The 69771-nt window shown below is 50.3% G+C and overlaps 3 protein-coding genes across 8 annotated transcripts; all 3 read left to right on the top strand.

Annotated features, from left to right (window-relative positions):
* The first annotated feature begins 32590 nt into the window (after positions 1-32590).
* HMX3 (H6 family homeobox 3) lies at positions 32591-34292 on the top strand. Its single transcript, XM_030334009.1, has 2 exons — positions 32591-32990; positions 33619-34292. Exons 1-2 carry the CDS (start codon positions 32591-32593, stop codon positions 34290-34292), a joined length of 1074 nt encoding a protein of 357 aa, XP_030189869.1.
* A 10429-nt stretch (positions 34293-44721) lies between these two features.
* On the top strand, positions 44722-46509 carry HMX2 (H6 family homeobox 2). Its single transcript, XM_032595257.1, has 2 exons — positions 44722-45021; positions 45956-46509. The coding sequence occupies exons 1-2, from the start codon at positions 44754-44756 to the stop codon at positions 46507-46509; spliced, it is 822 nt and encodes a 273-aa protein (XP_032451148.1). The 5' UTR covers positions 44722-44753.
* Positions 46510-50748: 4239 nt separating this feature from the next.
* Positions 50749-68969, top strand: BUB3 (BUB3 mitotic checkpoint protein). 6 transcript variants are annotated; one of them, XM_030334521.2, is made up of 8 exons: positions 50749-50831; positions 51297-51491; positions 52090-52159; positions 53999-54150; positions 56768-56926; positions 58597-58774; positions 59064-59280; positions 68536-68968. In XM_030334521.2, the coding sequence occupies exons 2-8, from the start codon at positions 51297-51299 to the stop codon at positions 68708-68710; spliced, it is 1146 nt and encodes a 381-aa protein (XP_030190381.1). In that variant the 5' UTR covers positions 50749-50831; the 3' UTR covers positions 68711-68968. The 6 variants fall into 6 exon arrangements, with proteins under 6 accessions (XP_030190381.1, XP_030190384.1, XP_030190383.1 ...); XM_030334524.2 differs by lacking the exon at positions 68536-68968 and adding an exon at positions 61506-61852; XM_030334523.2 differs by lacking the exon at positions 68536-68968 and adding an exon at positions 60260-61852.
* The last annotated feature ends 802 nt before the right edge of the window (positions 68970-69771 follow it).

The following is a 69771-nucleotide window of genomic DNA, read 5'->3' as shown; positions in this document are numbered from 1 at the left end:
CAGGACTTGGGCCTCTGCCTCTCTGTGTCTTACTGTTTGATTCGTTCCTCTCCCGCCAATGATTGGTATGGGGGGGTTCCAATAGCGCTTCCCCCCAAATTCACGTCCACCGGAGCCTCAGAATGTGGCCTTCTGTGGAAACAGGGTCTTTGCAGATGTACTTAGTGAGGATGAGGTCATAGTGGATGAGGGGGGACCCTGAATCCAACGACAGGTGTCCTTGAGGAGAGGAGAGGACACGTGTCGTTGGAGTGAGGTGACAGCGATGCAGCGACAAGCCTGGGGACACCGAGGACCGACTGGTGCTGCGCATGAGGGCCTGGGAGGGAGGCGGGGAACACATTCTCCTGTGGAGGCATGCAGCCTTGACCTCAGACTTCTGACCTCCCCAAACTGGGACAGAACAAATGTCTGTTGTTGGAAGCCCCCCCCCCCGGTTAATAGGTCGTTCTGGTAGCCCCTAGGAGGCTCGTACCCCAGGGAGAAGGGCGGAGGGCCTCCCGAGAGTGGTGGCGTTTTTGAGATGACCAGCGAGAAGACGGCAGCTGCACGCCGGAGCACGACTTGCTCCCGTTGGCTCTTCGTGCGCCAGTGGGACGGCTATTCTGGAGTGTCACCGAGCTGCGAACAAGTAAGCCTGCTTCTCCTGATTACGCCCCCTCACACTCTTGACAGAAGGGAACATGTCTGTTGGGCACCCACTTTGTGCCAGGCAGCGTGATGGGTGCTTGTACATTTCACCTTCCACTTACTGGTCGCAACTGTCCCGGGAGGTAAGAATTATTACCCCCACTTTACTGCTCAGGAACCTGAGGCGCAGAGAATGTGAGCAACTGACTAATTAGAATTCGGGTTCTAATTCCAGGCCTCCTCCTATGCCCAAGCCATTTCCAACAAGTCGTTCTGTCCTTAAGGCAAATCATTCATTTTCAGTCCGGGAGATAGTGGCACATTCAGAGCGTACCTGCCGGAGTCCCAGGTGCGTACCTTGAAACAGGCCGTGCGCCTTGGAGACACTCACGACATCACGCAGTAGCGTTCCCAGGAGCTGGCCAAGGCCGCCTGGGCGAACGCAAAGGGCATTGCCGCTCTGGAGGAGGAGGAGGCGATCTGACTCACTGTCAAATGTCACCCGGTCTTGGGAGGGGGCAATGGTAGCCTGCCTCAGGGAGGGGCCCCTGGCAATGCAGACCCTGGAGGAGGACCCTGGGAGGATGGGTCATGCGTGGGAATGACACGCTTTCTCCCTTGCACGTCTCTTCCCTGCATGCCACGTTCTTCCACACATTTGTCTGATTTGATCCTTATAACTTCCCCGGGTGATGTGATTAGCCCCACTGGAAAAAAATCCACGAGGAAACAGAGAGGTTGAGAGCTTTGGCCAAGGTTGCACAGGTAAGAATCTCAGTACAGGGCTTGCATGATACTTCATGCCACTGCAGGAGGGAGAGTCAAATGATCCCTGTTTGTGGACCACCTCCTCTACCTCAACAAAACTCTGAGGGTGAGAATAAATCAGGAAGCAAGAGAAAACTCTGCTGGGGGGTGGCCATCGTTCTTGGCTGCTCAGATTGTGTCCTTCTGGAAGCCCTCCAGCGACGCATAGCCACAGGTGTGTGGCTGGCCAATCAGAGGGCCCTATCTGCTCGGCCACTATGACTGGGTCAGTAATGGCCACATGACCAAGCTGGGCCAATCACAGGTCTTTAATTTTCAGTGGTAGCTGGGGTTCAGTGGGGATTGGCTGTTGTCAACCCAGACAGAAAAGCAGATCCTGGAGCGGGAACTGTGGGAAGAGTCGGGAGTGGGGGTGCGGCAGAAACCTTTAACCTGGATCCCTCTGTGCCTGAGGCCCACACTCTCCAAAAACTCCCTTTTCTCTAGAGCGGATTCTAGTTGAGCCAATGTCAACTCTGAAAGAATTGTAGCTATGCAGATATTCTCCGCTGGACAGGACCACATACTCCTGGATGTTAGTTGGAACAGACTAACGGACCCCACAGTGAATAAGGGCCCCAACAAAGGGGTCCATTTCACGTTCATGTAAATAGTTCAAGGCAGTTCAGGTTGGTGGTGGGGTAACAGTCACAGCTGCGTTTCCCCGCCATCACGGGGGGCGAGGGGCAGAGTCCCTCCCCACTTTAGTGTTTGGTTTCTGAAGTCACCCTGGCCATGAACATCAGCTGACGGAAAGAGAGAACACGGAAGACCGTGTGTGGGAGACCTTCACGGTCCAGGCCTGGGATTCACAGACATCAAGGGGTGACATGGCCCCGGATGACTGCAAGGGAGTCTGGGAAATGTAGTTTGGCTGGTGCCCAGAAAAAGAGGAGGCCGGTTTGGGTCACCACCTCTCTGTTTCTGCCATCCGTGGTATCTTCAAATCTTGTTACCAAACCCCCCTCCGGCACTCCCTCCCCCCACACCCCTGCCCAAACACTCCGCTATTAATTAGCCCTGTCCTTTGCAGCCAGTCTCAGGCTCTCTAGAGGAGAAAGGGCCCGGTGGTGGGCACCCCAGGAAGGGAGCACTGTGGAGGGGCCCAAGGACAGCCACCCTCTTAGGAGCCCCATGTGGCGCAGGGGGAGGCAGGATGCAGCGCACGGAGGCTGTCCTGTAGAGACCTGATGGCTGAGGCATGTCTCGCAGAGAGTGGTCCCCAGGGGAGGTGAGGCCTCCCCCCTCCTTCCTGCAGGTGCTCCCAGCAGTTTTATGCCAGTGCCCTCCCACGCCAGAGCCTTGGCTAAGAGGACAGCAGGCTTTGGGGGTCTCCAGGCCACCCGCAGACAGTCAGGCTTTACCTGCCCTTTCTGGCTCAGCATGTAAAGGGCTAAGGTTGAGCCTCTGGGCCCTCACATGCCGCGTCACCTGTACCAGCTTCTGGAGCCCCCGGGAGACTGTCCAGTGCTGGCCCTCCTCCCTCGGGGGGGCTTCGGGGGCCTCTCACTCGGCAGACACTCAACCTTACATGCAGAACCTGCTGTCCCTTCTCTGCCTCGGGGACTCCTCTCCCCACCACGCCCTTTCTGGCCAAAAGAGGAGACCGCCACCCACCTTGGCCTGCGCCCCGGAACCCCGCCATCACCGCCACACAAAGCAGGTGGTTACAATCCAGCGTTGAACCCAGTGGGGTCCTCACCAGCAGGAACCTGGCTGGAGGAGATCTCCTGGCTCAGGTCCACGCCTGGCAGCATTCTGTTTCTAGCATCCTCCTGCTTGGTTAAATATCTGCAACATTAATTATTACAATTTATTAAATCTGGAGAAATAAAATCTTACTGGGCTCCCCTGGCCGCCACCCCACTCCACCACCATGGACTATCTTATTTTGCTAACTGCTCAAACACAGAACTCCAACCGAAAAACATTGTCCCCACGGCTCATATTTTTCATCATTTGGTCATTAAATAGTGATGGATATAAACCTATAAAGAACCTAAACTGAACCTTTTAACAATCCATGAGCAATACTATCATTTCTTTAATAGAACCTGCTGACCGTGCCTCGCACAGATGCTATTTGTCATTTTCAGCACGCAATAATCAATAAGTTGGCTTGAAAATAAATAATAGAACAGTCACAATATATTATCTTTCAGACTGGCCTTATACTAACCATAAATTGGACCAAAATAAGAGGGAAACTTTTACATACATGTTAAAAAGTTAGGAACGTCACAGTGGGGCCTAGCATGTGAATTAGACCGTTGTCCTTGTCTCTGTCCCTAATTCGCTTTCAGTTCTGTTGAGCTGGGCCGCTGCTGCTGCCTCCTGCAGAGGCCAGGCAGGGGAGGGGGGTTGATCAGAGCGGTATATGGGGCCAGATTCGACAGAGTTCTGTCACAGACATCCTGGAGTTCGTGCCAGGGACCCCGGATCACATAACTTCAAAGAGAGAAGGCCGGGTTGGTCACGTACCCAATGCCAGGGCTGGGAGGCAGTTTGCTTAGATCTAAAAGGGGGCCACGCCCCAGATTCAGCCTCAAGGATTTGTGTTCTGTGGGACAGGCATGCCACAAAAAGTCCAGGCCACCAGGTGGCATTGACGGAGGGCGTGTTCTAGAAGCAGCTGCCCCGATCACGGTAGTCTTCCTGGATTGGGTGACCCTTAGGTCCCCGTCCACAGTTCTGCTTGAGTTTGCCGGCCATCTGGTGCCATTTCTTCGTCCATTTCTTCATTTGACAAAAAGTCACGCAGAGTCTGCTTATGTGCCCGGGGTATAGCAGGGTAGTACAGACAAAACCCCCTACTTCCTGGAGCTTACAGGCCAGTCGTGGCCATTCAACAGATGTGATGTATGAATCTATGATCTGCCAGGAAGGCGATCACAGGAAGGTCACAGCCAGGAGCCCAGGACTCAGAGGCGACATGTCGCTGTGAGGAAGGTGACCGTCTGCCTCCCGTTCACCTGGGACTTTCGGGGCTGAAACCAGTGCAGCCCCAGGCAAACCAGCATGCTTGGCCATTCGCAGGCAAGGGTCAGAGCTGGAGCGCAAACTCACTTGGATCTAAGGCTTTCTACTGCCCTCCGCCCCCAGAGGGGGCATCTTCTCACTAAAGCTGGCTTACTCCTGGGACACTCATGCAGCCATTGGAGACAGCAACTGTCACTCAAAGTTCTAGTATGACTGGGCTGGCAAAGACAGACTTAGATTATTTTTGTTTTTGTTTTTGTTTTTTTTTGAGAGAGAGAGAGACAGATTTTGAGCGGAGAAGGGGCAGAGAGAGAGAGGGAGAGAGAGAATCCCAAGCAGGCTCCGCGCTGTCAGCGCAGAGCCCGACGCGGGGCTCCGTGTCACAAACCGTGAGATCGTGACCTGAGCTGAAATCAAGAGTCGGACGCTTAACCGACTGAGCCGCCCAGGCGCCCCTGTGTGGGCTTATTTGCACAGAATTTGGACTCTAACAGACCCGAGGATCCGATCCCAGCCCAGTCACTCGACAGCTAGGTGCCCTCCGTCAAACGACTTAACCTTCCCTAACCTTCAGTTTCCTCACCTGAAAACGGGGGCAAACGTGCATTTTTCAGCAGGGTCTCTGCGAAGATCTGACATCATGCACATGACCCAGCCCACGGTAGGTATTCCATAAGTGGTGGTGTTATTAAGACGTGAAGTATTTTATCCCAGGAGCTAATGGAAAGAACTTCTGCTCCTAGGGGCGGCCTGGAGGTAGGAGCCAGCGCTGGCACATTTATTATGAATCAGCTGGCTATTGTGAAGCCAAAAATACTCTCCGTGGGTAGCGTCTCTGTGACTGATATTAAAAATGACTGATTTAAGAGAAAGTGCTTCACCCCCGTTGCAAACTAAGAAGGTAGGGCCGGAGTATTCTCAGCCTTAAATGCTGCCAGTATTTTATCTTTGGGTAGTCATAAAGTTAAAGGTTAATAGGCTGTACAAATGACAGAGTTTAAAGGGGAAAATGCGGAGGGGCTGAGGCGCTCTCGGGTGGCCGTGGGCATGTGGGAGACAGGTGGCCGCTCACCTGCAGGGACGAAATATAGAGGGGGGGGCTGGCGGGGCCCCTTCTGGTCCTTCCGGTTTCTGCTCCCACGTGGGGATTCCTTCTCCCAGAGCTCTTTCTCCACAGAGGGATTGCTTTCCCGGGAGGACTTGAGGACATGTGGTCTTGGAGAGACAGCGGCTGGGCCGGGTTGTGAAAGTCAATGCTTAACCGAGAGCCCCGAGTGAGAGGCTCTCGGTGGCCTAGGGAGAAGGCCGAAGGCTTCAGAAGGAAATGTGCCGAGGGCCAGTTGACCTCACACAGTTGACCCTGTGCTCAGAGCTCTGGTTCTCAAATTCGGGAGCACAGCACAATCTCCGGGGAGCTTGTTGTTCAAATCCAGATTCCCAGGTGCCAGCCCAGGTGTTGAGAGGGGGCCCGGGAATCTGTATGTTAACAAATTCACACCCAGGGCCATGGGGTCACCTCACCAGTCACCACCGTGGAGCCTTGGTATCACCTCTTTCTACATGCTATTTGGGCCAGCTCTGTCCTGGGCTCCATCTGGGGACTGACAAGCAACGGGTACATGTGAAATGTCCTGGCTGCAGGTACACACGTAGGGCTCCCTAGAGTTCAAAGTCTGCCCACAGTCTGGGGTTTTAGATAGAGCAAGAACTGAGCCACCCACAGACACAAACTGATTTAGGGAGGAAACAAATGTTAAATTCGATTAAGCAGAACCCAGCTGTGTACGTCCCCTCCGGGAGAAGACTTTTTAACTGAGTTTCTTCCCATGCGCCAAAAAACGTCTTCTCTCTGTAAGGAATTTAACCGATTCCAACACACATTTATTGTTGTGTTTCCTTAGGTCCTCACAAGAGCACCGTAAGGTACTGGGCACGGTTCCACTTTAGGACAAAGCCACTGAGGCCCAGAAAGGCCAAGGGACTTGTCCAAGGTCCTTGGGTGGGCAGAAGAATGGCCCCCAAAGATGTCCATGCCTTATTCCCCCAAACGTGTAAATACATTAGCTTCATGGCAAACGAGACTTGGCAGATGTGATGAAGTTAAGGGTTTAGAGGTGGAGAGAGGATGTTGGCTGATGGTTATGACGACTCAGGTTCTTACAGGGGAAAGAGGGAGGCAAGAGAGTCAGAGTGAGTCCAGGTGAGAAGGACTCCCTCCTTCATTACTGGCTTTGAAGACGGAGACAGAGACCGAGAGCCTAAGAAGATGGTCAGCCTCCAGTAGCTGGAAAAGGCAAGGAAACAGATCCTCTCCTAGAGCTTCCAGAAGAAATTCAGCCCTGAAGACCCCTTGATTTTATCCTGGTGCGACCCATTTTGGACTTCTGACCCACCAAAGTGTAAAATAATGAAGTTGTGTTGTTTTAAGCCACTAAATTTGTGATACTTTAAAACAGCAGCCCTGAGAAATGCAAAACAGTCGCATAGAAAGAAAAGAGCGGAACTGAACCCAACATCACTGGTTCTGGGCAGACTCCCCACACTGCAGAGGGGTACACAACCGTAAGGGGAAATACTCTGATTCCTGCTTTCTTTTTTTCTTTTAATTTTTCTTAATGTCTATTTTTGAGAGAGAGAGAGAGAGAGAGAGACACAGAGCGGGAGCGGGGGAGGGGCAGAGAGAGAGGGAGACACAGAATCCCAAGCAGGCTCCAGGCTCTGAGCTATTAGCACAGAGCCCGATGCGGGGCTCGAACCCATGAACTGTGAGATCACGACCAGAGCCGAAGTCGGATGCTTAACCGACTGAGTCACCCAGGCGTCCCTGTGAATCCTGCCACTTTCTTTCTGAGAGCCAGTCATAACAGCCACTGGATGGCAAACAATCGAAACTCCATTAACACCATCTCCCTTCCTGTCCTCAGCCTGGCCTGAGTTCCCGGCCCCCCAACCCAGCCCCTGCCTGAGGGACTGGACTCGGGACACTCAGCCTTGCCCAAACCCCAGACACATTGGTCCTTCCCTCCTCCCCCAAGGAGGCCTGGTGGGGATCCACGCGGTGCAAGAATCCAGAGGAATCTGCTGCTTGCCCAGCTCCTGACCCTGTCCGGGCCGAGGCAGTGAGTGCCCCCCAGCCCTGGTAAGGTCTGGGGCAGTGGCTGAGCCCTGCAGGACAGTCCTGGGAAGGAGCTGCTTGTGATCAATCTTGCCACAGTCTCCATGAATTTTAAATAAAAACGGCTTTGCTCCCTGGGTGCGTCAGACTGCAGCTTTTACAAGATCATATTTCTTCACATTTTCATACAATTATTTTAAATGGACAAGATAATGTTGAAATTCTTATTTAAAATGTATGCAGGTAGAGAATGAGCCTTCCTGCTTTTTATATTTAACAGCAGACAGAGCAATAGAAGGGAATTTTAACAACAGAATTGAGGTGGAAGTGTCTTACGCGTTCATGATGGACTATGGTTTTAAGCAGCTGGGTTTTTTTGATGAATAAATAATTACACCCAAAATAGATAGTTTGGCCATTATTAATCTCATTTTAGACTGTGCGCATTGTATCGATTCTGAAGTACAAGAATTTTTTGTGAGTTTCACCAAAGGCGATTTTCTTAATTAAAATGTAAGTTAAAGGGAAAAAAAGTCTGAGGAGTTTTGTCAGAGGCAGAGGGGCAGAAGGCCTGATTACTTCTAGAATGAACCCTTTCCAGACCAATGACCCCCAGAGATATTTCATGCAGCCAGCTCACCTCCAGAGCAGCCAAGGAGATTAGCGGAGGCCCAGCCAGAACAGGGCAACGAGACAGCACTGCCGGGGAAGTTGGGGGCCCAGCACCCTCCTGCTCGGTCTCTGTCTGCAGGACCCCAGAGAGCAGAGGTGTTTACCCCGCCTCCCCTCCTCCCTCACTCTCACGGATATCTCCTGCGCAAACGTTGAGGCAATTACATTTTATTTCCTTCAATGCTTAACTAGGATTTTATACATCGAGAGCATTATAAAGAAGAAAATTCAATAATCCTATTGCATAGATAATACATAGTGACCTTTATCAAATCAAGGGGGTAGGTATACTTATAAAGTTCAAGTAGAAGAGAAAAGTAGCTAATATTTAGAGAGCACTCATGTGGTTTTCAACATACAAAAAATTGTGCAGGGCAGACACAGCATCATCCCTGCTTATGGATGAGGGCATAGATGCTCAGGGACGCGAGTGGCACGGTCAAGGTCGCCCAGGTAAGAAGGGGCAGCACCGGGTTTCAAACCCAGCAACCTGTCTCTCGTGCCAATTAGTATAACCATTTTGCTCCACTGTAGCGTAAGTGGAAGGTTATAAAGAAAAAGCAAAAGCCACTGGTTTCCCCCAGCCCCTCCCACTAAGAGAATCACTGTCGGTAGTTTCTGACAATGTCTTCCAGAAAAAAGTAAACGTTTGCAACAGCACCGTGCTCTGCTTACAAATGTCAGAAGCGTGAAGCTGTGGGCACATGTTCTCATTGGTAAAATGGTAGGTGTGTTTGAAGCCCCACCTCTACCCCCAGCTTCCCCAGGGGAGGGGGCTCTCCTCTCCTGCTTCATCTGCTGTAATTCTGGATCTACCTTTATGCAACGGAGACTCATTGATGTGGGAAGCAGTATGGCGAAACACGAGGGCTCTTGCAGCTCCAGAGCCCGTCACCCGAACACAGAGAAGTCCCCTAGCATGCCCGTCTAAGAGACTGCAGGGCAGGGCAGGGGCAGGGGTGTCCTACAGTCACTGGGGAGCCTCCGGAAAAAGACTGGATTTGGACTCTGCCTGGGAATTAGTCCTTCTAGACAAAGCAGCAAAAGCATGGGTCAGAAATCAGCATGGTGCCAAGGGACAAAATCATTCTGGAAGGTTCTTTACATCAGCCTTAAGTGTAGTATCCATGCCACATTTACTTGCCACCTGGGAGACTGACAAGGTCACCTCCTAGCAAGCCTAGCTCAAGTACCAGGGTTTTCCATCATCACGAATTGGTTGGTGGTCATTTAGGGACCAGAGACAGAGCTTGAAATCCTGGGGTTGGGGTGCCTGGCTGGCTCAAGTCGGTAGAGTGTGTGACTCTCCATCTTGGGGTCGTGAGTTTGAGCTCCACGTTGGGTACAGAGATTACTTAAAAAGAAAATGAAATCCTGGGGTATCGCTCAACCACACTCCGAGAAGGGCACGGAAACATGGGTTTCGAGGGAGGAGCAGGGTCCATCCTGGATCCGACATCCCCTCCACCCCCATCCCAGGGAACACATTCAGGCAAGACCCATCACTGGCCACTGGGGAGCAAACTCAGGCTGCACATGCACATAGTGCAATTCCCCTGTGACGACAAATGACCACAGGTCCATTGGGAGGCCATCGACTCATCACCATCCAACTACTAAAAACTCCAGTGGGTGACCGGATTTACCCTTATGGTAAATCGTGACACTTCTTTGGTTACCCTTCCTAATTCCAAGTCGATTTCACCTAACTTATTTGCTATACGGAAAGCCCGTGAGGAAACGGGGCACGTGCTCTGAATTTTACTTGACATATCACCTACCTCGAAGGGGCTGGGAGGGTCCTTAGTACTGTAGCCTTTTCTGCTGGAGGTGCTGTCTCTGGGGTCTGAAATTTACAACTAATCCTCACAAAATTTCAGGGGAATTGGAATAGTTATGGCTGTTTTTCTTTGATGGAGAATCAAACATGTGACTTGAGTGAATACTTGCCTTTTATGACCCATCCCTGTCCGTAAAGTATCTGGTTTATGTGCCAAGAAGAGTATAAACATATGGCACAGTATTGGTTTTTCAGTAACTTGGCTTAAGCCAAAGGGGGGAAAAAATCCCATCCTGGCACTATTTATGAAACAATTAATGTTGTCAACAGCCTTCCCACCTGCTGAGTTACACACAGCCATCCAGACTCTGATGACTCCGAGAAGTGTCAACAATTCCAATATGAACTGTTGAAGCAAATCCATTTGAAAGGACTTATTTCTACAACTTATAAAACGTGATGATAGATTGCTCTCCAACTACAGAGTACAAAAGATGCCTTATTCTCCAGTAAAATCCCCTCACCATAAAGCTAACGTCAAGATAAGGAGCGACCATGATGCACCAAGCGTTCCCGCAAATAGTATCTCACTGAATCCTGACAACAACCAGATGGGGTGGGTATTATTATTGTTATTGGCCAGGTTATAGCTACAGAAGGCAATTCTCACTGAGGTTAAGTAACTTGTTCAAGGTCACGTTGAGGGGCTGCCCATGGATTTTTGGCTTAGCCTGGGGCTGCTGTAACAGAATACCATTCATTGGGTAGCTCAGACAACAGAAACTTATTTCTTAGAGTTCTGGAGACTGGAAGTCCCAGGTCAAGGTGCCAGCATGGTCTGGTTCTGGTGAGAGCCCTCTTCCTGGCTCAGCTGTGTCCTCGCATGGCAGAGATCCGGCTCTGGTCTCATCCTCTCTGTACAAGGTGCTAATCCCATCATGGGGGTTCCACCTTCATGACCTCATCCAAACCTGATCCCCTCCCAAAGGCCCCATGTCTTCATACCGTCACACTGGTGGTTAGAGCTTTGACATGGATTTGGAGGGACACAAACATTCAGCCTGTAGCAAATTCAAACTGATCTTCAGGATCTGAAGGACTGTGTCCCCCAGCGGGTCACTTAGAGGGGCCTACATTGAACCTCACCTCAATAAATGAGATTCTCTTTTTTTTTCTTAATGTTTATTTATTTTTGAAAGAGAGAGACGGGGGGTGGGGGGGGGGGGAAGAGGTGAGCAGGGGAGGGGCAGAAAGAGAGGGAGGCACAGAATCCAAAGCAGGCTCCGGGCTCTGAGCTGTCAGCCCGGAGCTCAACGCGGGCTCGAACGCACAAACCGTGAGATCGTGACCTGAGCTGAAGTTAGACACTTACACGAAGGAGCCACCCAGGCTCAGTTTTTAAAAAGGCAAAATACCGTGGAATACTTTTGAAAACTGTTCGGCAGTGTCATGTAAACTTAATGTATTAAACATAGCCCTACCGTGTGACCAAGCAAGTCCGCTCCTAAGCATTTACATAAGAAAAACGAACGCATATGTCCACAAAGACTTGCATAAAAATGTGCATATAGCATCGCTAATTAGGAACAACACAAATGTGCTTCAATAGGTGAATAAGTAAACAGAGAGTGGTACTTTCATACACTAGTATATTAGTCAGCAAGAAACAGGGATGAACTGCTTGTGCCAGCAACAATCGGGATCCAGCCCCAGAACATTCAGCTGAGCCAAAGAAGCCAGACACAAGAGAGTAGATATCACGTGAGTCCATTTATGTATATGAAATCCTAGAATGGACAAAAATAATCTATATTGACACGAAGCAGGTCAGTGGTTGCCTGAGGCTCCGAAAGGGAGGGTGATTGCAAAGAAATGGCTAGGAACTTTCTGGGGAAATGGAAATGCTCTCTCTCTGGATGGGGTGGTAGGGCCACGGGTGTGTGCATTTGACAAAACTTACTGAACCGTGCGCTTTCGATTGCTACATTTTTATGGCATGCAAATTATACTTCAGTCATGCTTTCAGTTTTTGTATTTATTTTGAGAGAGAGAGAGCATGAGTGGGGAAGAAGCTGAGAGTGAGGGAGAGAGAGAGAATCCCAAACAGCTGCCCGTGTGGAGCTTGACACGGGGCTTGATCTCATGAACCTCGAGATCATGACCTGAGCTGAAATCGAGAGTTGGACGTTTAACTGACTGAGCCACTCAGGCAGCCCTCAATAATGTTTTTATGTATGTATGTATGTATGTATGTATTTATGTTTATTTATTTTGGGGAGAGAGAGAGAAGGAATGTGAGCGGGGGAGGGGCAGAGAGAGAGGGAGACACAATCCGAAGCAGGCTCCAGGCTCCGAGCTGTCAGCAAAGAGCCTGATGCCGGGCTCGAACTCAAGAACCGTGAGATCATGACCTGAGCCGGAGTCGGAAGTTCAACTGACTGAGCCACCCAGGAGCCCCTCAGTAATGTTTTTAACAAGGCGATACGGTATGGCATATTGAAGAGATCATGCCCCCGAGGTGAGAGGACCTGACCTCCTCGGCCCCACAATTCTCTGGACCCACCGCGTGGCATAGGAACATGTTGCCTAACCCCTCAGAGCCCCACTTCTGCGTGCCTGAACACAGATGCTAAGGCTGTGCTGGGGAGGGTTAATTTGGGCTGCACCAAATAGAAACCTTAAGCAGGGGTGGCTCAGTCAGTGGCTCAGTTGGTTAAGCGTTAGCCTTCAGCTCAGGTCATGATCTCACAGTCTGTGAGTTCGAGCCCCGCGTCAGGCTCTGTGCTGACAGCTCAGAGCCTGGAGCCTGCTTCGGATTCTGTGTCTCCCTCTCTCTCTGCCCCTCCCCTGCTCACGCTCTGTCTCTCTCTGTCTCAAAAATAAATAAAAACATTAAAAGAAAAGAAAGAAACCTTAAGCAGATGTCCCAGAGACGTTCACACACTTCTGCTTAGACCTGGTTGCCTAAAATCCACTAGCATGGTCCTCCCTGCTGCAAGGAAGTCCTTCTCTCCAGGCAGCCAAGTGCCCTCCTAAAACCTGGGGTCTGTTACCAGGAGGAGGGGAGGGAATGCTGGAGGAGGCACCCAGGAGGCACCCAACAGCCTCTGCCCCAAATAGCTTTTCTTCCCAAATGATCTGAGGATCCAAGGACATCCACATACCTGTTCTGTGGAGCTCAGAGCACACGGTTACTGATACTGGTTATTAATGAGATATTATTGATTATTCCTTTTCTGAATGGAACGCGTTCTACGCAAAAGCTGTCACTTTAGAATTTCATCAAATAGCACCCTCGCCTACTGCCTTTGCACAAGACACCTTCAAGAGTCAGAGTTCCTGACGGGATCATCCAATTCCAAGTCTAGGCCTCACACGCAATAATTATTAAAATAATAATAAATATAAAATAATGATAACAACAGACATTAACGAGCTCATGAGCTCATATTGTGTTCCAGGTGCTGTGTGCTAAGTGTTTTATATTCATTTTCTTTTTTTTTTTATTTTAACGTTTATTTACTATTGAGAGACAGAGAGAGGCAGACTGTGAGCAGGGGAGGGGCAGAGAGAGAGAGGGAGACACAGAATCTGAAGCGGGCTCCAGGCTCTGAGCTGTCAGCACAGAGCCAGACGAGGGGCTCGAACCCACAAACCGAGAGACCATGACCTGAGCTGAAGTCAGACACTTAACCGACTGAGAAACCCAGGCACCCCAGCCTTATATTTATTTTCTTACTTAATTCTCTCCACACCACCTTGAACTTGTTCAGTAGAAATTTGCTGTGTTTCCGGCGCCCATCGTGGGAACCCGTACAGGGAATCCCGCCACTGCCTGGCTCTTGGAGGTGAAGGAAGAGACTCACTTCCGCTCTGGAAGCTGCAGAGAAACTTCCTGTCACGTGACCTGGGCTTGACCAATCAGGTGCTCCTGCTGGGACTTCTCGTCTTGGGAGGGAGTGGGGACTGTTGGTGGTTGTTCCCAGCAGAGGCTGGTGGCTGCGTCGGGGGAGACCCGTGCAGGCCGCCTCTACAACAGCAGAGCTCCCACTAGAAAGTGCTTGTGGCCACACTGTGTGCTCACAGCTGTCTAAACTCCTTTGGCTCCTGCTTTTTTCTGAGCCAGGTCTCCAGCCGTCCCCTCTCTTCTCGAATTGTCCCGCATCCTTCCAAAGAATTTCTCTCTGCCACTTCCCCTGGGCCCTGCCGGGAGCCTGTACCCGGCGGTGCTGGATGTCCCCTCTGTAAGCGAGTACAAGACTGGCCTCTGACTCCATACCGGAGCCGGGGCTCTCAAAGTCTGCGTGGAAAAGACTCCTTCGCTTTCTGTTCCCAGCCTCTCTCCCCTTCAGGGCTCCAGTCCAGTTCACCGGGTGGGGAAGAAGGGGACAGACGCCATGGCATTCTTTGCCTCTTTTCTCATTGTTCTTTCAAGTTAAATAAAATGGAAATAAAACCAAATTCTTGCTCTTCCCTCCGCCCCAAACGGAACACAACCAAAACCAAAAAGCACCAACTTCATCCACGTTAATTTACCAAAAAAGAGACCATAAGGTCACCATAAGGTTTAAAAATGAGCCAAATCCCAGGCGCCTGGGTGGCTCAGTCGGTTAAGCATCTGACTCTCAGTTTGGGCTCAGGTCACGATCTCACGGTGCGTGGGTTCAAGCCCCACATTGGGCTCTGTGCTGACAGTGCTGGGGATTCTCTCTCTCTACCTCTCTCTCTGCCCCTCCACCCCGAGTCTCTCTAACTCTCAAAATAGATTTTTAAAAAAACTTAAAGAATACTTTAAAAATGAGCGAAATCCCAAATACAGTTGCACGTTTACCAGGAGCCACCATGCCTACCAAAATAAAAATAAATATTCTGCACGCATGTAACTCCCTGCTGATATTGAGATGGAACCTGCACCCCCTATTTGAGTGAGCTGGCTGGTCTCGTCAGGGCCCGGCCAGTTTAATTTATTCTTTACTGTCGGCTTTGCCACTAAATGAATTCCCTATGTGCTATTATTTGTTCAAATAAACTTATTTGAATTTCTTTGACAATCATTTTGTCCTTAGATTTCAAAACAAATAGAAATCCACACCAACTCTTTTTTTTTTTTTTTCTGGAAAACTCACACTGATGCCAATTCCCAATAGAGACATAAAAGTATTTCTCTTCATCCTTATCAGCATCAAGCATTATCTTTCCCTTAGTTTTGCTAACTTACCAATAAAAAGGTATTTCACTGATGTTTTCATTTGCATTTATTTGACTGATAGAGAGTATATCTGTTGTGTCTGTGGCTCACCGATTACACTCTTGGCCTAGAGTTCTGTATCTGGTAAATATTTTTGTAACAATGTGTAAATGCTTTTTAAACATTGAGGATATTAATTCTTTATCCTGTTAAGGCCAGAAAGTTTTCTGATTGTTTTTCTATAGTCATAGGCATGTTGTGGTTGAATATTGACCTCATATATCTTTTCAGAAGGACTCAACTTCCAATTTGATAATCAAAATAAATGCAAAATTCCTGGGCTTGCTATACAGACACTCAGTTTACAGAATCTCTTTCTTTCCTGAAGTAGGTACAGCCTTAATGGGCCATGGTTTCTTCTTCATAAACTTAAGTTCTGAACTAAAGGTGATCTTTTACGAAAGGCACATAACTCAGATATATGTCCACGCGGGTTCTCCTTTTTTTCAGAACTTTCCATGTGCTCCCCTGTGGTTCCCATTTCCTCCCTCTCTACTCCCTCCAATGGCCTTTGATCTCACCTAAATTCCTTCCTCTCACCTTTGTCTCCACATTCCAGGAATGTTCTCCTCAGGAGTCTGCTAAGTATCTGCTGGCATTAAGACCAGAGGCGACCCTTGGAGTCAGACTGACCTGGTTCAAATCCTGAATTTGCTGCATATTTGCCTTCTGACCTCAGTTAAGGTGTCTGAGCTTCAGCTTCCTTGTCTGTAAAGCAGGGTTACTGTGAACTTTAGGATCAAGGTCAAGTTCAGCACAGGGCCTGGCACACAGGAACTCAGTAGGCAGCTCCCGTTATGACTGTGGCTTCCTGAGCTTATGTCCATCTCATTTCCTTTTCTTTTCTTTCCTTTATTAAAAAAAAAAATTATGTTTACTTATTTTTGAGAGAGAGAAAGAGAGAGCGCGTGAGTGAGCAAGAGACAGAAAGGGGGAGACACAGAATCGGAAGCAGGCTCCAGGCTCCGAGCTGTCAGCACAGAGCCCGACGTGGGGCTCAAACTCATGAACTTCGAGAGATCATGACCTGAGCTGAAGGTGGATGCGCAATGGACTGAGCCACCCAGACACCCCACCGTCTCGTATTTCAAGATTGCCTGTCCTGTTCCTCTGCCCCAGACCTATTACTCATTAGCTGGGTAACTCAGCAGGGCACCTGCTGGTACAATTCTTATACTATGCTATTAAAAGTGAAATTTTCTTGTATTATTTAATAATGATGTGGTTTTTTTTGCTATTTTTAAATAATGGAAAAATGTGTGAACTGTGCTTCTCCTTATTGCCAGGTGCTCCATTACTGTAAATTGTAAAATAACATTTTAGTGAGTAATATTCCTTCTTCAGATCATACATCAAATATATGTCATCTTCATTGTTTAATTGACGCTTTATTCCCCCCATTAAGACACAAGCAGAAATAAATTTCACTTCCCCTCCTGTAGATGCAATTTCATTTCGATCACACGTGTCAGTGGGAGCAATAAAACATCAATTAAGCAATGAAATCGTGACAAATACATGGCATTTGATGTATAATTGCCCCCTCCAAGCTCGTTTTCCCCAAGGCCAAGTCTTCCTGGACCATTTATGCTCTGTGTTTCCCCCTCTGAAATCAAGCCTGGGCTTCCTACCCCGTTTCCCGCCCCCAGGATGGGTATCTTCCTTCAAAACATCCCACCCAGAAGGAGCTGAGCTGGTGGGGATCTTATAATCACAGAGTTGTGGTCTTGTCATTCAGATCAGGAAACTGAGTCTCAGGGAGGCAAAAGCCTTGCAAGTCCTGTCTGGGGTCCCCTCTACCCCCACCTCCCTGGATCAGAGCTGGGGTTGGAACTCAAGCGAGCTCATTTCCGCTGCACTGATTCGTGACTGCAGGGCAGGGTAGGCCCCCAGGCAGAGGGAGGGAAACAGCCAGAGAAAGCCCAGAACGCATGGGCTTGGATCTCAGAGAAGGGAGGCTCCGTGGGAGATGCAGGGGGTGATGGGCACTTGGCTGAGGAGGCCCTCTCTCCACTCCAAGCCCCCTGAGGCTGGCTGACATTTTGCAACTGCGTGCCGGTCCCCTAGGTGCTGGGCTCCATGCAGACCCTGAAGACTGATGGCCCCTGGGCGGTTTGGCTCTCAGACATCTTGGGGACTGGTGTGGGGCTGTGCGCAGGGGAGAGCATGGGGTTTGGGGGGAGGATCCTCCCCTCCTGGGGGGAGTAGAGGGAGGGAGGGACACAATAACACAAAGTGAGGGCTCAGTAAAGAGCGCTCAACGGATTAAAAATATTTGAAGCGGGATTGCTTCACCCGGAGGAGCCCGCCTAATGCCTTGTCTGGAAGCAGCATAGGAGGGAATTTGCTCCCTGGCCCCTGGGCTGGGCAGGCAGAGAAGGTCAGCCCTGATGATCCCAAGAATGTTCAATGTTTGGGCGGGGGGGTAGGGGGGGTGCCCTGCCACCTCTTGGAGCCCCCAGCGGTGGCCCCTGTTCTCAGCAAAGGTTGCCACGATTGGACGGGAGGTGGGGACTGGCGGAGGGAATGGAGGGGGTGTGAAATGCGACGCACCTGAAGTGCCGTTGAAGGGGGTGTTTAACTTCCACTCTCTGTTTCTGAAGAGTAATTTTCTGCAGAGACATGAAGAATAATAGGAGGAACTTGGCTCATTTTGGCAAATAGCTCCAATTTTCCCACATTCTCGGCCCCCTGTATCACCTGCCCCCACCTGTCTATTTGGGCCACTTAATGCTCTGGATTGGGACCTGATAGAGGCTGTTTGTTTGGCCCTGGCCCGGAGGCTAGACTTGTTTTCAGGACAGAAGTGGGAAGAAAAAAAACAATCTGGACATCTAAATCACAGCCAGGACTCATTACATAAATGATATATTTACACAATTGATCCCTTTTCTACTGGGTAATTAATTCGGCATCGGAACTCTTAACGATTTAATTGTCATATGTTTAAACTGAAATGGTTGCCACAAATTTGCCGAGACAAGGCACGGAACCGAGGAGATGGCCTTCTTTTGTCCTCAGAGTGGGGGTGGTTCCCCACTGCTTCAATACTGCTGCGAAAATGGGGGCAAGCCAGCGGATAGCCCCCAAAGGGCAAACGCGGAAGGATCGCCTCTGTCTTGGAGCGCGGGTCTTGCTGGATTAGGTTGTTTGAGGGATGGAAGGGCCTGGTGCAGAGGAAACCTAGATCGGGAAGCGAGAGACTGGGGTCCTAATTCCACCATGGAAGAGGTCAGTGCGGGTGCCCCGGCTGGGTCCCCAGACGGCCTTAGCTGCCCCTGCTTCTCTCTGCAAGCGCCTGTGACTGTTTGGGAGGCCTGCCTTGGGGCTACTGGAGCCACTTTGCCCAATGATAAGGCTGCTGCGGGTGAACACCTGGGACTTTGTGTCCCCCCCCCCCGGGTGGCCTTCCGGGGGAAGCAGGAACATGACAGGTGCAGCATGTCTGACTCTGACACAGGCACTCGAGGGCATACCTGACTCATCAGGGCTCCCCCATGAGATCACAGTGAGCCCATCCGCTGCAGAACCTGGCCTGAAGTCGCACCTGACTCAGCCCCCTTGTCTTTCCTGCCTAGCTCTCCCCATCCCTACCCAGTCCCCCTTGGCAACTGCCAGAATCAAGCAAACCCCTACCTCAGGATCCACTTTGGGGGACCCCAATCTAGGTCAATCGCTATATAGCCGGGTGACCTTAGCAGGCCTCTTGCCTCTCTGGGCCTCAGAGCCATCACCTGTGAAGCAGAGAAAATAGTAACACTGATCCCACCTGTTATCAGGCTGGCATTTAGGGAGTCTGTGCCAGGAACCTTCCGTGAGGCACTTTCCACGCGTTCTCTCGTCTGATCCTCTCAGCGGCTCTAGGACGAAGATACTCATATTATCCGTATTTTACAGATGGGTAATTGGGGCGCAGAGCAGTTAAGCACTTAGTATTCCCCCAGCTGGTAAGTGGCAGGGACAGGACTCAAACCCAGACGGTCCGGCTCCAGGGCACCCCCCCTTCGCCCTGTCCTCATGCACAGCCCAGCCCACCCAGCAGGGCCCGGTCCAGACAGGACGATGGACGCGGTGGGTGCAGTGCAGGGGCCCTGGACGCTCACCCCAGCGCTTCGTCTCGCCACAGTCCCCAGGAAGAGAGGGGAGCTTGTCCAAGTCACGGGCATGGCCGTGTCACTACTGCCTCTGTGCAGACCTCCCAGTCTCACCGGGGGAGGCAGAAGCATGCCTCCCCCCCCCCCGCCAAATCCCGAAGCTTCTCCTGCCTCAAGAGGCTCCTGCATAGCTCGAAGACACCCTCCCCCCCCATACACACACACACACACACACACACACGAAACACACCGCAACCGGGACGCCTGGCTGGCTCAGTCGGCGGAACACGTGACTCTTGATCTTGGGGTCATGAGTTCGAGCCCCATGTTGGGTGTGGAGCCTCCTTTAAAAAAAAATTAAAAATTAAAAAACAAACAAACACCGGTGCAACATAACTGAGTGGTGGCTATGTCCTGACGTCACAACCGAGATTTGCTGAGAGAAAACCCTCGTGAGGTGTCTGCACCACCTGAGCCCTCTCGGCTGGGTCAGCCAAGGAGCCTTTGCTGGTTGCATCTGCTGAGACTCTCCCCGACCGTCCAAACCCAGGCTGACCTCTCAGGTCTGACTTCCCACGCTTACAGCTCCACACTTACTCTCTGCCTGCCAGGGACACAGTGTGGCATACATTTAAGAGCATGGGCTTAAAGTCAGATAAGATACATGAAGCATTTAGCATCACAACTGACTCCTCGTCTATAAACACGTGCTACAAATATCAGAGGGAGTTGCTGTTGTTGTTTTTTTTTAGTCATGCACACTTTAGTAAGAATCAGTCAAATTCTTTCCAAATTGACAGGTGAGAATAAGTTCTCAAGCTAGCCTAAGCAGAAAAGGGACATTTAGTGTAAGGATACACAGAGCCTAAAGATGGAAATGCAGCCAGGCCTCAGGAAGTGGGTGCAACCAGCGACAAGAAAGTCATCAGGGATAGAGCCAGCTCGTCTCTGCCGGGCAACTGCTTGCTTCTCTTTCTCCAGACCTACTTCCTTCACTTGGTCGTGCATGTGGCGAGAAAAACGTGTCCAAATACTTCCAGTCAGTGGGCGTGGCCGTGTGTCACAAACTTGGCTACTGGGAATGCAGGGAGGGGAGGGAAGGGAAGGGAAGGGGCAATCTCTGGGCCAGGAGGTGTCTCAATAACCTGACATCCATCGCATGCCAGGAGTGAGAGTAGAAGGCCGTGGGGACAGGGGAAGGCAGCAGGGTTCTGTGGATAAAATGCTGGGCTTGGAATTCGTGTCTCAGTCCCACCCCTCCCAGCTTTGGGGTCCTGGGCACGTTGGGCAGCTTCTGTTTCCTCAGGCGTAATCTTGCAGGTGGGAGAGAATTGAACGCGATAACATTCATCCAACATGTGCCTAGCCAGCGCCTGCCCTGGAATGGATACCCAGGACATTTTGATGAGAGGGTGACGGAGAAAAATGTCACTCCCGCGAAAGGGTTGAACCCTGATCTCTGGGCTTAATCTCTAGGTTTGACAATCTGGAAATTAAATCTGCAGTTAAAGTCAAATTATGTGGGAGGCTATACGCCAGCATTATCAAATAAGAAATTGCTCTATGGTAGTATTTTTACGGTCGGCCGTCAAGAAAATTCATATCGTTATCCTGCTTATTTTTTTCAGTCTCAAGTCTTATTTACTTCATTTACTAGTCTCTCTCCCCCACCAGAGTGTGAACCCTGGGAGATCAGATCTCTCTTTTGTCCTATTCATCCCTGACTCCCCGGAGCACAGGCTGGCACCTGGCACGGAGAAAGTCTTCAAGAAATAGTAATCTGTTTAAAAACTGTTTTATTTACTTTAATGGGGATTTTTGAGAGGGGGGAGGGGCAGAAAGAGGGAGACACAGAATCCAAAGCAGGCTCCAGGCTCCGAGCTGTCAGCACAGAGCCCGACGCGGGGCTCGAACTCGCGAACAGTGAGATCATGACCTGAGCTGAAGACAGATGCTTACCAAATGAGCCACCCAGGCACCCCAATCAACCGCTCTTCATTATATGAGCTGGCTGATGGAGACTCCGTTTGGCTGAGAAACTTTACTTCAAGCTGAGTGTGCGATCGGGCTTGGTGCCTCACCAGAGCCTCGGCTCTGGTCTGTTTAATCTGGCGCCCAGCCTAAAAGAGAGGCAGCGGCCCCCGGGGAAATTCTCTTCAACTCTATGGCATAAGAGGGCAAGACTCATTGTACAAGTACATTTCAACCCCCTGCTTGCAACATGCCTGAAGCAAGTCAGATGGCCACGCCTGAAGTCAAGGGACAGGCAAGTACACGCATCATCATGAGGCCAAAGTAAATCCGGGGCCCCAGCTTGATATCCTCGGAGTAGGAGGAGCGACCCTCCTGTAGACAGGCTATTTTGAACATCAATTTCATATGCCCCTCCTCGAACCAGGTTTTCTTCTATGTTCCCCAAATGGTGAGATTTCCTTGATTCTAAAGTAGATATGCTTTTATATTTAATATTTCTGAAATTGAGATAATGGACGACAATTACTGGGTATATTTATTGTAGTGATTTCATGCTTTTTCTTTTACCTAAATATCTTGTTACTAAACTGCTGGTGTACTTTGAGATTGATAGTGTGTAAGAATCATGGAAATTCAGGGGCGCCTGGGTGGCTCAGTCGGTTAAGTGGCCGACTTTAGCTCAGGTCACGATCTCGCGGTCCGTGAGTTCGAGCCCCGCGTCGGGCTCTGAGCTGATGGCTCAGAGCCTGGAGCCTGCTTCCGATTCTGTGTCTCCCTCTCTCTCTGCCCCTCCCCCGTTCATGCTCTGTCTCTCTCTGTCCCAAAAATAAATAAACGTAAAAAAAAAATTTTTTTTTTGAAAAGAATCGTGGAAATTCAGTAATTTATGACTGTCCTGCCGGACACGGCAATCTTGAGTGCGTTCAGCTCTTTCCTCTCCCCGACTTTGACTTGTAAGTAGTTATTGGGTTCCGTGGCCCTGCCTTTTTGAAAAACTTCAAATCGAGCCCTTCCTTCCATCCCCATGGCCATCTCCCTGTTTGGACCCTCGTAATCTCTCTCCTGAACTGTAGGCGCAACTCCTGCCTGGTCTCCCAGCCACCAGACTCTGTTCCCACCCAGCCTCACTCTGATGCCAGGTTCATCCGTATGAACCACAGCTCTAATCCTGCCATGCTCTTGCTCCAACACCTTCTCTGGCTCCTCAATGCCACAAGAGTATCCCAGCTCCCCTGGCTGAGTGTTAGGATTCTCGTAACTCGGACCCAATCTGCCTTTACAGCTAACCCTCACTCCCACGGCTGTCCTGCTCACATGCCCTGCGGATGGGTCCACCCTCTCCTCTATCTGCAGGTCTCTGGGTCTCTGCACGTGCTGTCCTCTCTCCCTGGAATGCCCTCTACCCCCTCTCACCCCTGCTTGTTGAAATCCCGCCTCCTTTAAAGACCTGGTTTCCATACCACCTTCCTCTTCTCCCCTTCACCACAAGAACTTCTTTTTAAAAAAATTTTTTTTGGGGGGGTGCCTGGGTGGCGCAGTCGGTTAGGCGTCCGACTTCGGCTCAGGTCATGATCTCGCGGTCTGTGAGTTCGAGCCCCGCGTCAGGCTCTGTGCTGACATCTTGGAGCCTGGAGCCTGTTTCAGATTCTGTGTCTCCCTCTTTCTCTGCCCCTCCCCCGTTCATGCTGTGTCTCTCTCTGTCTCAAAAATAAATAAACGCTAAAAAAAATTAAAAATAAATAAAAATAAATAAAAAATTAAATAAAAGTTAAAAAAATTTTTTTAATGTTTTTAAACTGATCCCCCAAATAGGACTTCCCCCCAAATAGGACTTAGTCCCCCCAAATAGGACTTCCTATTTGTGTCCCTTCCCGCCCAAATCCATCTGTCAAAGCCCTGACCCCCAAGGTGATGGCCTCTGGAGGCGGGGCCTCGGGGAGGTGACCAGGTCATTAGGGAGGAGCCCTCATGACTGGAACGAGTGCCCTCAGAAGAGGCACAACATGAGAGAGAAGATTTCCCTTTCTGCCATGTGAGGATACAACAGGGAGGCAGCCATCCGTAACCCAGGTCTTGCTAGACCCCGGCCATGCTGACACGGTGATCTCAAACTTCCGGCCTCCAGAACCGTGAGAGAGAAATATTTGCTAAGCTCCCCCCAGTCTACGGTATGTTTGTTCTAGCAGCCTGCATGGACTCGTACCCCCTGTCACCTCCCTCCTGGCCTCCGTCCACACTCCCAACATTTCGTCGGCCACCATCTACCGAGCCAGGTGCCACGCAGAGCACTCCTCACTCACGGCCTCGTGTCAGCCTCACAGCTGGCCAAGAAGTGGGCACTGTCGTGGCCGTCATCCAGATGAGGAGACCAACGTGTCGGGGCAGCACACGGCTAGCCAAAATCCATGCAGCCCGGAAGCAGCCGGGTTGGGATCAGAGGCAAGGCCTGCCTGGCTCTACATTCTAAAGCACTCCACTTCCCAAATGGATTCCCAGTTCCTGTCAGGCCCGTTATAACCAAAACAAGAAGAGAGAACTTTCTTTTGTGACCTCAGGGGAAAAGTCTGAGCCCTGCATGAAGACCTTTGGTTCAGCCTGGTGTCACTCTTAGCAGCTGAGGGCCCGGTGTTGACTTCTAATGAACGGATTTGCACCAGGGGACCAGGGAGGGTAAAGGCTCAGCAAATTGCACGAGGAAGAGGAAAGCAAGTTGTCCACTTTTTCCCGAGACTTCGAATTTTTGTTTTGTTTTCTGAGAGGCAGTAATAAAGACCCCTGGCCACAGAGTCATGTGGAAGATGTGGAAGGTTGGGTGAGAAAGTGCTTTTCTATGTTTTTCTATTTTTTTATTTTTACAGAGAGAGCACGAGTGGGGAGAGGGGCAGAGGGAGAGATGAGAGAGAGAGAGAGAGAGAGAGAGAGAGAGAGAGAGAGAGAGAGAATCTTAAGCAGACTCCATGCTCAGCTCAGAGCCTGATGCAGGGTTTGCAGGCCCATGACCTTGGGATCATGACCTGAGGTGAAATCAAGAGTCAGATATTCAACCAACTGAGCCACCCAGGTGCCCCAAAATGTGCTTTTTAAAGTGCAGCACATATGAAGCCTGGCCAAGGTGATCTGGAGATCTCTGGGTGCACCAGGAGCTCTGTGGTACCTCAACTCTGACCCTACCTGGATCCTTGCTTCCTTATTCCTGTGGACTGAATAGTGTCCTTCTCCCCCACCCCCAAAGTCATATGTTGAAGCCCCAGTCCCCAGTGTGATTATATTTGGAGATGGGGGCCTTTGGGCCCCTTAGAATGGAGCCCTCATAATGGACATGAGACCTCTCTCTTCCATGTGAGGACACAGCACGAAGGCAGCCTTCTGCCAACCAGAAAGAGGGCTCTTGATCTTGGTACTTTGACCTTGGCCTTCCCAGCTCTCTGTTCCTCCCTCCTCTGACAAATCCTTCAACTCATTCAAGCGACCTTTCCAGAACTTAAATCCAAGCACACCCTCTTGCTTCTGATTGAAAAATCCTTCCATCGCTCCCCATTGCCTACACCTTCAAGAGGCTGCCCTTAGTTCCTGAAAGCAGGCAAGCTGAGAAGGTGAGAGAGTTAATCAGTGAATAAGACAGATGTTCGAGTCTTCTGAAACCTAACCATGGAAGTGACATCCGTCCCCTTTGTTCTATTCTATTGGTTAGAATCAAGTTACTAGGCCCAGCCCATACTCAAGGGGAGGAGGGATCACTGGGTGCTGTGAGCTGAGCTGTGGCTCCCAAAAAGACATGTTGGAGTCCTAATTCCGCGTACTTGTGAATGTGACCTCATTTGGAACTAAGGTCTTTGCAGATGTAAGATATGAGTCAAGTGAAACCAGATTATGTTGGGTTAGAGGAGGCCCCGATCCAATGACTGGGGTGCTAATAAGAAAGCCCTGTAAAGAGCCGGGGACACACATAGAGGGAAGAACGGCCACGTAAGGACAGAGGCAGAAAGGGGAGTGATAAAGCTACAGGCCAAGGAATGACCAGGACCTCGAGATGCCACCAGACACCAGGAGAGAGGCATCCTTCCCTAGAACAGATTCTTCTCTAGAACCTCACAGCATGGTCCTGCCAACCCCCTGACTTCAGATGTATAGCCTCCAGAACTGTGAAAGAAGAGATTTCCATTATTTTAAGCCCCAACTCTGTTGCGCTCTGTTCCAGCAGCCGTAGCAGATGAGTACACGGCTAGAAGTCTGCCGATCCCAGGTGACAGAAACGGCAGATTCCTGAGCCCGTGACTCACCGCCGCCACCACCACCACCATGTGATTCGGTGGGTTTGGCGGAGTCTTGTTGATTTTGATGCAGGAAGTCAAGGGCCCACGCAAGGGAAACAGCTTCTCTGGCCAGGTTTCAGCTTGTTCCTCTAGCCTCCTGTTTCCTCTGTCTCTTTGTCCTTCTCTCTGCTCTACCTGATAACGTCCTCATCAAGACTCTAGCTGAACACCTCCTCCAGGAAGCCTCCACCGACCATAGCATACCACCAGACTGAATTAATTTGTCAAAGCCCATCTAACCATACTCTCAGAATGTGCGCACTTCTTTTTTTTTTTTAATTTCTTTTTAAAATTTATATCCAAGTTAGTTAGCATATAGAGCAACAATGATTTCAGGAGTAGATTCCTCAGTGCCCCTGACCCCTTTAGCCCATCCCGCCTCCCACACCCCCTCCAGTAACCCTCTGTTTGTTCTCCATATTTAAGAGTCTCTTCTGTTTTGTCCCCCTCCCTGTTTTTATATTATTTTTGTTTCCCTTCCCTCATGTTCATCTGTTTTGACTCTTAAAGTCCTCAGATAAGTGAAGTCCTATGATTTTTGTCTTTCTCTGATTGACTAATTTCACTTAGCATAATACCCTCCGGTTCCATCCAGTTGCAAATGGCAAGATTTCATTCTTTTTGATTGCCGAGTAATACCCCATTGTGTATATATATATATATATATATATATATATATATATATACCACATCTTCTTTATCCATTCATCCATCCATGGACATATGGGCTCTTGCCATACTTTGGCTATTGTTGATAGTGCTGCTATAAACACTGGGGTGCAGACTGTGTGCATTTCTTTTGTGCAGTACACTATCCTCAAAAAAAGCTGATTTTGTAAAACTTACAACTCTGCCGTGATCCTCCATTTTGCTCAGAATAAAGACAAATTCCTATCGAGGTCTCCAGAGTCCCGTGTGCTGCACTCCCACCTTTCCCATCTCTCCTGCTACATTCCCTTTGGTCGCACCTCCTTATAGCTCCTTCGACACACCAGACACCCTTCTGCCTTGAGCCCTTAAGCACTTCCTTCTGCCTGGAACACTCAGCCTAATGCACCTCCCCAGAGTCTTTGCTTAAACCTCAGCTTCTTCTCATGTAGCCTCACTTGACCACCTGATTTGACGCTATAGCACCCCCCCAACCTCAGTGCTCTGTCCCCCTTTAAGTTTTACCTATTATATTTATCACCCCCTAATGTACCTTACCATTTACTTGCTCCCTCTGCCAGAATGTAAGCCTCCCAGGGAGGGCGGGGAACTTTGTGTTGCACGAGGAAGAGGAAAGCAAGGTATCCACTTTCCCAAGACTTCGAATTTTTGGTTTGTTTTCTGAGAGGCAGTAATAAAGATTGCTGAGTAATACTCAGCCTTCCCTGAGGCATCTCAAGTGCCCAGAACAGAGTCTGGCACATATTAGGTGCTCAAGGTTTATTGGATACATTATGGCGATATTCTTGATATCTAGAAAGCCTTGCTTTGGAAATCCCAGTCTGTCTCAGCAGTGTATGAGAAACCAAAAAAGAGTGTCTGTGTCCACAGTGGGGCTTAATGCACTTCAGGGATAGCAGCCCCCGCTGAGCAGAGGGGTGGAGAGCACAACAGTTCTCAAAGGAAGGGCTGGACCCTAGAGTGAAGACCCAGGGGTGAAGTCTAACAGCTTGTGAAGCCTTTTCTACAATGAGTTGCTCCTTTTTTAAAAAAAATGTTTAATGTTTATTTATTTTGGAGAGAGAGAGACAGAGTGCGAGCAAGGAAGGGGCAGAGAGAGAGGGAGACACGGATTTTGAAGCAGGCTCCAGGCTCTGAGCCGTCAGCACAGAGCCCGACGCAGGGCTCAAACTCACCAACTGCGAGGTCATGACCTGAGCCGGAGTCACAAGCTTAAGCGACTGAGCCACCCAGGTGCCCCTACAAAGAGTATCTTCTTCCAAGACTTGACGGGTGCCTTGCTTGCCTAACAGAGTGGTTTTGGTGCACCCCATTGTATTTCATATGGAGAGGCTGGGACACAGAGAAGTTCAGAGTCTCATCAGAGGTCAGAGCAAATTGGGGCACCTGGGTGGCTCAGTTGGTTAAGCGCCCGACTCTGGATTTCGATACAGGTCACGATCTCACGGTTGGTGAGTTCGAGCCCCGAATGGGGCTCTGTGCCGATGGTGTGGAGCCTGCTTGGGATTCTCTCTCTCTCCCTCTCTCTCAGTATAAATAAATTTTTAAAAAACTTAAAAAAAAAAAGTCATAGTAAATTATTAGCCAGAGCCCAGAGGGTATCCAGACACTTACAAATGGTAAGATATGGGAGAGCAAAATGCAAAAAAAAAAGCATTTGTTTTCCCCCAGTGAGAACAGGTGAGAGATTCTTTTTGGGAAGAAAGGCTTTTTTGAGAAGACAAAGAGGGAACCAGGAAGAGAACAGGCGTCAGGGATGGGAGAGCTAGCTGGCTCCTTGATAGTAAGACCTCCTTGGGGCAAGGCAACAATTCCTGGGGCATGTTTCCCTTGTAAGACTGCTAGCTTTCTTGCAGAAACCCTGTAAGAATGGATTTCTGGCCCGTTCCGGGCTCATCCGAAAAACTGAATAAAGAATAAGAACAGTAAGAGACACAGCTTACGTAGCACTTCCTGAATGCCTGCACGGTCCTTGTAACAATGCTCTGAGACTACCTTCCCTTTGTCACACCCCCTGTGCCTCAGTTTCCTCGTCTGTCAAACAGGGATAATAACAGCATCTTCCTCACCAGATTATAGTGCCTGGCATGTAGTGGGGACCCAAAAACTGCTAGCAGACATTACCTCCAGTAATTATCACCCTTAACTCTCAGGAAAGGGCTAGACCTCCGGCCACTATAAGGAAATTCTGTTTTGACTCAGGATGCGTCTCAGAGTCACAATCAGGAGCCAAAGGGAGGGGTCTTTGGTAGCATTCCTGGCAGTGTTGGAACAGATGAGGGAACTTTCCAGGAAAGAGGGCCAAAGCACATGCTGGCTGGGGCACAGTTTCCCCAGGATCATAACTCCAAGCTATTATCCATTCTGCCTACAAATCAAGGACCTGCCGGTCAGAGGAGCTAAGTGCTCATGCGGCCAGCAGGATCCGTGCCCGTTCTGTGGGGAGACTCCGTGCCTGTGAGCTTGGCCGCCTTGGCGAAAGGCCTGAGCTGTCCCACCCCACTCCATGGGTAAGCAGGTGGGCTATCCTAGGAAACTGTTCCAAGGAGGACCCTTGGAGGAAAGCAGGTGAAGTTTTGAAGAATATGGAAATGTTCCCCTTGGGAGCTCAGTACTTACTGACTTCTAAGTGTGCATATGTATAGCTGTGCTTTGTATGTGTGGTGGGAGTGGGGGGAGGCAGGTGAGAACACCATTCTAAACACTCTTTTGCCAGGCCTCATTCTTTTTTGTGAAAGTTGGGTGCTAATCACTAGCATTCTCCAGGCCCCTTCTGCCCTTGTCCCACTGGGCTGCAGAGACCCTGTTCTAAACGTTCACCCACCTTTGATCAGTCCGGGAAAGACCCCTTCAATAGTCCTATTGCTGGGGCTCTTTAGATGTTGTAAAACATGTCATCAAAGGACCTCAGGTTCTCACTAAACTTTTTGAAAAATGCTATTGGATATGATCAGGCTACCGGAAGAACTATAATCAACTGGACAAATCCTCTGAAATGGGAACTATGAATTCATTCATGCACTCAGGCATTCAGATACGAACACAAGCGCTTACCGAACACCACTGGCCCTCCCAGGGGGTCACATCTAGCCTGCAGTCAGGATGGGCACCTCAGCGATCAGTTACTAGCAGGAACAGAAAATGGGCCCCAAAACAGGGGCAGGAAAGGAGGGAAGGAGGGTGGGATGAAGGTGAGACCACTTCTTATGGTGGCCGGGTAAAGATCAGGCGATTACACTCTCTGCTTTTTCAGGAATCCGGCGGGGGGGTGGTGGGGGGGATGCTTTTGTTCTCTAGCCTTGGCCCGGAAGGGTTAGACAAGCGATGGCTTTTAAACGCTTTTCCTTTTCGCAAGGGCTGAGGTTTCTCCCGCCGAGCCTGCCGTTTGGCCTAGAGGATGTCCCATAGAGGGCGCTGTTCGCCTGCCATTGAATGGAGTCCTGCGCGCGAGTAAGCAGAGGCCACACCCCTCGCCAGGGAGCGAGTGAAGGGCTGTGTCCGCGCCAGCAGCCCCACATCCAAGAGCTTTCTGGAAGCGGAAAGGAAAGAAAGATTTACTCTCTGCAACAGGCTATTCAAGCCCAGCATCCCTGAAATTCAGAGTATGGGCCGAAGGTGCTGATACCCAAGAAACTCCTCTTTCCGGTGAACACACACACACACGCACACACACGCACACCCGCGCACCTGCGCGCCCCCTGGGAGGGAGACACCGGGAGAACTTGGGAGGACTAGAGGGAGTGAGGCTCCGGTAGCGGCCTCACTGAGTGCGGGGGCGGCTGTCCAGACTCTTCTCCTGCCAGCCTGGACCCCTTCCCATCTGGGTCTAGTCTTCAAGTTGCCATCAGCCAAGAGCCCACTCCCCCCCCCGCCAGAACTTCTCAGCGATGTCTGCCGGTCGCTTCTTTTTTTCCCCCGGGGGATGAGCAGCTTTTCTGTTCGTCTCAGTTTAAAGGCGGCTTCCGCGAGTCAGAACTTTAGCCAACTTTGCACGCGTTCGCTTCGGATAGGAGAGCTCCCACGACACTCGCGAGGACACGCAGGGGCCTCTCTGTCACAGGCTCCGCCGCGTGGCGGGCCGATCCCAGCCCAGCCCACCCAACCTGCGTAGGCGCTGCGCGCAACGAGCTTTTTCTGCAGCTGGGGAAAAAGGGACTTCTGGGTGTCCGGCACCAGTTGGGTGACCTTGACCCAGTCTCTCCGGGAGCCCTGTTCCATCTGTAAAACCCAAGTGTGAGACCCACCCTGCTTGGCGGGCAATCAGGGCGGTGATTGCTTCCAAACTCAGATTTTGGAAGGTATGGCGTTTTGCATTCCATTAACGCTCTGTACCAACTCAAGGGAGTAATAATAATGAGAATAATGATTGTTTACGGAAGTACCATTTACAATGCTTCCAGGTTCCCAAAGCAAAAATTGGGTTCACTACGGTAGATGAATGTTTGCTGAAAGAAGCATTAAATGCGCCCATCGAGATTTGGGGGGCGGTGCGGGGTCTGAAGCCCCGGATCAGAAAATAATAATACAAACCCAGTTCTCAACCGCGGAACCAAAGCGGTTGCATCTGGCCAGTGCATCTGCCAATAAGGCAATGGGGAAGTGAAGGGGCCATGAAAACACCTTGGGTGCATGAAAGCTCACGATGGTTGGAGGGGAGTGATGGCCACTTCGCCGCCTTTCTCTGACCAGAGAGCTGTCTCTCGGGAAGGGACCCCACGAGCAATTCTACTTTATTTGATGCTTAAATCTAGAGTCTTAAATGCCTGCCTTACAGGCTTCTTGTGCAACCTGGGGAGTTGCTTTTTAAACCGATGGAGTAGAGTGATCTTCCCCCAGCTGTCCCTCAGAGGCCCAGCGGGGTTCTCTAGGGACTCGGCGGTCCTGGGGGACACGCTGCGGTGCCGCTGCCACCGCCAGGGCTGAGCAAGGTGCGCCGCTGTGCCTTCGGTTCGCATTGCCGCTGTTAAGCGCCGGCGGGAGAGACTTCCCGGGAGAAAGTGCTGTCTTCTGGGCCCCGGGCCAGAGAAGAGGAGCGCCCTTCGGAGCGTAGCCGTAGGTGCCGCGACGCTGCTGCCCCAGTAGCCCCACCAAGTGACGCGCGGGTGTCGGCCCGTTTTGCGCGCACCCGCAGGTGCACAGACGCTCACACCCACTCCTGCTCCAGAGGAAAGGCTCGCTCTTCGGTTTCCCAGGGCCAAAGGCCAAGGCCACGCTGATTCCTGAGCCCGCTGATGCAGTCCAAGGACTTACACCCTGATTCCTTCCCTAACGATTAGACGGGAACCCAAATCCCCCTCTTCGTGGCCGCGCCCTTAGCAGGCTTTGGGGAGTATGCTGAGGCCGCCGGACCCCAAAGGGTAGGAAAGTGCTGACTTTGCCGAGGGCGGGAGGTCCTGTCCTGCCTCCCAGGTCGGGGCTGCGTGGCTCTCCAGCTGCGTGGGGGCGGCGGGACCCTGTCAAGCCCCTGGGGGAGGGGGGATCCGCAGCTGCGAGCGCGGATAACCCCGAGGTGACCCGGGCGGGCCGGGCCCGCCCCTTCCCCCTCCCGCAGGCCTGGCGGCTGGAAGCGGGTCCCCGAACTGCAGGGGGCAGAGGAAGGCTCGGGCTCCCGGCGCCTTGGCTGTCAGTGCGCTCCGGGCCGGGGGGCGCCGCCGGCTCTGCGTCCCTCGCTCGCCTCCTGCGCTCGCCCGAGCGCTCCGAGTGCCTCTTTAGCGGGAGCCAATATCCTTTTGTGCTAATAGGCTTGTCCTCATTTGCTGCCTAATTGGACTATATAAAGCCAATAACAGGCAGGCTCTTATAGCCCGAAGCCAAAGCGCCAAAATCCGAGCGAAGGCGAGGAGGGGGCGGTGGTGGAGGCGGCTGCGGGGCCCGGGCTCGGCTGCGCCTTCGCCTGCCTAATCCCATTTGCCATTGTACGCGCCCAATCGCCGTATACTCCCCGCATTTAACTTGGATGACATTTTGATTTCATCATTAGCATCCGGCGCCGGATTGACGCAGCCCCGAGCCGGGGACTGCTCCCGCCGCCTCCTCCCCGGGAGCTGCAGCCGCCGCCGAGCCGCCTCGCTCCCTCTGTGCCGCGGCTGGGCCGCTCCCCGCCCCTCAGCACCCCTCCCACATGCGAGCCCGCCCCGGCCGGGTCCTCACCCCGCCCTCCCGCCGCTGGATTTGCGCCTGGGGCGGCCCCCGACTTTGCGCCCCGTAGTTGAGTTCCGTTTATGGTCTGATTTCCGGCCGCCCGCCTGCTCGCCCGGCCGCCCGCCCGTCCCGATCCCTCCCTCCCCGGGACCCGGAGGAGAGGGGACCATGCCGGAGCCCGGGCCGGACGCCCCTGGCACGGCTAGCGCGCAGCCCCCGCCGCCGCCGCCCCCACCTCCCGCGCCCAAGGAGTCCCCGTTCTCCATCAAGAACCTGCTCAACGGAGACCACCACCGGCCACCCCCTAAGCCGCAGCCGCCCCCACGGACGCTCTTCGCGCCGGCCTCCGCCGCCGCCGCCGCGGCCGCCGCCGCCGCCGCTGCGGCCAAGGGGGCTCTGGAGGGCGCCGCGGGCTTCGCGCTCTCGCAGGTGGGCGACCTGGCTTTCCCCCGCTTTGAGATCCCGGCGCAGAGGTTTGCCCTGCCCGCGCACTACCTGGAGCGCTCCCCGGCCTGGTGGTACCCCTACACCCTGACCCCCGCCGGCGGCCACCTCTCGAGACCTGAAGGTACCGACCTCTCTTTGAACTTTCCTTGTCCTCCCTGCGCGCCAGTACCATCCCCGCCCCGCGCTGCCTCCCACCGCAACCCTGGGACCCCTGCACCCTCCAACCCGCTGTTTGGCCAACTTCCTCCGGCCCCGGGCTTGCACCTACCGCCCGCGCGCTCTGTTGCGCTGCCAGGGAATCCAATCCCACTTGGTGAGAAAAGAGGTTGGAATTGGAGCCGGGGGCGCGGCGCTTCCCGGGACAAGTGGCCTGGGGTATGAACGCGGAGGCTTCAGCCGGCTGCGACTGGGGACAGGGCCTGGATGGAGGGAGTGAGCCGGTGGGGCCCAAGCCAGAGGAGAATCTCTCCGTGGGCCCCTGGCGGGGGAGCTGAGGGAAAGAAAGGAAGTGGCTGCGCCGCCACCGGGTCTGTCCGGGTCTGTCGCCTGCCCTCGGGAGGAAGGGGATCCCAGGGCGCGGAGCCCCTGCCCTGGCCCAGCCGGGAAGGAGGCCCATGGGAACGGAGAGGCCTCGAGGCCTGGGGCCCAGAGGCTACCGCGGATTGAGCCTGCGGCCCCCAGGCGCCAGGCCTCTTTGAAGGCTGTTTCGGTGTGCGTGTGCGCGCGTCCGTCTGTCTGTCTCTCCCCAGCTTCGGAGAAGGCCCTCCTGCGAGACTCCTCCCCCGCCTCGGGAACCGATCGCGACTCCCCGGAGCCACTGCTCAAGGCCGACCCCGACCACAAGGAGCTAGACTCCAAGAGCCCGGACGAGATCATTTTGGAGGAGAGCGACTCGGAGGAAGGCAAGAAGGAAGGCGAGGCCGCTCCGGGAGCGGCCGGGGCGAGCGTGGGGGCGGCGGCAGCGACGCCGGGCGCGGAGGACTGGAAGAAGGGCGCCGAGAGCCCCGAGAAGAAGCCCGCGTGCCGCAAAAAGAAGACGCGCACGGTCTTCTCGCGCAGCCAGGTCTTCCAGCTCGAGTCCACCTTCGACATGAAGCGCTACCTGAGCAGCTCGGAGCGCGCCGGCCTGGCCGCGTCGCTGCACCTCACCGAGACGCAGGTCAAGATCTGGTTCCAGAACCGCCGCAACAAGTGGAAGCGGCAGCTGGCGGCCGAGCTGGAGGCGGCCAACCTGAGCCACGCGGCGGCGCAGCGCATCGTGCGGGTGCCCATCCTCTACCACGAGAACTCGGCGGCCGACGGCGCGGCGGCCGCGGCCGCGGGGGCCCCGGTGCCCGTCAGCCAGCCGCTGCTCACCTTCCCGCACCCCGTATACTACTCGCACCCGGTGGTCTCGTCCGTGCCGCTGCTAAGGCCAGTCTGAGGCCCGACAGGGGAGGGGGAGGGAGCGCCCGGCCGCCTTCCCAGATCCCGGAGGAGACTGGGCCGGGCCGAGGGCGCCGAGACGTCCAGCGGCCTTCGGGAACCGGGGCTTGGGCGCGCGGCCCCGGCCTCCCCTCCCCCAATCGGTAGCGTTTTGTAAGTATTTGCAATGCATTTTCGTGCAATTCACCCCTAATGGATTTGAGGCGCTTCTCCTCTTGCTTTTGGTTTTGGTTATATTAAGAAAGAGCAGGAAAAAGACAAAATTCCCGGGTCGAAGATTTCGGCTGGCTGAAAGATGTAAAAGGTGCAGCACTTCTCCCCAAATTTGCATTGCGCTGTGGTTTTTTGGTTTTATTTTTAGAGAAATAAGCCCCAGAAACGTAACCCCCTTAGCTTCTTCTTTTATATATATATATATATATATATATATATATATATATATATATATAACTATTTTCAGAAGTCCAGAGAGAGAGAGAGAGAGAGAGAATTCAACTTGTGGTACTTTTATTCCTGGACTTCTGGGTGTGGTTCTTCCTCTCCACCTCCAGTTAGCCTCCCTAATTTTCAGAATCTGAGCAGCCTCTGGGAGGAACCCCGACTCAGGCCACTTTTCCAGCAGAGGTGTGTCACAGGTGACCTCTTTATCTGTCCCGCTTCGTGACTGAACGATTCTCTAAATGTTTAAAGGGAAAAGATAAGACAGGCCTCAAGCAGACTTCTGATTATTGAAACAGCTCCACATCTGGCCCGGTGTGAGTGGTCTTATTTATTAGTAGCATTTATTTTGGGGATTTCATTTGTTGGTAAATTATTATTATTACTAGTATTGCTTTGTGCCCTGTTTCGAGAAAGTCCATCCAATATTTAAAAAAAAAAAATCTGTCTTTTAGCCTCTCCCCCTACCTTTTTGTTCTGCTGTAACTGTTGTACTTTCGAGCTGTGCAATATTGTACAAAATTTCCTGAGAGCCCTGCCTCTTTCTCCAGGGAGAGAAGCAGACGTTTTCACTGTGTAATCTTGGTCATTGGTTTAGGAGAAAATTAAGAAGGGGAAAGGGAGGGGAGGAAAGAAACAGAGATAGGTAGCAATGCTCAAAGGAGTGAGATACGCATACTGGAGCGCTTTAAGTGAAGGACAATCAACTTAGGAGAATTTTAACTTATTTGATATATGTACAGATTTCTTGTAAAGTTCACCCTCAATTCCACAGGGCTCCTGGCTCTGGCCCCCAATCTGTTTTCTTTTTGTCGGCTACACCTGTTGTTCTGCAATAGCTTGGTGTTCTCCCCGCCCTGCCCCCCATCTCCCTCGCCACTACCCGGGTTCAGTCCCTTTTTAAGAAAAAGAGAAAAAAAGCCCACAAAATATTGTTACATTTACTGTTGTCGTGAAATCGAATTAATTAAAAAGAAAAGAAAAGCGAAGCGTTTCGTGTCGCTAGAGTGTGTAAACTTCGGACGATTTTCCGCAGGGCAGGTGTCTCTGGAAGCCTTTTCTGCCTCGCTCTCTGGCTGCCTCTGCGCTCGCGGAGTCCGAGCTGGACGCACATCCCCTTAATCCAGGAGGCGGCAGAGACAGAGGCGGCTTTGTTCCCGACCAGGGCTGCGCTCTCCCCAGTGTTTTTCGAAGCCTGCAGAGCCCTGCGCTCAGAGGGTAACGCGGGGCGAGGACCTAGGCTTATCTAGTTTGAGAAATTGAGCGAAGCGGCCGCCGCCAGCTCCGAGATGGCTGATAAATTTCTGAACGCTGTGCTACAGCCTCGTGTTCCGTTCCCAGGCCACGGTCCCTTCAGAAGCCCCGAGATTCTGGGCAGGACATTCCTAGGCATTCGTCAGCGGGCCTGCAACGCGGTGGGCTCGGTTGCAGCCAGGGGCGTGGGGCCGGGGGGAGGAAAGAAGGGAGTGGACTTAGGATTTAGCTGTGGCCGGAGGCGGGTCGCGAAGTCCAGCTGGGAGAGGCCGGATCGCGAGACGGCCCTAGAGAAGGAGGCTGCCAGCTCCCGGACAGGAAGGCCTCGGCCAGCCTTGAGGAGCTGCGGCTCTCGGGGCGGCTCGGGTATGCGCGCGGTCCCGGTCGGGGAACAGAGACCACCCAACTGTGGCCGCGGCCACTGAAAGGACCTTGTCTCCTCCCGGCCAGACCCTTTTCTGTCCACGGGCGCCCGACACCTCAGCGGCAGCCTCTCTGGTCTTCTGCCCCCACCCCGGCCCATGCCAGAAAGCGCAGCGCTGGCGGTTCCCACGCGCTCGGTGGGCGGCCAGCGGAGGCGCGGCGCTCGGGGAGCCCCAGCGCAGCGCGTGTCTGCGGGCGCAAGCAGGTGCCTGCGCGCTCCTCGCCGACCGCGCGGCTCCCTGCCTTAGAGCTTGGGGTCCGTACGCCCGACTCCAGGCAGGGCAAGTCTGAAGCTGGGGAGCCAGAAGGGGGAGATGAAGAACCTGTAGACGGTCAAGATGCCGAAGAGCACACCGCCCGGCGCGTCCGCTGGGGAGCGCCTGCACGCGCTCGCATTCCCTCTCCCAGCGCTTTGCTGGGTTCTTCAAACCCAATCCACACAGTTGAGTCTGCTGTGGCTGAAATGTTGGGTGTCGTTTTCTATTGATGGGAAACTGCCCCCAAATAAACTGGCATGCGTATTTATGGCACAATTTTAGCCTGAACCTCAGTGAAGATAGATCTCCCTTTATTTCCCTGCGGTTTGGAATAAAAACGAGGGCATGTGTCGTAAATGAAAAATAAACAGAAATTCAGGGTCAAAATATGTTGTTCCTTGTGTTACCTGAAAACACAGTGATGCCTTTTACTGTTGGCAATACTAACTGTGGGACAGGCCAATAACAGCTCATTAAAAATAATGTTGCAATAGCAAACACATCCTTAGATTTTTACAGCCAGAACACGATGCTATCAAATGCCAAGAAAATACTTCTTTATTTGTGTTTGGATTCTAGAAAACGGTTCTTGACTGACCCAGTCTTTACCAAGTCGAGAAATAACTGGTTCCCCATATGCAGCGTTTATCCTTTGTCCTGCTCTCCCCGTCTCTCTCTCTCCCTCCTATGGGGAGCTCCGCTGCCCTGCACCCACGTGTTCCCACCCCCTCCCCCCCCTCCAGCCACCTTGCCTGCCCTAAGGGAGAAGGGTCATCTGGCCACCTCCAGGGACTGGCCGCTGTGTGAGCCTGAGGCTGGCCCAGGCGGGAAACTTCCACCTCCCTCCTGTCAAGTCGGAGTGGTGGTATTTCTCCCAATGCAAGAGAAAGAATTGTGCCAGAGTGTGGGGGCACCATGCATCGCTCTACACAGGAAGCATCCTCGGCTCTACTGCAGGGCTTTCTGAGGCCTTAGTGTCCCCAGAGTCCAAGAAAGCTCTTGGTGGGACTGTCACACCCCAAGAGCTTGTTGGGGTCATCTTCCCCTACAAAGAATGCCCCTCCCCACCCCTGCCTCCACAGGGATTGCCGAGAGTTGCTGGAACCCCTCAGCAGAGGGGGGGGGGGGTGTCTGAAGGAGCCACCGTGCATCTACCCAATTCCTCCAGGACATTCCATTGCAGGATGCCAGGGCAGCCCCTGTCCCCTACTCTAGGACACTGAACCAACACTCCGGATTTTATCCATTCGATCCCCCCCCCCCCATCGCAGAACCTAGCCTTCTCTCCACCTACCCTAACTTCAGACCCTTCCCTATCTGCACTCCCTGTCAGTCCTCAAATCAGTGCAAATGACACTGTCTTTCTGCATCACCCAAATAGACACACCAGCAAACCACACATAGGGGACACTCCCGTGTGATATAAACACTCGCCCCACACACGAACACATTAGATGGACCCTAATGAACACCATACCCAGGTGCTTGCGGTACACCCACCCACATATGTGTTCATTATCACAGCTATCGCTAACACACAAAGTCAGGCACACCTTGTTTGAGGGGACCCTGGGCAGCTGGTTTTCTCTACAGCCTCAGGCTAAGTAAGGCAAGCTGGGTAGAATCCCTTGCTACATAAGGCAAGCCTGAAATCCTTCCAGCAGGAATGCCTCGTGCATTCCTCCTCTCCCATCTGGGACAAACTAGCGGGGCCTGCCAACACCCCACCACGGACTCCCATACTCCTATGGGCTGGGACCTAACTCGGAGCCGAGGTCCCCACAATGTGGGGCTCTGCCACTCTGAGCGCCCTCGATCGCCTCCGGGCCCTGGGAGACGGCACAGCCAGCGCGCGAGCTGTTTCTGTTGGCAACACAGATGTATTTCTTTTATTTGGTAGTAAATAGAGCGGGTGTGTGTACATCAAACAATAGCAGGACAGATATAAACTGCCCCCCCACCCGCCACTGGGCGCTCATTCTGAGCCGGGACGTCCTCCTGGCAGGCTCCCGGCACGCCAGAGCCGGAGGCCCCGCCGCGAGAACCCCAGAGCGCCGTCCTCTCCTCGCTCCCAGAGCGCGCGTCTGGAGGGTAGAGCCCGAAGAAAGGAAGAGAAGGCAAGGTCGGTGAGATGTGCTTTCTCTTCTGCGGGCGGGCGCACGCTGGGCCAGCTAGGGCCTGGGCGATGGGAGCGGGGTCCGAGGGCTGCGCAGCCTTTGGCCTTTGGGAGCTTTGGCGAGGCCTCGCGTTGTTGGGCTTCCCAAGCCGGCGCGACGCGCCCTTGCGTGTGCGCGGGGCACCTCAACTTCCCTCGAGGGGCGCTGCGGGGTGCAGACTTAACTGCCCGCCTCCGAGACTCCATTTTGCCCCACCTCTCTCGGTTTTCCCCGCCCCGCGGCCCGGTGACCCATCCAGAGGGCCTCTCCCCTTAGCTATCTAAAACCAGACTCTGCAAAGCAGCTAGGAAAAGATGCCTCCACTGGGTCGCCAAGATGCAGTCAGGGTGCAAGAACCCTGGGCTCCATAGAAATCCCCTCTTGGGATCCGGAGCGCAGCTGGGCAAGCTCGGGGGACTACTCCTGCCAGGGCGCGGACACGTGGCCCCGAGGAGGCAATCCGCCAGGCTCCTCCTCCAGGCTTCCCGCCCACTCTCTGCCCACCACCTCGCCCTGCCTGCCCGCTCTCCCAGGCTCCTGGGTGCGAGAGATCCGTGCGTCCCGGCGTACGCCTCTGGAAGTGTGCGCGCCAGGGTGCACGTGCCCCGGTCGAGGTGTGCCGGGCGGATGTTGACCCTTTGATCTATAAACAACTGGGGGTTGGATGGGTGACGAAAGAGAGGAAAAGGTCGCAAAAGATAGCTAGGCCGGCTGTACTTTGGAGCCCTGCCTGGTGCTCGGACCCGGATCTCGAGTTGAGATTTGGGTGCGCTCGTCCCGGAGTGTGAGCCCCTCCTGTGGAAGTACCCTAAAGGCTGCTCGGGTGGGGAGCGGCAGCTTCTGGAGAATCTGGACTCAGACGGCAGCGCAGTCCTAGCTCTCCCCGGGGTCCATTTAACCGCCTGGGATTTCTTCCCACCCTTGTCGTGCCTCTACGATCCGGTAGACCTTCACGCAAGCGTCGGGCCGTTTCGGAGACCTGAGGCAAGGGATAGCTGGAGGCTGCGTGCCTCGTTGGAGAGTTCCCAGGAGGCGCACAAGGGTTGTACTCGCCCAAACCCTTCCTTGGCTGCTACTCCAGACGAATCTGCCGGGAGAAACTGCCCACAGTCTGGGTCCCTTCTGCGGTTCCAGAAGGATTCCTTCTGGCTGCGGTGGAAGAAGAGGAAAAAGAGCTGGGGTTGAGGTGTAGAGCGACCGAGCGAGCGCCCGGGAGAGCGCGTTGCGCCCATCACTTAGGAGCGGTCAGGTGGAGTCACCTGGTGTGCCTCACCCGAGCGCAAATGTCTTAAAGAAATGGAAAGAATCCCCTTCTCTCCTGAGCTCCTTCGCCGCCCTCGCCCCCCGTGGTGATGGAGTGCACGCATCAGATTTTCATCAAAGTTCTATTAAGTGAAACATAGGTTGCAGGGCACCCTTTGATTGAAACAGTTTAAATTTTAATTGTGTTTTTAATTTGACATATAGTTGCAGAAAGGAATGACACTGCGTCGCCAAGGGGCGGTCGATTTTCTTAATTTCTCCCAGAGGAATTGATGAGTCTATCAGGCCACTAGATTGGAAACCCATTAAAGCTCTCTGGTTAGGCTGTTAATTGGAACTTGATGGATGTGGGGGGGGGGGCGGTGTCGGGGCTCGGCTGTGCTGATCCAATCTTCATGACTTTCTGTTTTCCAATAAATTACACAATTCATTTTCCAGCCGCAGATTACATAAATTGTACACCTCTGGGGCTCTCTTTTTCAAATAGGGAGCCCTTTTCCCCAAAAGCCTATTGCGAGATGTCATTTGCACCAAAGAACGAACAGCAGAGGTCCTTGAATGAAAATCGAAACATAATCAACGTTTATACTTAGAAAATTTATTGAGATCATTTTCTCTGGTATTTCCTTATTTTAAAGTTTGGACGCGCCATATATCATAATCCAGTCCCGTAAAGGTGGGGGGGCAGACTGTGTTTAATATTTATCGAAGCTTGATTCCAAGATCAAACTTGTTTATGACTTCATCTGTCATTTCGGAGGGAGCCTTCTTCCACTATTACTCGGCTCAGCCAGCCTATTTCCCAACTGCTGCAGAGCAGAGAGGATCAATTTTTATTAGGCTCGGCAAGTTTGCTCTGGGCCGCTTTAATATTGAGCAGTGGCATAATCTCGAGACCTAAACTTTAAGCGTCCTTTCAATCTCGGAAAGTTTATCATTCCTTGGAACCCGGTTGTGTCTAATTCCTAGGGAGGGAGCGATCCCCAAAATGAGGAGGGGCCAGAGCCCAGAGTTTCCGCGGTTAATCTGAATGGAGCAGGGAGGGGCGGAGCTATCCCGAGACTCCGATGGGTGGGGTGGGAGGTGGTGCGGAGTTGAACGATTGCTACACTCGAGGGCAGAGAGAATGGGTGTCTGTGGGTGCTGGTTCCTGGAGCTAAGGGTTCCTGGGAGTGTGTTTTACAGCTGTGCTGGGCCCAGGAGAGGGCGTCTGGGCCTTTGAGCTCTGGGTGATGTCTCGGGGACCCCCGGATGCCCCAAAGGGATGGTGGGAAGATCTAGTCTTGGCCTTCCGGCCCCTACGGTGTGACTGCGGTCAGTGCACGGGGTGGGGGGGCGGAAGACAACGCAGGTGACCCGTTCAGAATAGCAGAGGAGAGCCCAGAGGAGAGTCCTTCGGGTAGCAGAGCTGGGAGTCCGCTGGTCTCCGCCACGGCCTCCCGGCCTCAGTCCTGCTGCCACCATCACTTCCTTGGCTAAGTGTAGAGTGTGAGTGTGCGCGCGCGCGTGTGTGCGCGCGCACTAGTCAGAGCTCAGAGAACGTTTGCTGCCTCAATGCGTGTGAACGCGTAACCGTTTACGCAAGCGCGTGCATACAGCTCAGTGCGTGCGCGTGAAGAAGTGCGGGGTGTGCAGGTGATAGAAGCTACGCAGGACTCAGTTGTAGCGCACCTCTGTGTAGACCAGACGGTCAATGCGAGAGAAAGTAGGGTGCAAGCAGAGTACCAGGCCAGATGGCTCCTTTTGACCTCCCAAATTAGCCTGGGGTGGGGGTGGAGGTGGGGGCAAAGTTGTGGGGTCGTGGGGCTGCGTGGTTTCCTAGTTTTGAGTCCTCAAACCAGGCTGCATGGGTCAGCTCACACCCCTCCCCACCTGAGCTCAGTCCCTCGCTGCTTCCGGTCTTGGAGTTGCATCTCTGAAGCCTACCCCAGAGCCCTGCCGCCACCTCTTAGGGTCCCCGCCCTGGCAGAGGCCAACCCCGTGGGCCCTTGACCCCGTGCTCTGAAGATAGCTGAGGTCCTCACGGACTCCATACCAACGTCTGCTCCACACCTCGCCCCCTCCCAAGGGCCTGGTATTGGCAGTGGAACAACCTTGAGCTTCAATCTTGGTTACTCTGCCTGGGCTGGTCACTTTTCCCCCCCGGGAGCCTCAGTTTCACCGCCTGTACAATGGGGTTAAAGATCTGCACCACAGGTTGGCTATGAGGATTAACGTGAAGAATGATGGGAAGCTCCCGGCGTGTTCCAGGTTGCTGGCACCAGGTATTTACTAATTTGGAAGGGTCCAATCAACACCCGCCCCCCCCCCAACTCTGCTTTCTTCCCCAGAGAGTGGTGGGTTCTACTCCCCGGGCTGGCCAATTTCCCTTAGGGTAGCCTTGGCTAAGGCCAGGAGATAACGCCCACTCAGGGTGTTTGAGGAGGCAGAAAGGCCGCAGGCGGCTGAGAGTCGGCTGTGTCTTTCCAGGAACCTCCCCTCTGTCCCTCAGCCATGCGGGAGCGCGCGGGACAGGCCGCGACGTGGCCCTGGAGCTTGTGCCGCGGCCGCGCAGAGGACGCACAAATTGTATTTCAGCGCCGGGTCCTTCCGGGTTAATGAGCTGACACCATGATTAAAGCTGACCATTTGTAATGTGTCTCGACCCCGCCGCCGAGCCCTGAAGAGGTTAATGCGGTGACGGAGGCCGGCACCTGCCCCTCGCCGGCCTCCCGGGCCGTGGCGCACAGCCCCTAGCCTCCACCCCCTCGCCTGCCCCTGCTCGGCTGCTCCGCCGACTCCTAATCAATTAGCCCATTAACGAGCCCTTCGAGGAGTTAAGTAGCGAGAGGTTCTGCCACGGGTAGGGCTGCAGTCGGTAACTCACCGAGGCTAATGATATTATAAGCGCTTTACTCAATAACCCCGCGCGGCGCGGGCGAGGAGGGAACTGCACCGTCATGGTGCAGCGTCTGGACATTTGTGGGGACTGATTCCAGAGTCTCCTATCACCTTGGTGGCATTTGGGGGAATATCTTAGGGGCAGGGGGCTCCCAAGAGCTCTTGGTGGAGCGGTCCTGGGGTCGCAAACCGAGCTGGTGTTGCCTGAGTGCCTCGGGGCCTTACTTCACCTTCCTTTCCTCTCAGCTTGTGTAGACAACCGTGCCCCTGTAATGTTTTGCCTGCGCCTGGCTGCTTCGAGGTCCAATAACAGCTGATAGGGAATTAAAGGGGCAAGAACCAGGGCTCAGAGGTCGCCAGGAGGAGGGAAGGAACCACGGTTTATTGAGCACTTACCCCTCGCCGCCTCGGAGTTGGCCATGCAGACCTAACTGTAACTTCTTCCAGGTAGGCATTTCTTCCCCCAAGTTTAGGAAAGGAGGAAATCCAGGCTCAGAATGTTTTAGTGTCATGTTCAAGGTCACCCAGATGAGATTTGAATGGACTTTGCCGAATTCTAAAATCATGACCCGTTCTCACCTCTTTCTCCTTTTCCCAGCATCAAAGCGCCTCTGTCTCTGCAGCAATTCTGTGACCTGCAATATTTGCCAAGCAAGCAAACAAACAAACAAACCCAGAAACTTGTGAAATAGAGAGTGGGCTGTGGGCTATTCAGCAAAAGTTTACTGAGTCCCTACTATGAGCTCCTAGGTCTCCTGGGCTTTCTGCAGCTTTCCATCCCTATCTAAGGACATCCTCAAAACAGGAGAAAGGGGGAGAGGCTAATGAGAAGTTCATTCCGCCAGGGAGGGCGGTGAGGCTCTGACTCGTCCTGGTTCGCAGTCTGTGAATGGTGGGGCCGGGACGTGAAGCAGGATGTGTTGCCACAAGATGTAGGTCTCTCCTCCACACCCCCAAGGATCTGCCGCAGGGGTGGGACCTGTAGGCTGGGATGGTCGGAAGTTGTCTGCCCCGGGCCTGCCAGTTAGGGTCCCAGGGAGGGCATCAGTTCGGAAGCGCATGCTCTTAACGCCCCCTCCCTCCCGCGCCGGGCGCAGCGGTCTGCGGGGCGCCGGCTCTGCCTGCCGGTCCGGGGCCGGAGGGGTGGGAGGGTAGGGAGGATCTTGGAGCAGCCTGTACCAGCTCCTCCGGCGGTGCGAGGACCGTCGCCTGAGGGAGGCGTCGGGCCGCTCCAGCTCGGAGCCCCGCGCTGCCCCTGTCCCTCAAGAGGGCCGGAGTCCGAGTGGTCAGAGTCGCCACAGCGGCCAGGAACCTGGGGCTGGAATCTATGCTGCTTTCTGCCCGGCTGTCCCTGGATGCACACAGCTGATGCCCGCCGGGTTCTCGGCGCGCTCCGGGGCGCACAGTCGCTGCGTGCCGGGCCTGGGCTTTTTGAAAATTTCCGGGGCCGCTCGGCGGCGCTGCGATTGGCCGCGTCGGGGTAACCTCTATGCAAATGAGGCCGCGCCACCTCCGCGCCGGCGGAGACCCCGAGAGCTGGCGGGCAAGGAAGGGGCATTCGCGCCGGGGCTGGGCGGGCGCACCCAGAGTCGGGCGGGCAAGGATCCCCGCGCAGCCATCCTGTGCCCGCGTGTCCCCCGCGCAAAGGGGACGCCTCACCAGCTTCGCCGCCCCCTCCCCCTGGCTCCCCTCCCCGCCCCTCCCCCCGCCTGCCTGCCTGCACCACCTTCCACCCAGATCGTCTCTAAAGGGAGTTCTTGGTTTCCTCCGATTTCTTATGAACCCAGGATGGGCAGCAAGGAAGATGCAGGCAAGGGGTGTCCGGCGGCCGGCGGCGTCTCCAGCTTCACCATTCAGTCCATCCTGGGCGGGGGCCCCTCCGAGGTGCCACGGGAGCCCGCCGGCTGGCCGGCCAGGAAGCGCAGCCTGTCCGTGTCCTCGGAGGAGGAGGAGCCGGACGACGGCTGGAAGGCACCTGCCTGCTTCTGCCCAGACCCGCACGGCCCCAAGGAGCCGGGCTCCAAGCATCACCCCCCCATCCCCTTTCCTTGCCTGGGTAAGGATCTCACGCCGCCGGGTCGGCCGCGAGCAAGCTCTAGGGGCGGGAAGCTGTGCCGGGGTCCAGGCCCCCTCTGGCCAGAGCCCCGGCCGCCCAGGGTCGAGGGAGGAGGGGAGGGGACGCGCGCGTTGTTGTCTCCTCCTCCCGGAGGGGGCCCGGGAGGTGACTGGGAACACAGACCTCGCGCGGCGCGGTCTTGGAGAAGGTTGGGTTGGAGGGAGAGTGTAGCACAGCGGGCTGGGTACAGGGCCGGCCGCACACACGGCTCTGCCCTCAACATCCCCCTCGTACATCGGTCGGATACTCTCCGAGCAAGAGGTCTGGAAGTCGGGTGCCAGCGGTCCCTCTGTCTCTACCGCAATCTCTTCCAGCGTCTTTTTTCTCCTCTCCCTCCCTCCCCGCCCCCCACCCTGGGCCTGATTACCACTCCAAGATGATTGACAATGGTGCCTTTCAGAGACGGTTCCTCTTTACAACATCTAACAGAGGGGAGCCCCGCGTTAGTCCTTAGCGTGATTTCCGAACAAACGGCCTGTGAAATGATGCCATACTATAAAGCTCGGGGAACTCTGCCAGCTCAGTTATTACAAGGCAAAATCACCTTTTAAAATGATGCTAATGTCCCCCTCCCCCCCCCACCGTCCAGACCTCCTCCCCCTGTTGCCACACGTCCTTTCACGAAGCTGGGGGCACCGAGACCCCAGACTCGAAGCGGCTGGATCCCTCTCCCGCTGCTTTCCAAGGCCAGGGTGCTGGGCTTCGGGTTCCGGCGAGAGGGAGAAGAGAAAGGGGTTGGGACCAAGGCTGCAGCCGCCGGCCGCACCCCCCGCCCCCATCACCACCCCCGCCCTCCCACCCCGGGTCCTGGCCAGAGCTGGGGCTTTCTGAGGCTCCCCAACTCCATGCCCTCCTGTCTGTTCTCACTCCCCAGGTACCCCCAAGGGCAGCGGAGGCGCGGGGCCCGCGAGCTCGGAGCGCACGCCTTTCCTCTCTCCTTCGCACCCGGACTTTAAGGAAGAGAAAGAGAGGCTCCTGCCCGCGGGCTCGCCGTCGCCAGGGCCCGAGCGGCCGCGGGACGGCGGCGCCGAGCGGCAGGCGGGCGCCGCCAAGAAGAAGACGCGCACGGTCTTCTCGCGCAGCCAGGTGTACCAGCTCGAGTCCACCTTCGACATGAAGCGCTACCTGAGCAGCTCGGAGCGCGCCTGCCTCGCCTCCAGCCTGCAGCTCACCGAGACCCAGGTCAAGACTTGGTTCCAGAACCGCCGCAACAAGTGGAAGCGGCAGCTCTCGGCCGAGCTGGAGGCGGCCAACATGGCGCACGCGTCGGCGCAGACTCTGGTGGGGATGCCGCTGGTGTTCCGGGACAGCTCGCTGCTGCGGGTGCCGGTGCCGCGCTCGCTCGCCTTCCCGGCGCCGCTCTACTACCCCGGCGGCAACCTCTCGGCCTTACCTCTCTACAACCTCTACAACAAGCTCGACTACTGAGCGGCCGCCGGCCCCGCGCCGCGCTCCCCGGGGCCCCGGCGCGGGGCGGGCTGCGGCCGGAAATATTAAGAAATACACCATGTGTATTCGTTATCTCTTATTTATGGCCTCTGCCCTACTTTTCGTTTCGAGCGTTTCGGGTATTTATCGGCCTTTTCTCCAGCCACATCGCCTGCTCTCGCCTCCCCACCCCCCCCCGCCCCCCAAAACCAGTACGCTTTGAAAACCATGTCGGAGGGGATGTCCTCGGGTGGTGGTGGGAAAGGGGGTTTCGGCCAGATCGACAGTGACCGGTAGAAAAGAAATATCAGAAAAACGCCAACCAAGCCAGGTACACTCCTCACCCCATATAGACACCTGTATGTAGGTACATGCACACGCAGCCGGCCAAGCCAGCGGGGGGCTTTGGACAATGAGCTCAACGCCCCTTTTCGTTTCCCTCGTCCCGAGGATGGGTAGGGGCGAAAGGGGGAGATTTCAGATCTGTAAATATTTTTAAAGAGGAAAAAAAAAAATAAAACATTTTAAGCATCGTTGCCAACTTTGGTGAGATTGATTGCCCAGCGTGCTGACGCGCGGCTTTTCTTCGTTTTTGGTGGAAGCGTGCGACAGCAGAGGCTGGCTCTCCCCACGTGGAGGGTGGGACCGGGGTCAGGGGTTAAAGGTGGCGACCTTGGCGCCGCCGAGGCGGCACGTGGGCTGGAGCTGCACCCCCTTCCACTCCCTTGATGCCCAGAGTCCTGGCTCAGGCCACGGTGCACCTGGACGGGAATCCAGCTCCGGAGCCCGCGCGGAGAGGGACAAAGGCCGGGAGCCTCACTGCTGAAGCGCTGCCTCCCGGGACTCAGTATCTACCCAGCACTAGGAGCGCCTTGGGCTGGTCCGCAACAGGGCGCCCTGCGACGTCGTGCAACCCGTGCCGCGAGCCTCCTTCCGAGGGCGAAGGTCAGGTGGGGTGGCGCTGCCTGAACCAGGTAAAGAGCCCGCTTTGCTCGTCCCTTAGCCTGGCGCGACAGGCTTGCAGCCGCTCACAGTTCCGAAGCCGGTGGCACACTTGAGCGTCCCTCGCGGCGCGGGAACCGGGCGCCGAAAAGAGACGATTCGGCTGAGCAGGGATCTGAGGCTGGAGACTCGGCAAAGAAAGCGCGGGAGGCAGAGGCGCTTCCCCGCACTTTCAAAAATTGTTGTTTATAGTTTTCATTGTGCGTGGCTGAACGGCGGGGTCAAGGGCAAGCACTTGGCCGGTCGCGCTGAAAGGGATCGCGGCGCGCCGCCTGCACGCCCACAGGCTTTTGCGCCACGGGATGGGAGGGCGAGGCGCCCAGAGAATAGCAGCGCGAGCGGCATGTAAATCGCAGAGTTTTGCAATGTTTGACCGCAGCCGCCTGTTCCTTGTAAAACGTCGGAAAAGATGGCTGGACCTTAGAGGAGGAGGGTGGCTCGGTGTCACGTGGGGAGAACTCCCCGGCCCTCCAGCCTCTGGTCCTGAGGTCCTCTTAGTCGGTGCAAGGGTGCTGGAAGTGCGCAACGCGGAAGTAGGACCTCACCCTCTGGAAGGAAAACATTTGCGTGATAGACTGGTCTCTGAGCCGAGAGGCATCGAAATTCATCAGCGTTTTATGAAAATATAGGATACCTATTAACCGTCTATGTGACCCGCAGTATTCTGCCTGAAGTGCTGGGTCTCTTGTCCACATTTTGGGGTCATTGTTTTCCTCTCACCTAAGCTCTCATGAAAATTACAATCTTTTTCAAGATGACGTCAGAAGGATGTTATCCAAGAATACATCCGCCTATTCTAAGTTTGTTTTAGTCCGTTTATTTCATTTCAGCTTAAATACAGTAAATATTTACTGAGCCCTAGAACTTGCTGAGAACTCTGCTGACTATTGTATAGTCAGAGAGGGAAAACAAAAGAGACACTGGATCCGTTTTCTTCTAATTTATTTGGTCCACATATTTTATTTCCATGAAGTTTTTCTTTCCAGATGACCCCCTTTAAATTCTTCTTTTCCTTTAAAGTTGTTATTTGAATATTCCATGGAGAAATAACCCATTTTCTCCAGGAACTACTTGTATAGGAATATTCCATCCATATCATTATTGTCTGCATTTCAATAGATTATGTGTTCGTCAAGCAATGATGGTTTTAACAGCATTGGCTCACTATATCCTCCTTATGCTTACTACTCTTATAGGAAGTGGCTTTCTCTAGCCACTCTAGGCTCTTAATGGCAGTGATTTTGCCCTTAAAATATCAAGGATGACACTTTTCAAGTTTGTCGTATAGTGGATATTTCAATCTTTTTACTAATCCAGAAATTAGCCGTCCAAGGTGATCCAACAGTGTAATTAGTTTCTAGGAATTCCTCTCTCTTACAGGTAACTGATTGTTAATACACACACACACACACACACACACACACACACACACACACGACTTGAATTTGGATTTAAAATGTTCAAGACTCCATTGTGGCCAGATCTCCTATCTCGAGACTATCAATTCATTTGAATAATCAGCAAAATCATCAGCCTCCTTTCAGGCTGTAAACTGGATTTAAAAGATTGACGGTTCTTAAAACTCAAATAGAGTTCAGCTGCAACTGCCTGCCCAGAGGGACCTGAATCATACACACACTGTATAATGAAATACACTTAGATTTTATTAGCAGATAATTCATGTTCAGAATCTCGAAACTCTAATAGAATTAAATAAACAACTGGAAGAGGGAACCAAATAGAATTATTTGGAGATAAAATTATTTAGCCAAAGTTAGAATGGGGGCAAGGCACTGCATTTTAAAATTCTTAACCTCACCATTAACTTGTTGAGAGAGAACAGATAGAGAACCAAGTATGAGGACTGGTGAGGAGGGAGGGCAAGAATCTGTTCTTTTAGGAGTAATATCAGCACAGTGGGCAGAAGGGTGGTTACTGTGAGTGTGTTTATTGTGCTGAGAATCATAAAAAGAAGTGCACCTGAATAGGGTATGTGAATGTGTAAAGGCCAACAACATTTTTTTCTCTATTAGTGTACCTTAAAAGTTAAACACTTTAACTCCAACAATTTCCTTCCACTTCATAGAAAATCACACAAGAAAGTAAGTTTTTTTTGTGTGTGTCATAAAAGGCAGTGAAAAAGCGGTTGCAGTATGGATTAAAGTAAATATTGCCAGTGAGCTTTTGATATTCAAGAGTAATCGAGTCACAGCATTCTAGGTATAAATTAAGAATTACTTTTCTTTCATGGATATTATGTCAGTTACAGAAGCAACCTTCTTGATTCTCCTATTTCTGGAGGAGTCTAGAAACAGAAACTCTAGGGAGTTTTTGGGGTGGAGGTGGATGGGGAGAAGCTGTCATTGTAGCTGTTGTTTTCGGACTCTGCTGAAACATATGTCTAAAAGAGGCTTTTTAACTTTAATGCACTGCAGAGTAATTGTTTGTTTTCCAGTCTGTCCACCCTTCTGGACAGAGTCCCCCAAGAACAAGAACTGTGTGACTGATGCATCTTCCCAGAGTCCCTCACCAGGCCTGCTCAATAATTGTTTGCAAAAAAGATGGAATGGAGGGATAAAGCCTAGTATAAATAAGGGTGAATTTCTGTGATATGGATAGATCTTAAGACAATGGGAAATGTGAGACCCTCGTTCACAGGTGGAAACTCCAGGAAAATGAGAACAAATCAGGGCAAAATAATGCAAATGCTTAGGGCAAATATTTCCTTCTCCACTCCAATTCTTGGTTAACTTCATGGCTATATGCATGTCCAGTGAAAGGGATAATAATTTATTTCTATAGATGTATTGACCAAAATGGGATTTTTTTTTTTTGTCTGAGAGACCGAGTCGGGGGGGGGGGGGGCTAAGGGTCAAACTGGAAAGAGCATCTATCCCACTTACTATCCAGAAAACCGGCAGGGAGTCGGCCCCAGGGAAACTACATTTCCCAGCGTGCCGCACACGGGCGGGAGAGAGCGTGAGCTCAGCCTTGGCGCGATGCTCTTTGGGAATTGTAGTTTCCACTCCATCCTCACGGGCCAGGGGGCTCAGCCTTGTGATAAAGGGAGACCACGTGATCGGAAAAACCGTGGTTTGCCTTTGAGCCGGAACAAGATGACTGGGTTGACCGACGCCGGGCCTCGGAGCGGACCAATTGGCGGCCTCGAATGAGACGTTGGCGTTTGAAATTAGCCAATTGCAGCCATGCGCTGGAGCTTCCTCTCCGCCTCTTTCGCCCAGCCCGCGAGTGCTCGGAGGGAAGCGAGGAGGTGGCGCGTCCGCGAGCGGCGGCCAAGTTGCTTCTGAAGGGAGCCCAAGGTAGCGGGGCGAGGCCACTGGGTGCAGGGACGGACCCGTCGGGGACTCCCCAGGTCCGGAGCTGCCAGAGCCGTCCGCAGGGAGCTCGTTTCGCTTCCATCGCTCTTTATTTTCGGAGCGTCTGGGGCGCTAGGCCCGGCGGAGGGGCCGGGTTGCGGGAGCCCGCGGCGGGCTATGCTGGGGGCTGGAATTAGGGGTGCGCCTGTAGGGGTCGGGCCGGTTGGGGCGCTGAGCGGGGGCGGCGGGGGAGGAGCGGGTGAGTCCCGACTGCGGTGGGCGCGCACGCTCCGCGCAGGCGCAGACGCCCGGTAGCCTACGTTCGCTAGTTCCCTCCCCGGTGAGACAGCCCCTTGCCGGGAAGGCACCCCTTCACCGTGACCCCCCCGCCCACCTCCCCCCCAGTGCTCGGCCAGCCCAGCACCCCGTCCTGGACCTTTGGGGACTGACTGGTCGCTTGTTCCGTAGATGACCGGTTCTAACGAGTTCAAACTGAACCAGCCACCCGAGGACGGTATCTCCTCGGTGAAGTTCAGCCCCAACACGTCCCAGTTCCTGCTGGTCTCCTCCTGGGACACGTCGGTGCGCCTCTACGATGTGCCGGCCAACTCCATGCGGCTCAAGTACCAGCACACCGGCGCCGTCCTGGACTGTGCCTTCTACGTACGTGTTCTCAGTTCGCGCACCTGCCCTCTTTGTTTTCGGGAATCCTGTGTTCATAGCGTCCTTCTAACAGCATTGGGTAGAAGCTTTTGTCCGTAGGCATTCGGGTAGCTCTTAACGTTTTCCTGAACACCCGTCTTGAGCCAAATACCTTTTTTTACTTTAACTTTTGGCGTTGGGGTTATGTAGAAGTCGGAAACTCGGTCTCCTTTCCAGTGGGGTAACCCTGCAAACTTTTTGGATACATGACACTTGTATTTGAAATTTGCCACCAGACGGTAAAATTTGGTTGCCTTATAAAAAGGAAGGTTTTTTTTTTTTTCCCCCACTAGGAGATAGAAATGAAATGCCTGTTTTCCTCTCAGCCAATGTGCTGAAACAGTTCTCCTTAGTTTGCTGATGTAGTTTTTGCTTTCTTTTGTGCGCTTGGGGTTCTGTGTGTGTGTGTGTGTGTGTGTGTGTGTGTGTGTGTGTATGTGAGAGAGAGAGCTCACATCCTGAACATAAAGTGAACAGATGGCTGTAGGAACCGGAATTTTGAAACACTGTGTAAATGTCTATAATAACTTTTAAATGTCTTGAAACTTTTATTTTGTAGGATCCAACGCATGCTTGGAGTGGGGGGTTAGACCATCAATTGAAAATGCATGATTTGAACACGGATCAAGGTAATATGGCCACATTTCTACCAGTTTATTGTTTTCTCAGCTCAGGTACTAAAGTGTAAATGTTTATTTAGGAAAAGTGGCTTCTGAATGCTTAGTTCCCAAGTTGTTTAGGTACAAGTAAAAGTGGCTTAAATTTGGGACTTTTTTAAAAATGATAACTGTAAGTTACTGATCACAAAATACCATGCATTTACTTTCTCAGTAAATTGAGTTCCATTAGGATCTCCATTCTAAGTCTTTACATGAAGTTGCCCTTAAGGATATGACTTTAACCTGTCCTCAGAAGTGGACTGGATTCCACAGTAGTCTCCTGTACATTGGGATTTTCCAGGAAAGTGGTGATGTTTGAGTGTTCTTTGTTCTGAAGCTATTTTGGTTCAGACTGAAGGAAAATAGGTTTTTAAAAACTAGATGTAAAAATAGCCAGTCATCTCCAGCTTCTATATTAATTCCACTTGTGTGATTATTTAGCCTAGAATATGCCTGAGTTGCATTTATTGAATGAGTAATAAAATGACACATTTTCTTATAGTTAATTTCAGAAATTAACTGAATAAATTAAGAAATTAATTAAGGTGCAGATAGGAAATGACTTACTCAATTTTTTATGGTAACTTCGGAGCAGAGCAGAAGTGCAATGGAACTTAAATGCACAGAGCTCTTGGAGCATTAAAAAAATGTCTTTTTTGTATATGCTTCTATTAGGTAGAGTTGTACTCGAAGCAGTTGGCGAGGTACAAAGATATGACTACATGAGGGTGAGCTGGACAGTGGGAGGATGGAAAGAGGATGGGCACAATATTGAGTCAAAAAAACCCAAACAACTCAGAAGAGGATATTTCATGAAAGTCCCTTTGTCATGTAACTTAGAACTGCAGATGTTTGGTTTTGTTTGTTAGCAGCTTATTCCACACAGTAAGTTAGCTTGCAGGTTTGGGTCCTCTTTGTTGGAAAACTTCGGAGAAAAAACACACTGAAATACAAAGATTTTTGATATGGAGACTATAATTAAGGGAATTAGCTGTTTATTTGCAGGAGGTCATTGCCAAACTTCATGAGGAATTTTTTTGTGTGTGTCAGTGATAATGTTTTTAAATAGGTGGTTTTTCTGTTTGAGGATCAGGACCACATAATCTTTGTTGTGTCCTTAGCATGTGGTATAGATTTTGGCACATACTAGACATTTAGCAGATGTTAGTTGAATGAATGAATGAATGAGATTGGGTGAAGAGTTGAAATTGAAAGGAAGGAAATTGTGTATTGGAAACTTGATCCACCATTTGAAAGCCAGGGGACTCATCCTGAGACTCTCTGCCTTCCTTATCCCCTAGCTTTCAGATGATACTGTTACCACGTAAATAAGTTTCTTACAAATATTAATCTAATGCAGCAAGTTTTATCCAGTTCCAGAAGACCAGAGTTTTCTACTCATTCATTCATTCATTCAGCAAATATTTGAGTACCTCCATGTACCGGAACCTGCAGTAGGTAAAGTCAGAACTGTAGAGTTTGACAAGGTTTCTGATTTTTAAGGAATCTAGAATCAAGTGAGGAAAATAACAGCTATGCCACCCATTTAATGCAATGTGAAATTCAAGTCAGCCTTTGGTATGTGTCATGCCAGTGAATCAAACTATGCATTGTAAGGTGAACAGAGGAATGGATGACTGTAGTCATGGAGACATTTTTCTGTGTGCGGACGTTTTCATCGAGTTGGTGGAAGCGGATTCATTACAGTTTAATGAATGTTTCCTTCTATTCACTTGAGGAATCTTTGTTCAGGAGAGGTAGTAAAGGTGGGTGATTTTTTTTTTTTTCTTTTTCTCCCCCCCACTGTAGAAAATCTTGTTGGAACCCATGATGCCCCTATCAGATGTGTTGAATACTGTCCAGAAGTGAATGTGATGGTTACAGGGAGCTGGGATCAGACGGTTAAATTGTGGGATCCCAGAACTCCTTGTAATGCAGGGACCTTCTCTCAGCCTGAAAAGGTAGGCTCTTTCCATTCATAACAGGAATTTTAGTCTCACGGGTGATTTGACTTGGTACACGTTTGCTGAAGGTGGTGTTGAACTTGAAGGTTAACTACCAGTTGATGAGGAGCGCCTGGCTGGCTCAGTGAGTAGAGCAGGTGACTCTTAATCTCAGGGTCGTGAGTTCAAACCCCATGCTGGGCATATAGAATACTTAATTGAGTCTGTTTTACAACACAGATGTTTTGAGCAAAAGGAAATGAATTTTGGTGTGTGGGTTAACTTTTTTTTTTTTCTGTTGTCCTCTTTGTGCTAGATGGCACTAGTAAATAAACCCACTGCTGTGTATTATTAATGCTTTAAATCCCAGGACTGAGAAGCAACTCCGTGCCTTTTCAGAGAAGTCATTTAACAGAGACCGTTGGATTGCCTTAAATTGGGTTTGACATGCCCAAACCAGGGAGTAGGATGGAGTGTCACTCATTTTCACTTAGGACCCGAGGTTTCATTTGAGCGGACTGTTAAGAGGGTGAAATGGGTTATCACTTGAGGTGAGAAAGGTGTCCTGCATTCCTTGGTTTTTGCCATTTGTGTATTTATTTTTATTATTGATAGATGTAGTTTGAAGGCTGTACTGAGGGAAGCTTTTTAAAACTGAAACTCTGTGTATTCTAACCTTTTCATCTGGACAATGAAAGTAATTGAACATTCTTGCTGTATCCTCATCAGCCTTTATCAGGTGGTAGTTGATTTTAAAGATTGATTGTTTTAGCAGTTTAAAGGTATCCTTCACTTGAATCTATTTCCTTAGTGTAAATATACTATTCAGTTCCTGCTAGCCATCATTATATACTGTAGTGCATCCAAAGAGCCATTATTTTTGTCACATCACAGTCGAATCTACTCCTGGCAAGACCTTTGTTCAGAATAAAATAATTGCATTGTTTCTAGTTTTGATTTATGGTTGTATGTAACATGTTAAGAGCTGTGATAAATTGCAGACAGAATATCGTATAATGGACAGCCACACTGAATCAAGCTGCTTATTGGTTCAGCAAGGTTCATTATGTCACTTTTTTTAATACTTTCTTTGATAAATGTATAGACCTAGTCAGTGGCATGACAGTGGTTTCACTTGATTTACGATCAGTGGGGATAGAAAGCCCTATTAGAAGCTTGTGTGTCACCTGTATAGTAAAGATTTAAGATAAAATTCCCAATCTGATCGTGCTAGTATAAATCGATCTCTTTCTGGATTCTGTGTTGTTTAAGTTTGGCGTTTCACATGTCTTAGGTTAATTTCTGGTTTTCTGCAAATGTGTTTTTTGAAGAAACTGGTAAAGCTTTACATCTTTCTTATTTAAATGTGCTTAACTAAATCTACTGTGTTTGGAATCTTTCTAATTCCTCGTAATTTCCCTTAGATTAGTTGGTTGAATTTGAAGGCCAGGTTGTGGAGATGATTTGATAATTGTTAAACCTAACTTGGTATTTTTGGTTGGTGGTATGCAGTTAACACACTGGTGGCTACTAACCTTGTGTTTTAACCACTGAACGTTAAAGAGGTGTCTTACGTTGCAGGGCCTGGGTTCTCTTCATTTTTTAATAGTGTTTCTTCAGGTTTTAAAATACTAAATCAGGTTCAATTAGAGTTGCTTATTAGTTGAAAGTAATAACCAGAGTACAATTATATATCTAAAGTCTAGATTTAAAAAAATTATTTAACGTGATCAGGAAAATACATTTTGCCGCCTTTTTCATCAGTTTGCTATCTGTTTGGTCCCCAAATAGCGTGTTTGAAAATAAACCACTTGAAATGCTTGCTTGCAGGAAATTCTGTAACTTGTTATAAAGGAATTTTTTGCGAAAGTCGTTGTAATACTGCAAAAAGGGCATGATGGGGGCGGGGGATAGATGCTTTTAGGGGAGAAAATGCTTTTTAAATTTTCACTAATGATGAACTTTGTCTTGAGTGTTTAGTATGACATCAGGGCACAAGAATGTGCTTTGTCACATGCCAGACCACTGTCCTCGTCTTTTGAGTTCATATGCCACAAAAAGCAACTAAGCAGCTAATTAACGATGGCTTCGTCATTCTTCTTAGAAAGGCCTAATTTTATTCAGTGTGACAGCTGAGAAAAATCAAGATTTTTAGAGTCAAACATGAAATCTTTTTTCAAAAGGTGGTCATAGAAAAATAACTTTGATTGAAAATGATTATCTTATGAAAAGTTAGATGCCCATGGAGAGGTTTCTTGAATTGTTTTATGGCTTTATTGTTTCCTTTTTCAGTAGTTTTTACAGTTTTATACTGTCACTAAATGAAACAAGGAGACTGGAAAAATTGTTAAATACTTTGTTTTATCACCAAGAGAATTAAATCTTCCGAAGTGTTTTTGCAGAGTTAGAATGTACATAATACAATACTTCGCTAAGTACTAAGAATATATTGGGTTGAAGATTTTGTGCAAATTACTTGGTTTGTAAAGCTGTAATATTTAGAATTTAATACCGGTGTTTGAGAACCTGATCGGCTAACTTTTTTATGGTTTTATGATTAGTGGACTTTTGGGGGACCAAATATCATTTTCTGGCAAATAGGTGGATTTTAGTGAGTTTTGGTCTTTCTTGAAAGGTGTATACCCTCTCAGTGTCTGGAGACCGGCTGATTGTGGGCACTGCAGGCCGCAGGGTGTTGGTGTGGGACTTGCGGAACATGGGCTACGTACAGCAGCGCCGGGAGTCCAGCCTCAAGTACCAGACCCGCTGCATACGGGCTTTTCCCAACAAGCAGGTGGGCCCCCGTCCCCCCCCCCCCCCCTTCAGTTTGAAAATAGGAGGATCTCACTGGTCATTGCCTTTTAAAGCTTCGCTTCTCTTTTGTTTGTAATCAGTTAGTTTAGAATTTGCTGTTACGTTTTCAGCAGCCTTGTGTTACAGAGTAGTGTGTTAACCCAGTTTCAGAGAAGATCTTGACCTTCAGAGAAATCAAATCATCTACCATGGTTGGAACAGAGGTCTTCTGATTCCTTGGTCCAGGATGCTTGACAGGTATACGGTAATCCAAGAGGGTTTTGCAGACATTTCCATTCACCAAACCCATGAATTCGGACTTAGGTCTGGAAACTCAGGATTATGGAATTGGCTTTTCTCTCTCTTTTTTTTTTTTTGGCCTCTTTGTAACCCTAACACGAATGGAGTTCTTTAGCAGGTCTGACAGCAGCACTTGGATTAAAAAAAAAAAAAAAAAAAAAAAAACCACTGAACTTAGAGAGGCCATGCTCTTTACATAATGACTTACTCTTGATATACAGGTTCTCCTCCCTTGTCATCACTGCTAAACAAGACTGCCCTGTTTATTACTGAGCCCCTTCTCCCCTCAGATCCTGAAAGTTTGAAGGAGAATTGGTGGTGTGGTCAGCTGCTGTAAGAATTTTACAAGAGGAAAAGTCATTAAAAACGGCAGTTATCTTTGGAATCTTCTGCTGTCCTTTCATGGTTGAGGAGCTGAATGCAGTTATGCTGGTTATTCTCTTGGCCCTTTATCTCAAAAGGCTAGTGCCTCAAATGGTGATCACTGTTCTTTTTCTCAGGAAATTGTAAATTTCCATTGAAGATAAGGAATGGCAGTTGTGTGAAACTTTTCTAGATCTAAGCATGTGATTAAAATATCCTTGCATTTATCAATCTCATTTTTAGGTCACATCTAAAACTTTGTTAGGCTATCTCTAGTGGGTCATGGAAGTTTCAGATTTCACTGATTTTTTTTTTTTCTCCCTAAGTAGTTCTTCAGGAATAATTTGTTTTCATACCTTGAAGAACTAAAAAAAAAAAAAATCAAATACAGACTCCTTATTTATCTTATGTTTCAGTTTCTTTGACATACTGTCGTTTCAAGGAAAGGTGAGAAAAGGTTTGAAATGGTAACCCACTTTTGAACATTGTTGAAAATCTGTCGTTTATGTGTGAGCTCAGCTTGCTGTAGTTCAATGCAAGGGGCAGGATGACTGAGATGGAAGGCTGGCATTCTAGCTCATTTGGATCTTTGATCCCCCCACTGGAGGAATCCCCCTTCTTACAGTTGCTGGAGGTAGAGAGGCCCAGGGCATAGCAAATTATTTCCAACTGATGGAACACATTTGAGCCCCCTCTGAGCCCCCTCTGGACAGGACGAATAAATGATACTGAAGCCCTTTAGGATTCTTGTCTATATTTTAAAAAGTTACTAGATGTGATAGCTTTATTGTTCTTTTTCTATAGAACAGGTATTCATGTTCTTTAAGTTCTGGAATGGTCATAGCTTTGTTAGTACAGCTTAAAACCTACACCTGGTTAAAACCTGGCTGTACTTACCTTTAATTTCTGAAATAACCGTCTTTAGCTCAGGTTGAATTTGGGAATCAGTGCTTTGTTTTGGGGAGCTGGAGTCACCAGTTTTGTCCTTCTTTGCTTCCCTCTTGGCAGGGTTATGTATTAAGCTCCATCGAAGGTCGAGTGGCAGTTGAGTACTTGGACCCGAGCCCTGAAGTGCAGAAGAAGAAGTATGCCTTCAAGTGTCACAGACTAAAGGAGAATAACATTGAGCAGATTTACCCGGTCAATGCCATTTCCTTTCACAACATCCATAATACATTTGCTACAGGTACGGGATGGCAGGTGAACCTGCATCGCATCACTGAGATAACAGATTTTGCTGTAATTGAACATGAGGCATTTATACTTAGGCAGAGTTTAAAAAAAAATTGTGCTTGCTTTTTCTGATATTTAGGGAGCAGAAATTCTATGTGATCCTCTGTGGGGAAAATGTAACGCATGTGACCTTACAAATCAACCGTTAAAGGTCCTGGTTTTTTTTTTTTTTTTTTTTTTTTTTTTTCTCCTCTGGGTCTGCTTTTTAAGAACCCTTTTACCTCTTTTGAAATGACTTCTAGGCGGCTCTGATGGATTTGTCAACATTTGGGATCCGTTTAACAAAAAGCGATTGTGCCAGTTCCATCGGTACCCCACCAGCATCGCATCGCTTGCCTTCAGTAACGATGGGACCACGCTCGCAATAGCATCATCGTATATGTATGAAATGGATGACACGGAACATCCTGAAGATGGTATCTTCATTCGCCAAGTGACAGATGCCGAAACAAAACCCAAGTGAGTATGCTTCACCTGTATTTGAGCCTTTTCTTGCATTCAACCCAGGATTTATTAATTTTTCTAAATTCACGAATAGCATTGTTGATGCCTGCTCGATATTACAGCTGACTGTAGGGTTGGAGTTGATTTTATCTTGTTCTCCCAAGCTTTCAATATCCGTAGGTTGATAGACGTCTGATGGATAAAATTGTGCCCAGTTGTTTGGTAGAGAAGAATGTCAAACTCTCATTCTTCTTGAATAGGCACTATTATTTGAATCTCTGGAGTTATTACTAGCACATTGCTTCAAAATTAAGTTGAGGAATTCAAGAATAATTTATTTTAGCGAATCTGTTTAAGATATTTGAGAATTTGAACCACCAAAAATCTTTCCTCTCCACCGAGGTTGTTCCTTTAATATTTACACAAAGTGAATGACCTTCAGGTCTTACTGGAAACCCAGAATAATACGGCCTTGCCTGGAATAGCAGATTTCCGTAGTTTTGAAATTTTCATAGCTGTCTTTGGCTCTTGGTTGTAACTGTTGACAGAGAGGAACAATTGACTTTTTTTTTTGGTACCAACAGGGCAAAGCTCTTTACTTAATTACCTGTACCAGGCCTAAGGGAAAACTGATACTTGGGCGCTTGTTAAACCGTAAAATACCTGCCCCCGCGGGTCTTTGTCCCTGTTCTCTGTCCCTCTCTACCCAGGCCTCAGTAAATATAGAATGACTGAACGTTTTCAAGATTCTTCTACTTTTCTGAGTTAAAATGGTTTAACACCCTTGCTAAATTGGTTGAGTCCCAGAGAAGGGGCAGAGTGTTAAATATTTCATATGATGCATATTTTTACAGATTTGACTTTAGAAAAGACTTAGTATGTGAAGCCTGTTGGATAAAGGGCTGTGTTTGCATTTAATCTCTCACTTTTGTGTTTCTTGTCCTGGCCGGCCATTTTGATCTCATGCTGTTCTTTTTTTCTTTTGAACTTGTAGGTCACCATGTACTTGACAAGATTTCATTTACTTAAGTGCCATGTTGATGATAATAAAACAATTCGTACTGCCTAATGGTGGATTTATTACTAATAACAAAGAAACCAGGGAAATATATTAATCTTAATATTATAAGAACCTGAAAATAATGGAAAAGTGGTTTTTATTGATTTTTTTTTTTTTTTTCTTTTAAACCGAACACTCTTAAGTGCATGAGACGGTTGATGGTTTGCTGCATTAAAGGTATTCGGGCAAACAAAATTGGAGGGCAGTGATTGCACTTTTGAGAGTCAGTTTTGACCTTGATAATTTTTGTTTCCACTGTGGAAATAACATGTTTGTAAATAAACACAGGTAATAAAAACCCCTTTGCATTCTTTCTGGACCTTAAATGGTGGAGGAAAAGGCTCTTGAGCCATTTGTTTCTTTTGCTGGTTGTAGTTGCTAATTCTAAAGCTGCTTCAGACTGCCTCATGAGGAGGTTAATCTACAATTAAACAGTATTTCCTCTTGGCCGTCCATTATTTTCCGAAGCAGATGGTTCATCGTTTCCTGGGCTGTTCAACAAAGCGAGGTTAAGGTTAGACTCCTGGGAATCAGCTAGTTTTCAATCTTATTAGGGTGCAGAAGGAAAACTAATAAGAAAACCTCCTAACTTCATTTTGTGACTGTAAACAATTATTTATTAGCAAACAATTGATCCCAGAAGGGCAAATTGTTTGAGTCAGTAATGAGCTGAGAAAAGACAGAGCATATCTGTGTATTTGGAAAAATAATTGTAACGTAATTGCAGTACATTTAGACAGGCATCTATTTGGACCTGTTTCTATCTCTAAATGAATTTTTGGAAACATTAATGAGGTTTACATATTTCTCTGACATTTATATAGTTCTCATGTCCATTTCAGTTGCCCAGCCGCTGGTGATTAAGGTTAAAAAGAAAAAAAATTATAGTGAGAATGAGATTCACTTTAATGTAATGCCCTGAAGCAGAACACGAACTTGGCTTGGCCTGTTCTAGCTGGTTCCAGATAGTATTTCTGTTGTCAAACTTTTGGTGTTTCATATGTATTCTTTGCACATGTACGTTTTTGAATGGGACTTGGACGTCTACTGAAATTGATCCATGACGTGTTTTTTAAAAAAATTCTTTTGGTAACAGAGAAAGGTCTTATTTTTAAGTGTTTCAGTGGAAACTTAGTGCAAGTCTGAACCCATCTTTTGAAATGTATTTTCTTCATTGCAGGTCCACGTAATCATCTCGTGAAAGTGGTTTCTCTGTGGAAAGCTTTGTTTTGCTTCCTACAAATGCATACTTATCCCCTAAGGGATGCGTTATAGTCATTGTGGACACCTTATTTAGTATGTGGATTTCCCAGTTTTCTGTCTTAAAACAACTTGTCTGTGTGCCCTTTCATGCTGACTTTGTGTAGGGTGAGGAGTCTTTGTGTCCTCGTGCGGTGGTCTGAAGAATTGTCCCCACCCCAGCAAGCCCCGTGGTTGTTTATGAGCAGCTTGAGCTCTTTTTTGTAAAATAATCTAAACCTGTTATTTCCGTGCTGCCTAATAAATCAGAGATTCAGAACCCTTAAATGTTGGATGTTTTTAAACGTTGGTAATTAATGTAATTTACTTCATAAAAAGGCTTCTGTAAAGCAAAACTCCCTCCATCAAGGGCCTGGTGGGGATGACATTGTACCTTTAAGTCCACACTGCCTCGTTTAATTATGCCTATTCTGGTGTACGTTGGGGATTCAGTCCTGGCTAAAGTGATCTGTTGGAGTTGTGCCATTTCCCTGGTGCCCTCTTCTGGATCGGCGGGGCCCCTGAGCCGACTGGGCTGCGTCACGGGGGGGCACGGACCGTGCTCGGCTGACGGGCGCCCTTTGGCGTGGCACTCTCCTGGTGCTGGTGCGGGAGGGCACATGTGGCCCATACATCCCTGGGCTGGCGCGGTCCCCGTACGCGCGCACGCAGAGCCAGATGACAGACCCGGCTGTACTTCTCCATCAGATGCTAAATCAAAGTGAAGCCCTTGGGATGGTCAATAATGTAACAGCCAGAGACTAACTGACGGTTCTTTAGTGTGATTATGTGCTTTTTAGAGTCATAACCACTTGGTCGCGGACAGAGCAGAAATTTAAACCATTGTTTAACTGAAAGAGAATTAATACGGTATTGTCAGAGGTGACTGAAATTAAAGCAACGTTTGGGACCTGTTTCAAGTGGGTGGTGTGGGAGAGCTTTTTTTGGTACTTCTGTGTGGATGTCCTCTCCTCTCTCCTGAAACTCGTCTCAGCCTGAATGTGTCTCCTTGCCTCCCCTGTGGACCGTTAGCCACTTCGCGGTTTGCCTGCTTATGATGACAGCTGCTTCCCCCCCCAAATGACCCAGTGTAATTCCGTAGTGTTTTCAGTGATTTCCCTTCTCCACGGTCTTGTCATGGTTTTTAAGTTTCTCTTCTTTTTTTTTTTTAAGTGTATTTGTTTATTTTGAGAAAAGAGAGTGTGTGTGCACAAGCTGGGGAGGGGCAGAGAGAGAAGGAGCGAGAGAATCCCCAGCAGGCTCTGCACAGAGCTTGACCTGGGGCTCGATCCCACGAACCGGGAGATCATGGCCTGAGCCGCACGCAGTCAGGTGTCGGGCGTTCAACCGACTGAGCCACCCAGGTGCCCCAATTCCAATGATTCTTTGTGCTGCTGCTCTCCCACTGTCTTAAAAGGGTCTTCCGCCCATCTGGGGGCGTGCAGCAGCCTTCGGTCTCTGTCCTAAGTTCTCCCGTCTTGTGGAGCAGTGACTTTCAGACCTTTTAGCTGTGATCCCAGGAGGAAATCTATTTGAACCGCAGTCCGGAACACAGAGGTCGATACAGTATGTGTAACAGACACACGTTTCATAAACTTGCCCTTCGTGCCTGGGACGCATCTGCTTGTCTTTTTTCTTTTTCTAAAGAAATGCTGGTTACGGCCCCTTGAACTGTGTGTGTAACAAATGCCTTGCCACCTCTAATTTGAAAAAGCTGCTCTATACCACTCAAGACTTTAAACACACTTGCTTTTTTTCTCATGCTGTGCTTGGGATTGTCAAGTGCTCCCCGTTGCTCATAGACGTCCCTGCGTCACTTTACGGGAAGGTGTGTGTCCGAGGCCCGCAGATCACCAGGAAGCCACTGCTGACTGTCCCGGTGCTCGCAGAAGAAGGGGGCTGACCGCTGGGGACTCTGACAAGTGGATGGAGATGTGGTGGCAGCGACACCTGCTTCTGAGTTCTGTGTAGAAACTTAGGGGTACATCAGTTCCTCCTCTGTTCTGGGGAAAATCCTGGCCCTGTTGGAAGGACCGAGGCCAGACTACACACTTGGCCTCTGGCATTCAAGCCCTTTATTGTTTTGCGTTTGTTATCTGTTAAATGTGTTTCCCAAGGTGTTTTGCTGTCCATTAATCTCTTCAGTGAAAAAGGATTGTGTGGTCAAATACGACTAGATTTCTTCTCCAGGGGCGGAAGCTCAATGCACATTATCCTGTTAAGAGCTTGGAGAACTCCAGCAACGAAGACGTGCCTGTTAACTTTGTTAAACCTAGTTTTCCCAAATTCCTTTGCCCCTGAGCCTCTGTTCTTTCCCCTCGTCCCTTGTTCCCACACCCCCTTCCCCATCCCCCCAACACTGTACATTTTACCGTTCCCCAGGAAAAAGATCAGGATTTTGTACTCCGTGCTGGGCTGTTTGCTTTACTGTTACTCAGATACACGTGCTGACTGCCAGATTTCACAGCGTTGCTCAGACTTTTCCCTTTTCTGAATTGCTCTTTGAGTTTTCATTTGAGTCCTTCTGTAAGGTCCTGTTCGAGATCCCTTTTTCCATGAAACCCTCGTCACTGCAGCTCGCGAGACTATATTCCTCGAAGCTTGCGGGAAGCACCTCCTGTCTCTATACCTTTAGCATATGCTGCCTGGCGTTGTACCTGTTTTGTGTGTCTGCACCTTACCTCACCTGTTACGTTCCATCAGAAGTGGGGAGCACACGGTTTTGTATGCTCTGGCACATGAGCGCTGCACCACTTCGGTGTTGTTGAATGATCGGGGTGATCTCTTTTTCAGAATAATTTTCAGTGTAATTTTGGAATAGCCCTTCGGTGTCCAGTGCGCTGGACATGTGATCTTTAGCTTTGTTAATTCAATAAGCACTTGACAACTGGTACAGAATTAACGTTTATGGTAGACAAATTTGGATAACTGCATGCAAAAAACGAATTGTACTATCACCTGGTCCTACAATAGGAGATGACAGTTTGGTTACTCAGAATATCCATCCTTCAGAATTTTCTGTGCATATCTTCCTTTAAATAAGCGTTTTTGTTAACCACATCAACTGAAAATGCCTGGGTGAACAAAGTGTTTGGAGATTTTCTTTGAGATGGTTTGATTTATGGTACGTGCCATGAGTCTTTGTGACATTTACTTTGAGGAGGCGTCCTAGGCGTGCTTTGAAGTCGTCGGTGGCTGGTCAGCCTCTAGAGCATTTGAAGCCTGGGTGCGAGCGATCTTAACGGCGGTGGCCGAGAGGAGTCTGGCCCTGGCGAACTCAAGACATGGATTTCAAATCTGCACCCCCAAGTGTCATATTGGGCAGGTGTTCCAAATGGCTGGTGACAGTTGGTAAATGAGCTGCTTCTCACATGGCCTCACTCTTTCGGCTTTTCCAGAGAGGCTGCAGGTGCCTGCATCTAAGATGCTCCTGAGCGATACGGCGGTGGAGGGCTTTGGCATATATCATTTGATAAAACTTGGGTCATATAGAAGAACCCTGCTTTATACACTTAAATGGGGGAAATTTTCTCATAGTTTGTGTCTTGCCTTATTTTTAATTGCCACCTAGTAGGAATATTGAACAAATATTTAATGCCTGCTGTATGCCAGGCACTGCTATGTGTCGAGGCTCCGGTGGGAAGTAGGATAAAGTACCTGCTCTTGCTGGGTTTCCAGTCTGGGGCAGGGATTGTGGCGGGCAGTGATGAGCACGCAGGCAATTCTGGCTGGCAAGTGCTGTGACGCCATAGTGTGACCAAGTTTTGCTTTCAAGCACTTGGCTGACCTTTGGTCCTCACATCTATCCTGTTAGTGAAGGGGGCAGTTAGGTTTGGTGATTGCTCTTAAACCTGAACTCATTAATAACGCAGACACTGTAACAGCCTGGGCACCAGGAAGAGCAGTGTGGACAGAGAGCCCCTGTTCAAGAACTTTCTGGTTAGTACTTTAAAGAGGAAAGAGTGTTGCGAGCTCCTGTAGTCTTAGAGCCCCCTCACCTGTTTGGCCTGTTATTCCTCCAGAATTGTGCCTGCTTGTTTTTTTTTGGGAAGTGTGATGAGACAGCTTGAGTCCAGCCTTCGAACCTGACTGAATCCTCACTTTTCTGCTTGACCCCTTGAGTAACAGTGGTCAGGTCAATTTCTTCCTTTCTTTTCCTTTTTTTTTTTTTAATGTTTGTTCATTTTTGAGAGAGACCGAGCATGAGGTGGGGAGGGGCAGAGAGAGACACACAGAATCTGAAGCAGGCTCCAGGCTCTGGGCTGGGCTCACGAACTGTGAGATCATGACCTGAGCCAAAGTCGGACCCTCAGCGGACTGAGCCACCCAGGTGCCCCTGTGGTCAGGTAATCTCTGAGCCAGAAAATGGAGAAAACACCTAATTCATGGAGTTACAAATGAGTATATAGCAGAAAGTTTGCCTGACAGTGTCCATGAATAGCAAATCCCTGGCTCTCCTTGGATAAAAAAATATTCAATTCATGGCTCTCACGTCTTAATAATTGACTTAAGTTTTTTTTTTTCATTTTAATATACTAATGTAGTTCTCAGGTTATCTATAAGATTCCTAGTTCTTGTGTGTGTGTGTGTGTGTGTGTGTGTGTGTGTGTGTGTGCATAGTAAGGATTTTATATTGGTTTTGCTTTTAGTTTTTTATTTTGTATTATTTTTTAAAATATAATTTATTGTCAAATTGGCTAACATACAGTGTGTACAGCGTGCTCTTGGTTTTGGGGGTAGATTGCCGTGGTTCATCGGTTACATACAACACCCAGTGCTCATCCCAACAAGTGCCCCCCTCAATACCCATCCCTCAGTTTCCCCTCTCCCCCACCCCCCCATCAACCCTCAGTTCTCTGTATTTAAGAGTCTCTTATGGTTTGCCTCCCTCCCTCTCTGTTTGTAACTATTTTCTCCCCTTCCCTCCCCCACCATGGTCTTCTGTTAAGTTTCTCAAGATCCACATATGAGTGAAAACATACGATATCTGTCTTTCTCTGATGACTTATTTTATTTAGCATGATACTTTCCAGTTCCATCCACGTTGCTGCAAATGGCCAGATTTCATTCTTTCCCACTGCCAAGGAGTATTCCATTGTATATATAAACCACATCTTCTTTACCCATTTGTCAGTTGATGGACATTTAGGCTCTTTCCATAATTCGGCGATTGTTGAAAGTGCTGCTGTAAACATTGGGGTACACGTGCCCCTATGCATCAGCACTCCTGTATCCCTTGGGTAAATTCCTAGCAGTGCTATTGCTGGGTCATAGGGTCGTTCTGTTTTTAATTTTTTGAAGACCCCCCACACTGTTTTCCAGAGCGGATGCACCAGTTTGCATTCCCACCAACAGTGCAAGAGGGTTCCTGTTTCTCCACATCCTCTCCAGCATCTGTAGTCTCCTGAGTTGTTCATTTTAGTCACTCTGACCGGCGTGAGGTGGTATCTCAGTGTGGCCTTGATTTGTATTTCCCTGATGATGAGTGACGTTGAGCAAGATTCCTAGTTCTTAAGTTTGTCAGTATATGTATCTTTTTAAAAACATTGACAAGCTTTTTCAAGCCTTCGGAAATACTCAGAATCACACAAGTCTACCATCCAGATTTTGCCACGTTAATATTGCCATATTTACTTAATTGCTTATCTTTAAAATAAAGCTTTGCACACACTTGAGGCCTCATCTGTAGCCCTCTCTCACCGCATTCCCATTTTCCATTCTTCTAAGTGTACTCACTTAATGCCTTCATGCTCCTGTGGTAATGCTCCTGTTTTTAAAAGGTGCAGAGATGGTATACTGTTTGTATCCCGGAATGAGCCCAACCCTATTCTACATCAAGTGGTTACTATGTAGAAGGAAAGGGACAAAGGATCATTCGTAGGGAAACAGCTGAGCCAGGTTATACAGTGGAGTGCCTGAGCTAAGTGCCCACTTTCTCCTATGAGTGAGATCAGCCACCATCTCTCACCTGGGAAAGAACTTATTTAAGCTGTTAGGCCTACTTCTAGCACTTTCCTTAAAACAATGACACCTGACTGGCCATATTGCTTTGGAACTAGAGCAAGGAGGAACGAAAGCTGCTTAGCCCGCTGCCCCCAAACGCCCGTCGGACTGGTAGCACAAGGGCACTTTTCCCCTGAGAAGAGGCGCGTTGCAACAATGCTTTCGTTTTCGAAGGATAGCCACAGAACTTGTGGGGTTGTGGGGCGTTGGCTTCTTAGCTGGGAAGAATTTTGTATCCCGATGGAAAGAAATCTGCAGGTAAAGACCAGACTGTGCTGTGACTGACTGGGCAGAGAGTGGTCATTGAGAGAATACAACACAAGTTAGCTTGGCCGTTTAGTGTAACTCAGGGTTTGGCAGCTGGCTTTCAGAACTTATTTTCAATGAAAAGCAATTGGTTTTATTTTGTTGTTTTGCTTTCCTTGAATACACCGCTGGGGGAATGACTTTCTGAATCCCCTGACTTGAATAGAGACGTGGCAAGAGAGATGTTTTGCCTTCCTTCACTTTAATGTAGCAGGGCGTTGGACCAGAGTACGTGAAGGCTCATTTCCAGTGGTTTATTTCATTAGCTAATTTCCCAAGAAGTATTCTTTGACCTCTGACCATCCTAGCCAACACACCCGAAGACGCCGTACAGATTATACCTACTGGTCTCAGAAGCGCCGAACTTTGCTTTTCCAATGTTGTAATGAAGTACCTTTCATCCCGTTTATAGGACTCTGTTACAGGCTATTGCAGTAATTTAAAACCTATGTACCTAGACTCCTGACCTTGTTATAACATCACTTTATAATTCTCAAAATACTTGGCTCTCGAAGATTTTCTTAGTACCAGCCATGTATTCTTAAAGAGCCCAGACGATTTGTCTTTGGTGTTTTATTAGCCATATCCCCTCAGCCGGTAAGGCCTAACATTCTTATTGAATCACCTGACAAAAATCACTCAATTCTTTCATTATTTCACAGCTTAACATGGCAGTCCGTTATTAGCATTCTCCATTTACAGAAATACCCTTGGTCAGAACAATGGCAGTGTGCACCTTCAGGCTTCGGATGTGGAAGCAGCTCTGTGGCCGGGTTCACTCTTAGTTCACCCAGATTGCTGGCGATATCATGGAGAAGCACAGCCTCCCGGATGTGACTGACGTAGCTGGTCCTACACGTGGAGGACAAGTGTGTTAACACGTAGGCTCTCAGCACATTGCCCTTTGTTGCTCTAGTCCGGCAGGTGAACGTTGACCTCAGCTCCTAGCGGAAGCCTAGAATGGGTACTGTTCGTTGAGAGCTCGGTCCTTCCTTGGCGGCTCGGCTTTCTGCTTGTCACAAGCACGCGTACTGGTCAATGCTGGACTTCATCTTTGCAGTAATATGTACTGTTTCAAAACATCCTGTGCTTGTGCTGTCTATCATTATCCAGGATTTGCTTTATTTTTATTTCATTTTTTTAAAGGTTTATTATTTAAAAAAAATTTTTATTAAAAATTGTTTTGAATGTTTTTTTTGTTTATTTTTGAGAGAGAGCGAGCGGGGGAGGGGCAGAGAGAGAGGGAGATGCAGAATCTGAAGTGGCTCCAGGCTCTGAGATGTTAGCACAGAGCCCAAAACAGGGTTTGAAGTCACAAACTGCAAGATCATGTCCTGAGCCAGAGTTGGAGGCTTGACCGACTGAACCACTCAGGCGCTGCTAAAGGTTTATTTAATTTTGAGAGAGAGGGAGAGGGAGAGAGCGCGCACATGGGGGAGGGGTAAAGAGAGGGGGGACAGAGGATCTGAAGCAGGCTTGGCGTTGACAGCAACCAGCCAGATGTGGGGCTCGAACTCCTGAATCATGAGATCGTGACCTGAGCCAGAGTTGAAGTTGGCTGCCCAACTGAGCCACCCAGGTGCTCTTACTTTTATTTTTAAAAAAAATGTCTATTTACTTAGAATACACACACGTGTGCATGCGAGCGAGGGAGGGGCAGAGAGGAAGAGAGAATCCCAAGCAGGCTCTGTGCTCTCAATGCAGAGCTGGATGTGGGACTCGAACTCACAAACCGTGAAATGACCTGAGCCGAGATCACTAGTGGGACGCTTAACCAACTGGGCCACCCAGGCACCCCCGGAGGTTACTTTTGACTCAGATCTGAAGCTGTTGAAGAGGAAGAGAAATATCACTCAGTTGGACTCACAGAGAATTTGTGGTAAGTCAACAGGAGAAAA

The sequence above is a fragment of the Lynx canadensis genome, chromosome D2, assembly GCF_007474595.2.
Source record: "Lynx canadensis isolate LIC74 chromosome D2, mLynCan4.pri.v2, whole genome shotgun sequence".
In the NCBI taxonomy this organism is placed as follows: domain Eukaryota; kingdom Metazoa; phylum Chordata; class Mammalia; order Carnivora; family Felidae; genus Lynx; species Lynx canadensis.
This window is presented reverse-complemented; position numbering and strand designations above follow the sequence as displayed.

Coding starts and splice junctions, on each gene's coding strand:
- HMX3 (XM_030334009.1), top strand. CDS start 32,591: ATGCCGGAGCCCGGGCCGGACGCCCCTGGCACGGCTAGCGCGCAGCCC. Junction 32,991..33,618: donor CCACCTCTCGAGACCTGAAG/GTACCGACCTCT, acceptor GTCTCTCCCCAG/CTTCGGAGAAGGCCCTCCTG.
- HMX2 (XM_032595257.1), top strand. CDS start 44,754: ATGGGCAGCAAGGAAGATGCAGGCAAGGGGTGTCCGGCGGCCGGCGGC. Junction 45,022..45,955: donor CATCCCCTTTCCTTGCCTGG/GTAAGGATCTCA, acceptor CTCACTCCCCAG/GTACCCCCAAGGGCAGCGGA.
- BUB3 (XM_030334522.1), top strand. CDS start 51,297: ATGACCGGTTCTAACGAGTTCAAACTGAACCAGCCACCCGAGGACGGT. Junction 51,492..52,089: donor TCCTGGACTGTGCCTTCTAC/GTACGTGTTCTC, acceptor TTTATTTTGTAG/GATCCAACGCATGCTTGGAG. Junction 56,927..58,596: donor GGGCTTTTCCCAACAAGCAG/GTGGGCCCCCGT, acceptor CCCTCTTGGCAG/GGTTATGTATTAAGCTCCAT.